Source organism: Nuphar pumila, chromosome 1, assembly GCF_984573655.1.
Source record: "Nuphar pumila chromosome 1, dmNupPumi1.hap1.1, whole genome shotgun sequence".
Lineage (NCBI taxonomy): Eukaryota > Viridiplantae > Streptophyta > Magnoliopsida > Nymphaeales > Nymphaeaceae > Nuphar > Nuphar pumila.
The window spans coordinates 44322804-44391806 of NC_143249.1; the positions used below are offsets into that span (position 1 = coordinate 44322804).

Sequence of the window (69003 nt, forward strand, 5' to 3'; positions counted from 1 at the left end):
CCCACATTCCCCATACACCCTCTAGTACTACAAAAAGATCCTACAGGGCACCAGAACTTTCCGAATTCATAGAATTCGGCTCCTAAAAAAAATATAAAAAAATTAAAAATAAAAACATATTTAACATGATTCCTCATATGCCAAAATGGAATCGAATAATAAAAATACAATCTCTGAGAAAGATGTAAAATATCTCAGATATTATAGCATGATAATCAAAATGGGTCTAGATTGGAAGAGCTCTAATTGGACCCTAATAGTTCTGCATGATTGGATCTGCCCTAGATCGTATCCTGGATTGGATCTTGGGAATTGGATTTGGATTTAATTCATCTTCAAAACTTGGATCTTTAGTATGCTCAGCATCAATTACCTTGATAGACCCCAACACGATCCTGATGAAGAACTTGAACATGGTTCATGAGTTCACATATGTCTTTCCAATTGACTTTCCAGGCATGTCGCCTGCAAAAAGAAGTCAATTTGGCCATAGAGTTAGTGTTGGGTACAAGCCCAATATCTAGAGAACCTTATCGCATGGCCCCATCAGAATTGGAAGAAATAAAGAATCAACTACAAGAAGTGATTGACAAAGGCTTTATTCGGCCAAGCATTTCACCGTGGGGTGCACCAATCTTGTTCATCGAAAAGAATGATGGGTCAATGTGCTTGTGCATTGATTATCGCATGCTAAATCAGGTAACGATCAAGAACAAGTACCATCTTCCATGGATCAATGACTTGTCCAATTAGCTTCATGATGCCAAGGTCTTCTCCAAGTTAGATCTTTGATTGGGTTATCACCAATTGAGGATCAAGGATTCAAATATTTAGAAAACAACTTTCAAGATATGGTAAGGCCATTACAAGTTCTTGGTGATGCCCTTTGGGCTAACTAATGTTCTAGCAGCGTTTATGGATCTAATGAATCAAATTTTTTGGCCTTACTTGGATTTGTTTATGATCGTGTTCATAGATGATATCTTGATTTACTCTAAGAGTGAGGAAGACCACAAAAAGTTCTTGAGGATTATTCTCGAGACACTTCAATGACACCAGTTGTATGTTAAATCCTTAAAGTAAGAATTCTGGCTAAAGCAGGTCATGTAATCTCCAAAGACGGTGTCAGTAGACCCCTGCTAAAGTATTGCACCTTGACACCTATGATTGAGAAATTTGTTTGGATCCTTATTTTTTAACTTGTTTAAATTTTATGTTTGGATAGGTGTTAGCGATCTTAGATTGAAAATAGCCTAAGAGCGTATCAGATATTTGTAGTTTCCTTGGACTTGCAAGATATTACAAAAGATTCATTCAAGACTTATCAATGATCGCGACTTCTATGATGAAGTTGCTTCACAAAGGAATCAAGTTTGTTTGAACTCACAAGTGTGAAGAGAGCTTCCAAGAGTTGAAGAAGAGCCTTACTACGACCCCAGTACTCACCTTGCCTTCTAGACAAGGAGGCTTCATGGTTTAAAGTGACACATCAGTTACTAGATTGGGATGTGTGTTGATATTGCACAGTAAGGTCATAGCTTACGCATCACACCAGCTAAAAGTGCATAAGCGGAATTACACCACGCATGACCTAGAGCTTGCAACAATGGTCTTTGCACTAAAGGTATAGTGACATTACTTATACGGGAAACTGTTTGAGGTCTTCTCTGATCATAAGAGCCTCAAATATATTTTCTCGCAAAAGGATCTTAACATGAAGCAGAGACAGTGGTTAGAGTTCTTAAAGGACTATGACTTTTCTATATCATACCACCTGAGGAAGGTCAATGTAGTGGTAATGCTCTGAGTAGAAATGCAAGAAGCCTTGCGAGCATGCTTAGCAGTGAGTGGAGACTGCTTGAGGACCTGATTGACTGGAGTCCATTTGCAACAGATTCAGGTCGCATTCAGATTGTCAGTTCAACAATGAGGACAAAGCTTATGGACCAGATCACTGCTCAATAGAAGGATGATCCGGGGTTCACGAAGATGGTTAGAGCGTGCAAGCAGGATGAGACAGTTTTGCATATGGAAGAGGATGGAAGCATCTGGTATAGAAAGAGGCTTTGGATGCCAGAGGATCCTCAGTTGAGAAAAGAGCTTCTAGACGAGGCACATCAGATCAGGTTCACTATACATCTGGGTAGCATGAAGCTGTATAAAGACCTTCAAAGGAACTATTGGTGGCACGACGTGAAGAGAGACATTGTCGAGTACGTAATGAGATACTTTATCTGTCAGTAGGTCAAGATAGAGCATCATAGACTTGGCAGTGTGTTACGGATAATTGAGATTCCATAGTGAAAATGGGAAGACATTAATATGGACTTCGTGGTAGGTCTGCCCAGGACATCCCAGCAGTATTGATGCAACTTTTTCAATAAGTATTTTTAAAAGATAATTTTCAATAAAATCATTCATGTAAACTATGTATTAAATTATAAAAATCGATTCACATAAGTGGTGAAGTCTGGGTCAAACTCAGGGAATGGAAGAATAAACTTTGTATTCCACAGAAATGCAAGCTTTATTTCCTTAAAAGTAAAAATAAATAAATAAAAGTAACTAACTAATTGCAATGAGTTAGCCTCTTGCAAAGGGCTCAAAAATAATAAATGGCCTTATTACAAACCCAAATTAAAAAATAAATAAACCTAAGCTAAAAGAAAAGAAAAGGGGTCTTCAGTTGCTTGAGCTCTTGTCCCTTGATCTTCAATGCTTCCCTTTGACCAGTAGGCTTATAAAAGCTACTAGAATTTTATTTTGAGGGCTCTTTTACAGGGATTTCAAGGGAACTTTTGGGGCCTCAAGGGGCTCTTTTTTAGTCTCTTTTGAGGGCCTATCGCACATATAACCTCTTCCCTGTAAAATAAAATGACAAAACACAAAAACAAATGAAGAAAACTATGCCATAAACTAATTTAACAAACTTTAACAAACTAACTAGCATGTAACAATCAAACTAACAAACTAACTAATTCTAAAAAGCAATAAAAATGTGAATCTAAATTAACTAGATTTCAACTATGAAATAAATTAATCTAGTCTAGTTGATTAAACGAAAAAGACAAAACACTTGTTTTTTAACAAATCTACTTAACCTAATGTTAAATTAACTAAATGATAATAAATAAAAGAAAATGCAAGTTAGAATATGACTAGCTAATTGTAACAAACTATTTACTCTAAAAGAAAGTGTTTAATTTAAATCAAGGATTCACACGGCTAAACTAAACTACACTAAATACTTAAGACATGCCAACCAATTAAATATCTATGAACCACTAATCTGAAATACACTAAACAAAATACGCTAGCATAGACTAACTAATCAATAACAAACAAAATGTTAAAATCTAAAATTAAATAATCTAAAGTTACCCTGGTAAATCAACTACTACAGCTATATTACCCTATATTGGCCAAAAAAATTTGGCATGCATCAATCACAATGAATCGTGATTCACACAGGCATTGATCTATATGAACAACACGGTTTGATGGATCCCAACGACAATAAATAATATCTGAAACAATGTATGTGAGTTGGTTCCTCGCAGTTGAGATTGGAATGCGTAAACAAATATTTGATCAATACTGGTCATGATCCCAGGACAAATTGATGTAGATTGATTCTGCATATACCATGCCATTTAAGTTGATTTCTTCGTGTTTTATAGAGCGGAGCCAAACTGCGTGAATATGCAGGTCACACAGGTCAGTTCGTTGGCCTCAAAAGAGTAAGTATAGATTGTGGTTCGTCTAAAAGAAAAAACCAGAATAGTAAATAGAACCAAACAAACTACAAAGCGCTATCTATGTGATGCAATGTATTGGATTTTATTCCTAACCTAAATGCAGGAAACAAAAAAATGCAAAATCAAACTCTTTTAAATGCTATGCAATTGCAAGGGATCAAATATGATGTATGTGATGCTAAAAAAAATTATGATATATGCATTTAATGAATAAAAATAAAACAAAGAATGTAATCTATGTACATAAACATAAAGAAAAGAGGGAGAAAAAATGTACCTCACAATCCATTTCCAACAGAGGGATTGAAAAGAAGAAGTGATCTTCCCTTCGAGATGCATGTGCCTTCGATGATGGGGATAAGAAGAACTGGTGCTAGATGGGATTAGAAGCAAGAAGAACAAGGGGGAGAAAGAGGAAGAGTAAAAGGGAGAACTAATTGGGATCGAAAAAGGGGGAAGAAAAGAGGAGAGAGAAAGAGAAGAGGCAAGGATTTTTTTCAAGAGAGAGACCCTCTCTCTGCTGAAATTTGAGTTTTTATATTGAAAATATTAGGTCACACGATTTTTCCTGAAAACCACAATTAGTTTTCAAAAATTTCAAATGAGTACAGTTAGAAAAATGTGTTTTCACAAAAAAACACTTCTAAACCAAATAAAATATTAGTTGGCAATTCCTAAACTAATTAAAATGCAAATTAAAAAGTCCTAAACTAATTAAAACAATGAAAAAAGCAGGGAAGACTTAGAAATTGGCAATTTTGCCATTATTTTCAATTCTAAAGCAGTTTCTCCAAAATATTAACAGGAATGGGTTTTTAATGCAATTTTTTGACGAATCATGCAAAAAATGTATGAATAAAATGCAGAAATTATGTATGATCAAATTCTTTCATGCTTATTGTTTGCTAGTCCTCGAGCAAACTGACCCTGAATAACAAAAAGCAAAAACAAAAATGAACAAAACAAAACAAAAACCCAACTCACCTTCGTAGGAATCACGATTGCATTTAGCATATGCAACAAGCCATTTAAACCCCTGGGTTACCCTAGTGGACGAGTAAGGTCTCATGAGGGTTTGCAGTGATGCTACCCACAAACATCTTTGTCATCTATACAAAAGATTCAAATTTACGTAGCATTAGGCAGCTGAAGAGTATGTCTTCACGAATATTTTATGCCATTACACTTTCAAGACATATTTAGAGTCTTTTACATGCCTCCACAGAGTAAAACATTTTTCTTTTACTTTTCTAAGAAAAACCATAATCATTTATGCTTTATTCTCAAAAAATCAAATATACACATGTCATTATTTATTTATCCTCACTTATATGTTTTCTACATAGGTTTCTTTTCAGTACTTATTCCTAAGCAGTGAAATTTTATCTCTATGCTCTTGATTTTCTTTTTTTTCTTTTTTTTTCTCTTTTTTTAGATTTTCAATATTTTTACACTTTTTCTTTCTTTTTGCTGAGAACTATATCAAATTTCTAATTTTTGTGACCCATGTAACGAGCTTTGGCTCGATGACTCCTAGGCCATACGACCTTAGGGCACCAGATAGAAAGTATCCCTCAAACTTAATTGCTCAAGTCACTAAACCTTTAATTTTCATAGTTTTATATATAGATCTCTTCTTTGTCGTGTGAAATGTCAACATCTATTAGGCTTTTTGGCTGGTGGTTCTTAAACCAGATGGCTTTAGGGCACTAGGTGTAAACACCCCTTAGGCTCTACCCGCTCGAACCAAATAGGCAATATATATCAACTTAGATAAAGAAGTGATTTCCTTCGTTATCCTTTCTGACATAGGAATGAAACACTTCAATTTGTGTCTAAGCCCAGCTACTGAGGAATACAAATAGATCAAACAACTAAACATATGCTCTTTTTTCACTTTTGAGCTCTTGTTTTCAATGTTATTCATTTGTTTAGTTTTAAAAAATAAACTATGCATATTCATACTTGTGGATCAAAATAAACTCTAACATGCATCTACCATATTTTCTTTGAAATCTACATAACTAACCATATTTTTCTAGATTAGTTTTAGAAAAAAAATGTGTGGCTTAAAAAAAATCTCTAAAATGTTAGATTGTGTAAAGCATTTATATAGGTTAAAACTCATTTCTTAAAATCCTAATTTTTATGAGTTTTTATCAGTGCAAATACATAGCCAGAAAGAAAAAAATTGGGTGTATAAACTACACCCTCCTCCATGCATGAATGACACTGTCATCAGTGGCACTCCCTCAAGCTTACATGAAACTAGATGAATGCACACTATGAAACAAAAGATATGCAAGGGAAGGAGTAGAAGTCACCTGATTCGTGCTATGGAATCTGTCATGTTACCTGTAACTCAAATCATATTAAAAAAGACTGAAATGTATACATGATCTATCATACATGCTCAGAAGTCAAAGAAGAAAGAAATATGCAAAAGATTATGAAGAACTACGAACAAAATTGGCCTAAATACTAATGGTACAACATACATACACTGTGCACTGCCTCACACATCAACGAAGTTAATGACCTCGATGTCCTAACTAATCACTGTATCAAAAATATCGGGCTTCAGCAATTGCCCATTGACCTTGAAAGTACTACTCGCACGAGGATCTGAAATAACAATAGCGCTATGCAAAAACACCTTCTATACTGTGAATGAGTTGTCTTATCTAGACTTCAGCTTCCCTGGAAAGAGATGGAGTCATGAATTGAAAAGCTAAACCTTCTGACCAGGCTCGAACTGTTTTCACAAAATATGCTAGTCATGAAAATGCTTAATTCAAGCCTTATAGATTTTGGCGCTTTCATATGCATCGTTTTGCTACTCCTCAAGCTCCCTCATCCGCAACTTGCACTCTATGGTAGCTTGGGCCATATCAAAATTGAACTTCTTAATTGCCCAATACGCCCTGTGTTTCAACTCAACAGAGAGATGACATGGCTTCCCAAAAACCAATCGGTAAGGGGACATATCGATCAGAGTCTTGAAAGCAGTCCTGTATGCCTATAATGCATCATCTAGGCGTTGTGACCAGTCTTTTCGGTCTGGCCGGACTGTCTTTTCAAGAATCTGTTTGATCTCCCAATTGGAGACCTCGACCTGGTCACTCGTCTGTGGATGGTATGGTGCATCAAACTGATGATGTACAGAATACTTTCTGAGTAAGGAAGCAACATATACATTCTTGAAGTGCTTACCCCCATCACTAATCATAGTTCTTGGGACACCGAACCTACTAAAGATATTGTACTTGATAAATTGAAGCACCTCTTTGTAATCATTGGTTCCTATGGCTACGACCTTGACACATTTAGACACATAATCGATCGCCACTAAGATATACACATACCCAAACGAAGACAAGAAGTGACCCATAAAGTCGATGCCCCAAACATAAAAAAAATTGACTACAAAAATGGGGAGAAGGGCATCATATCACGCTTGAAAATGCTTCATGTCTACTGACAGCGTAAGGATCTTTTATATAAATCATGAGCATCTGTATGTAGTGTAAGCCACCAAAATCCAGACTAGAGGACCTTCGCAACGGTCTTCTAACGAGAAAAGTGGCCCCCATAGGCCAAGGAATGACAAAACTCCAAAATGGATGTGAACTCTTCCTCAGAGATGCACCTTCGAATCATCTGGTCGATACATAATTGAAACAACTCTAGGTCCTCCCATAAATAATGTTTCACCTATACCATAAAATGATCTCTCTCATTCTTGTTTCAATGCGCAGGGAATTCTCCAATCACCAAGTAGTTGATGATGTCTGTAAACCAAGGCAGATGCTTGACATAAAGAAGCTGATCATTCGGGAAGAAATCATCAATCTATCCCTGATCAGTGGATGTCTTCACAGTTAGTCTGAAAAGATGGTCTGCTACAAGATTCTCACATACACTCTTATCTTGAATCTTGAGATCAAATTCTTGTAACAGAAGGATCAATTGAATGAGGCACAGTTTAATATCCTTTTTACTCATCAGATACCGCAAAGTGGCATGATCTGAGTAAATGATAACCTTGGAGCCCAACAAATATAAACAAAACTTCTCTAAGGCAAATATTATAACTAGCAGTTCCTTCTCGTTGGTTATATAATTCATTTGAGCATCGAAGATGGTCCTACTAGCATAATAGATGACATGAGAAATTTGTTCGATCTTTTGTCCAAGAATGACTCCAACCGTAAAATCAGAAGTGTCACACATGATCTCAAAAGGCACTTACCAATTGGGAAATCAATGAATAAGGGTTATGGTCAGGGCTTCATTTAGATATAAAAATGCCTTTAGACAAGCATCATCGAAAAGAAACAACTGGTTTTTCACGAGCAGGTTACATAATGGTTTAGAAATTCTGATAAAATCCTTAATGAAGTACCTATAAGAACATGCATGCCCTAAGAATGATCGCACCTGCTGCACTGAGGTCGGTGGACATAATTTGACAATAGAGTCCACTTTCGCCTTATCGACCTCAATCCCTTTCTTGGACACAATATGTCCAAAAACAATCCCCTGCTGAACCATGAAATGACTCTTCTCTCAGCTAAGCATAAGATTTGTCACCACGCATCATTTCAGCGTGTGATCATTACAAAAAAAAATCTTTTTAGGAGAAAAAGAGAAAAACTCTTGCAAGGTATCACTTGACCTTTTGAAAGAAGATTTTAAAATAACGTGCCTCCGTTTTGAAATTTGTGGGAAAATGGGGAGACAGGATTCGCTCATTGGTACGAGGTTCAACCATTCCTAGCGCCTTTACTAGGGGTAATCGAACCAATGATCGAATTTATGCCTTTGCTTTGCCTAAATTTATCTAAGAAATTATTTCAAGTCCTAAATGCACATTGAATTAGGCTTGTGCTATGATTTTGACTTTGAGAATGTGTATGTTTTTTATTTTTTTTAGAAATCTGAATTTTTCAAGTGATTTTGAAATTGAATTTGAAAATATCCTTTAAGAGATGATTTTAAAGTTTCAGAAATCGAAATTGAGAACTTGTAATTTGAATTGAAAGTTTGAATTTGAAGTTTTTGAAATTGAATTCAAAGTTAAATTTTGAAATCTGAAATCTGGATTGAATTGTGATAGAAAATCGAAATTAGAGTTTGATTTCTGAATTGAGAATTGAATTCAGAAATCAAACTTAGAATTGCATTTGGAATTTTGGGATTTAGAAGTTTAAAAAGGAAATTCGAAATTTGATTTGCAATAAAAATTGAGAATTGAAATGAAATTCCAAATTCAGAATTGAAGTCTTAGAATGGAAAATTGAATTTGAAGTGAAAATAGAATTCAAAACTTTACAAGAAATAAAGAATTGAACTTGAAGTAAAATTCAAAATAAAAATTTAAAATTCAAAAATGGAAAATAAAATTGATATTTAAAATTGAAATAAACAAACAGTTGAAATTTAGAAATTGAATTTAAAACTTAGAATTGGAAATGAATTTCAAAGTTAAATTTCGAAATTCAAAAATAGAAAGTTAGAATTGAAAATAAGAATAAAAAATTGGAAATTGAGAAATAACTTTGAACTTAGAAATGGAAATTATTTCAAAAATCACTTAGAAAATACTTTGAAATTGAAAATGTTTTGAATAATTTTGAAAAATAGAAAATAATGATGTAATTCTATCTTAAATTATGAATGTATTTAAAAAGAATTTATTTGAAATTGAAATTAAAATCAAATTTCGTTCTTTAATAGAATTAAAACAAGATTAAAACTTTAATATATTCATGACTATGGTCACAAACATATTCTAATTTAGTCTTTATTTAAATTTCAATAATGAATGAAATAAATTTTTGTGCTTTTATAGAATTAAAATAAGATTAAATTTTCATATATTTATGACTATGATCACGAATATACTTTGATTTAATCTTTATTTTAGATTCTAATAAAGGAAGAAAATGTTTTTAAAATATGATGATTTTTTAAAATGAAGTGTATTTTAATAAAAAATAAAATTTTTAAGTATTATTCATATTCTGACTATGCCATAAATACGAACTTTACTTAGTTTTATTTACCCTTTATTAAATGGTACACATGTCATTTGTATTTTTCCATAGTGAATTAAAAATAAAAGGAAAATAAGTGTGACAATTAATTATGAGAAATTAAAACTAATCTATATGCTTATTCATTCTAAACTAGGCATAAAGTAAACTTTACATTAATTGAATTATTACAACCCATAAATTAAATTACAATAATTTAAAAAAAAAGAAAATAAAAGAGAAAATCCTGCAAAATAAGAAAAGATGTTAGAAATAAATGTAGGTTTTTATGGATTTCCTTCAATTATTGAAAAATTGAAGAAAATCTAAGTTTTAGCCTTTTATGTCCCGAAAAATGAAAAAAAAATCCATAAACATATTATAAATTGATGAAATTTGATTTGAAGGTTCCTAATAACCTTAAAAGTATCTTAGAGTTGAAAAGTGCAAAAAATGTTTGGAGGAAAACCCGATTTTGGTTTTTTTTTATCTAAGTAAAACATGATATTTCAAAATTGAGATATGTAAATCATCCCTATTAGAGTATTTCGAATGAATGGAAACTTAAAACAACTCTCATTGAGTTGAAAATTGATTCCATGGATTTCTAACTCTTCAAGGAAGTATCTCCCTTTTACATGTCTCGAAATTCATTTTTAAAACTCAAGATATGATTAAAACATTGAGAAATAAATTTTAAAATCAGGAAATTAAGGTTTGACAGACAAGTTTCTATAGTTTTCGAGTTTTAGAGGCTAAACTAATTCAATTTCTCTCAAATTTGTGGGAGACATTGTTTAGTTCAACCATGAAACATTTCTAATTTACAGATCTAAAAAATAATCTCCTGTTAGGAAAATCCCATCTGATCAAGTTGATCAAAAATTTGTAAATGCTTGTGAAGGAAAATTCAACAAGTTTCTCTCCCATTAGGGAGATATGAATGCAACAAGTTAATTTTGAGTCTGAATATTGCCTAAAACTGCAAACATATAAGGTTATGACTTAAAATGCAAAAGAAATAGAAATATTTCATTGAAATAAATGAATATTTACATGAGGAAACTATACATGCAGATGAAGAAGATCCTTTTTACAGATCATAAAAACGATCCCTCATTAGAAAAAAAATGACTAATAAAATGGACAAAAATCAGAACCATAAAAGTTCTACAGTATATCAGAGTTAAAATTTTTGGCCAAAATCAGATATCAAAACACCATAGAAATTTATGAAAATTCACATAAAGAAACCAGACTCAATGTTGAAGATTTTCATTCTTACAGATTTGAAAGATCATTTTTGGTTAGGGAGAAATCACTCCAACAAGCTGGTCTAATTTCTGGGAAAATCCGAACATGGCTAAACAGTGGGGTCCGAATCCTGATTTTTTTAAGGGATCAAACCAACTCAGAATGATCTGATTTTTGGTGTGGATACCAAAAATATACTAATAAAAATGTGATAAAAAAATAGATCAAAATAAGACCTAATTATATGTGAAATGATGAAGGCAAAAACAGACCAGAATTGAAAATATCATCTCAATACAATTGAATGAAATAGAATCTCAAAATTGAATTTATCCAATGATCAGAACATGAGATCTATCACTCTAGATTATTGATGGTAATAAAAATGATATAAAAACATAAATGAAAGTATATAAAAGAAAATCAAGAGTATTGGGGCAAAAATTGAAATTGATTTGGCCCATAGAATGTAGAATTTGATCTATTGAAGATCAAATCCTAATTTTAAATGGCTAAAATAAAACTGCACAAAGTAAATAGCAAATTGAATTGATCAAAACATAGAAATGAAAATTTACATGAAATTAAACTTGATCTACAATCCTGTTACACAAAATTGAAAGAAAATGCAAGAAAGAAGGGAAAAAAGGGAGCGATTTTTGAGAAATTGAAAAAATAGAAAGAAGAAGGGAAAAAATCAAAAGAAAGGGAGAGAGAGGGCCTACCTTGAGCTTCTTCTTCTTTGCTCCAACCATCAAGAGAGCCGAGAGAGGAGGAGTAAGGAAAGAGAGAGGATAATAGAAGAGAAAGAGAGAATTTCTTTGATTCTCTCAATTTCTCAAACTTCAACTTACTGAGAAGAGAGACCCCCAAGGGGTCTATTTATAGTTTGAGAATGGGGTTGGCTTTTGCAAAACTTTAGATATGGGACTAAAAAATCTCCAGCAAGAGTGGTGCCAAGCCCATGTGGGCATTTCTCCCTTTTTCAAATGGGCAAAAATGCCACTTTATAAAAAAATTGACACATGGCACCCCTTTCGCAAGTGGGTGCCCATGTGGGTCTTTTCATCTTTTATAAATGGGTAGAATGGGTACTTGGCTGAAATTTTGATACATGACATTACTTTGGAGGCCATGTTTATGTTGATTTTTAAAAGTGAAGGTTTTTTTAAAGGTTTATTAAAAACCAATTTTGATTTTAAATCTTGAAAATGCCAAGTGGTGCCCCTCTTTGAAAATAATATTTTTGAAATTAAGGTAAAAAGGGAAATAAAACATGAGAAAAAAAAGGAGAATTTGGAAATAATTGGAATTCAAAATTCCAATTTTGATTTACAAAATTCAAATTGGGCAAAAACTAGATCCAGATTGAATTTTGAGAGATTTTGTAAAAATACCGATTTTGGTTTCTGAAATTTCAAAGATTATTTTGAAATTGGGGATAAAAATTAGATTTTAAATTTGAATTTGAAATCACCAAATTGATTTTGAATAAAAAATGGATTTTGAAATTGGATATGGATCCATTTTGACATTTCGAAGTCCAAACTGAGTTTTGAACTAGATCTAGGGTATTTTTCAAAGATTTTTGCAAAATGGTGGATTTGAATTTGAAAATCCAAAGATTGATTTTGAAATTAGAATAAAAATTGAGTTTTGAAAAAGATTTGGATCCAAAGTTTTGAAAAAGATTGGATCTGGATCTCAATTTGAAGGAAATTTGGTTCGAAATGAGAATCAAACCCTGAATATGGATTTCTGAAGAATTAAAAATAGAAAAGGCTCTGAATTCATAATAAAATTGGGATTTTGGATCTGAATCCAATTCAAAGAATTAAGTTGGATCTAGATTTAAATCAGAATCCTAGAAGTGAAATTGGATCTCAGATGTTAGATTAATCTGAGTTTAAAATTTGATTGAACTAAACTTCTGAATGGATCAGAAGATAGATCCAGACTGAAATTGTTTAATTGGATTCTGTATATCTGATGAGATATTCCAAGTTCAAAGAATGAATTGGACTCTGGATTTGGATTTCTGAATGAATCAGATAAAAAATCCAAGTTCGGGAAGAAATTAGACACCAGATCCAGCATTGAATCCAATATCCGAATTGAAATGGAGCAGATCTCAGATATTGATAAAAGATTGGATGAAGGAATTGATCCGAGTCCAAATTTAGGGTCTGTCCTAGTTCAAAAATTATTGGAAACAGTGTCCCGGATAATTTTATTTTGTTGGGGTCTTCGCCCTCGAGGGGCAGAAGCACGGTACTAGATTGGTCTGAACTAATTTGAATTGGATTGGATTGGAATGAACTGAATTCAAAGCCAATTATAATTAGATGAACTAAATTTGAAGCTAAAACACTAGCTCAACCAGCTGGAGTCAGCTCAGTCTGGGTTGTATTAAGCTCAAATGAGCTAAAATGAATTAAGATGAAGGCCCGAGTGTGTAAAAAGTGACTTTGAACTGGAACTAGACCGTTCAAACTCTTGATGTACTCATGTTAAACTTTTGAGGATAGGATTTATTGGATTTGGCTGATTCAGGGACAGTCTGGCTAAAATTTGAGCAAAAAAGAAGCTTATTTTGCCTAAAACGAGCCAAATTAGCTGAAAATGGTAAAAAATGGTCAGTGTTTGCTCCTCACGAGCTCAAAAGAGCTAGAAATGATAGACATTCTAACTTCTCTAAACTTAGGATGAGTTTGGTTGGACCTAGCTGGTGAAAGGTCTAAGGGTAATCTAGGGGTAAATAGTAATTTTATTAGTTGAATGAGGTAAAATTGACCTCTAGACTGGGGTAGACCTAAGGAGGACTCTATATCGCCCTACAGAGGACTGACATCTGTGAAATGAGGAGGTCTGGAATGGACTTAAAAAAATTGGGGTGTTTATAGATGCCTGTCTTTACTGCTAAGCCGGTTGAAAGCCGAGCTTAGTAGTAAAGAAAACACACCAAATTTCAAAAATAAAATGCCCCAGTTAGGGAAAATTTGACTAGGCATGAAAGAATTAATTTTGAATGACTCTCATAAAGTGAGGTTAAAGCTTAGTCCCTTATACTGAATGGCTTTTGAACAAGACAGAATCCTCGAGGATGAAGGGATTTTCATAAAAAGAATGAGAAAATCATGACGGGACTTTTGGATGAAGGTCCCAAGATTGTGAAAAGGAGGTCTCATGGCTGAGACAAGATAAGTTTTTTGAAAAGATTCAGGTTTTTAGTTTTTGACCTGGATGGGATGAAAAATACCTCATGGAATAAGTTTTAGGTTTGACCCTTACCTGAACGAGGATGAAAAATACCTCACGAGGTGAAGCTCAAGTATAATCCTTAACCTGAACAGATATGAAAATACCTCACGGAGTGAGGCTCATGTATAATCCTTAACCTGAACGGATATGAGAAATACCTCACGAGGTGAGGCTCAGGGACAATCCTTAACCTGAACGGATATGAGAAATACCTCACGAGGTGAGGCTCAGGGACAATCCTTGATCTGAATGGATATAAAAAATACCTCATGAGGTGAGGCTCAGGGACTATCCTTGACCTGAATGGATATGAAAAATACCTCACGAGGTGAGGCTCAGGGACAATCCTTGACCTGAATGGATATGAAAAATACCTCACGAGGTGAGGCTTAGGTATAATCCTTAACCTGAATGGATATGAAAAATATGGAATCCTCAAATGACGAGACCATGATAGGACTTCCGGATTTTATACAAAGAATCTGAAAGGGGTTTGCAAAAGGCAAGAAAAATGGAAGTTCCTAAAGCTTTAAAAAGGAGTTGATTGAAGTGTCTCATGACTGAGACTGAATAACTTTTGAAAATAACCTTTTGCGAGAAAAACAGACTCAACCTTTGGCCTGAAAATGAACTATCTATGGTGGGACAATGGAGACAACAGGGAAATGTGCAGATTTGAGAGCCCAGACGCTCAGACCAAACAAAAGGGATGGACCTTGAAAACTCGTTTTATCAAGTCCTAACGAAGGATAAAACAATGCCAAGATATATCAAAATGAACATCACATTCTTGCTTCATGTTGGGATAACCAGAAAATATTGCCAATGAGATAAAAATTGTAGTTGATTAAAAAATGATTGAAACGTGCACATTTGTAAGAAAACATTTCCTTTTCTACCTAGAGTATTAACTTTAATTGGGCTAACTTTGTAGAATCGAAAATCAAATTCAAATTTGTTGTTGTTGAATTTCTTCAAGGAGACTATCCATTCCATTGATATCAAAAGAGAGGAAATATCCTTAGTTTCATAAAAGCAAGTAGATGAAATGATATTGATAAAAGTATTTCACACAGATAAAGATGATTCCCGACGGTTTCGGCAACTTGATATCTGGGGTTTACCCTTGATGATCCTTTTGCGCTCTTTTGAGACAGAGAATGAGCTTTTTTGGGGTTTGGCGAGAATTTCATCGCATCAACCTTCATCTTGGCTATGTTCTAATTTTCCCTGGAAGGGCATGCCATACACTCTTTCAACTTGGAGATAATCTGCGTCTTTCTTGGTCCCAAGAATTATATTAAGGATGCTATCTCTTTAATTGAAATCTCTTTATGATGACGTAAATCGAATATCTTTTAGGGATTGTCGAGAGGTTTATCACATCAAACTTCAACTTGGCAATGATTTAAACTTTTTCTCGAAGAGCACGTCACATACTCCTTCAACTTGGAGAAGATCTGAGTCTCCTTTGACCCCGGAGGTCTAACTCATCCATCAGTCTTCAACTTGGCAATAGCTGAGAGATTTCTTTTGCAGATAGTTAATGTCAGCTTGAAGGACTGAAGAGATATTGAGATAAAGTGGATTCTTTTTATCACCCAAGATAATTCTGCTGCCTTATTGTCAGACGGATCATCTTTAAAGATGTGCCATAGATATGATCAATTTCAATTCACTTATGGCTTTTCAACATCGTTAAATTTTCCTTTACTGGTCATATCGAGGTTTTTACTTCATCATTTTGATCGACCAACAGAAAGAGTTTTTGAATTCAGTTCTTTTCTTCGCAAAAGTTTAACCTTTTTAGAGGGAATATTGAAGGTAGCTTGAGGTGAAATCTTGTGTAGTAAATTTTTTTGAGATCAACATTGGTCTTGATAACAAATTGGCAAAATATTCTTGAAATCCTTGGTGAAAGAGATTACTTGACATCGAATTGACATATCTGTGACTAAATTCTTCTCTTTTTTTCTCCAAAAGAGAGGCTTAGGCTTGACCCTTGACTTGAACGGGTATTGAATACTCCTCTCTTCCCTGAAGAAGTGTTTGCAAAATGGAACTTTCAAAGATAAACTAACTTTTCATCAAAACTCCCTAATCTTAGGCTTCTCTTATGGAAAGGTGGTCGGTGGGTATGGTCGATGAATATCACAGAGGAGCAAGTCCATCATATTCTCCCTGAAAAAAGGGTCATCTGCGATGGGGAGGCCAAAATGAGAAATTGGGGGTCACAAAAGAAAATGAGCTTCCGTCAAAACTCTCCTTGAAAAAAGGGTTTTTTGTGTAAAAATTGGTTGTTGTTTTGCAAACAGTCCATGAAGAAACGAGTCCCTTCAAAACTCTCCCTAAAAAAAGGGGGGTCTTGCGAACAAAAAATGATTGCATACAAAAGGAACGAGCTCCCTCGAACTCTCCCTAGAAAAAGGGTCCTTTGCAAGATAAAATTGTTTTGGTTTTTTGAAATATTTGGCCAATTGAAAGCGAGATCGATATATGGGTCGAACCTCGAAACACTTGATTGGCGGAAATTGTAACCCGAAGGTTGGAAAACGATTAAGATTGATAAAATTGCAACCTGAAGGTTGAAAAATGATTGAATTGCAACCCGAAGGTTGAAAAATGATAGAATTGCAACTCGAAGGTTGGAAAATGATAAGAATTGATAAAATTGGTTGACCTAAAGGTCCTATTATGAAATTAAATTTGAAGGTTTGACCCGCTAGAAGGCTGGATTTTGAAGAAAGTCCAACTTGGAAGTTAGATTTTTGAAAGAAAGTTTGAGTCGAAACTCGGTTTTGAGAGAAAGTCTGAGTCAAAACTCATTTTTGGAAGAAAGTTTGAGTCGAAACTCATTTTTTGGAAGAGATTGTCCGAGTCAAAACCCATTTTTTTGAAAGACATCGTTTGAGTTTAAACTTATTTTTGAGAAATCGTCCGAGTCAGAACTCCTTTTTGAAAAATTATCCAAGTCGGAACTCATTTTTTGAAAGAGATCGTTCGAGTCTGAACTCATTTTTGAGAAATTGTTTGAGTCATAACTCGTTTTTGAGAAATCATCCAAGTCAAAACTCATTTTTTGAAAGAGATCATCTGAGTCAGAACTCATTTTTAAGAAATTGTCTGAGTCGAAACTCGTTTAAAAAATTGTCTGAGTCGAAACTCATTTTTGAAGGAAAATTGGATCAACTCGAAAGAAGGTCCTAGTCAAAACTCAAATCTTCAAAGGAAAATTAGATTTAACTTAAAAGACAGTCTGAGTCGAAACTCAGATCTTTAAAGGAGAATTAACTTAAAGAAGGTCTGAGTTAAAACTCGGATCTTCAAAAGAGAGTTTGATCAACTTGAAAGAAGGGCTGAGTCATAACTCAGATCTTCAAAGGAGAATTAGATTGATTTGAAATAAGGTTTGAGTCAAAACTCAAATCTTCAAGGAGAATTAGATTAACTTGAAAGAAGGTTTGAGTCGAAACTCGGATCTCCAAAGGAGAATTAACTTAAAGAAGGTCAGAGTCGTAACTCGAATCTTCAAAGGAGAATTAACTTAAAGAAGGTCTGAGTCAGAACTTAGATGTTCAAAGGAGAGTTTGATCAGCTTGAAAGAAGGTCCAAGTTAGAACTCAGATCTTCAAAGCAGAATTAGATTGATTTAAAGAAGGTTTGAGTCGAAACTCGGATCTTCATGGAGAATTAGATTAACTTGAAAGAAGGTCTGAATCGGAACTCAGATCTCCAAAGAAGAATTAACTTAAAGATGGTCTGAGTCGAAACTCGGATCTTTAAAGGAGAATTAACTTAAAGAAGGTCCGAGTCGAAACTTGGATCTTTAAAGGAGAGTTATATTAACTTGAAAGAAGGTTCGAGTCGGAACTCGGATCTTCAAGGAGAATTTGATTAATTTGAAAGAAGGTCTGAGTCAAAACTCGGATTTTCAAGGAGAATTTAATCAATTTGAAGGAAGGTCCAAGTCATAACTCGGATCTTTGAAGGAGAATTATATTAACTTGAAAGAAGGTCTGAGTCGGAACTCATATCTTCAAGGAAAATTTGATTAATTTGAAAGAAGGTCCGAGTTGTAACTTAGATCTTCAAGGAGAATTTGATTAATTTGAAAGAAGGTTCAAGTCGGAACTCGAATCTCCAAAAGAGAATTAAATTAACTTGAAAGAAGGTCTGAGTTGGATTTGGATCTTTAAGGAGAATTTGATTAATTTGAAAGAAGGTCTGAGTCAGAACTGAGATCTTCAAAGGAGAATTAGTCCAACTTAGAAGCTGGATAACTTAAAAAAGATGACCAGTATGAGGACTGGGTTTAGAAAATGATTCGATTAAAAATTTTGAACATGACCAGTATGAACACTGTATTTTGAAAAGGGATTCATTCTGAGATCAAATCTTAAGAAAGATTGGTAAAAATTGCAAACTAAAGTTAAAGATTGCCAATTTTTTTAACATTCCATCAAGATGGAAATTCTTGACCCAAGGTAGATTTGGACAGAGTCGCATTGTTCAGGATTGTCCCTTATCTTGAATGGGAATTAAAAATGTGATTGATGAAAAAATGTTAGAAATTGATGAAAAATTACTGGAAATTGATGAAAGTTGTTGGAAATTGAAGAAAATGGATGAAAGATTTTGATCCTGCCTACATATAGAATCTTTAAAGTAAAATGAATTTTTATAAAAGATCCACCCAAAAGTTAAATTTGCAATGACCAGTTTGAAAACCTAATCTTGGAAAAAACGTTCAATCCCAAGGTTCAGTTTGAAGTGATCGATTTGAAAATATAATTTTGAAAAAAAGGTTTCAACTCTGAGGTCGAGTTAAAAAAGACCGGTTTGAAAATATGATTTAAAAAAATGCTCAACTCTAAGGTTGTGTTTGAAAAGACTGGTAAAATTACTTTTTGAAAAGAGGATCAACCCAGAGGCTGATTTTGGAAAAGACTGGTAAAAATTTAATTTTGAAAAGATCAATCCAGGACCTGATTTTGAAAAAGATCGATAAAATTTGAATTTCAAAAAGGGGATCAATATTGAAGATTGATTTTGAAAGATGATCAACACAAGGGTTGATTTTTGAAAATGTTTGGTGACAACTAGTTTTTGAAATAGGAGCTCAATACGAGGGTTGGCCTTAAAAAATCTGAAAAATTAGTTTTAATAAAAGACTCAACCCAAAATCAGTTTTCGAAAAAGGCTCAACCAGAGGGTTGATTTCGAAAAGACTGGTTTGAAACCAGAAAAAGACTCAACCCGAGGGTTGATTTGAAAAGGTTGGTTAACTACCTCCTTCTTCACCACCTCCTTTATGTAGGGGTTTAGCCACTGCTGCATCTCTCTTGAGGGCTTGGCATCCTCGTCCACGATAATCTAATGCATGCAAAAAAAGGGGTTTATCTTTTTCAGATCCGCCACAGACCATCCAATCACCTCTTTATGCTCGTGCAAAAGCTGCAGAAGTTGACACTTCTGGGTGCTAGTTAAGTCTGCTGAAATGTTGACGGGGAGCATCTGGTCCTTGCCTAAGAAGGCATACTTAAGTGAATCCAACAAGGGCTTTAACTCAAGTTTGGGCTGACTCTCGATCGAAGGTCTGGTAGGCTTCTCTGCCACATCAGGGAGTGGTTCGAACTGCCAGGTTCATTGCACTTCGCCTGTCAATCGATCAAGCAGACTATAACTCCCTCCCACGAGTGATTCATCCTCCTCCTCCTGAGGTGGATCACTCAACGTCCAAATTGGCTCTGCTTCGATGAGGTCCTAAACAAAATCGACCTCAAAAGACACCTCCACTCCAACAGGGCACATTATTGACATCTGTTACACCACTTAGAGCTGTTAGAAGAATTACACAGATCCAAAGCATTGACAAGTCATTTTCGATGTGGGAGACCATGTATTCGTCAGAGTATCGCCTATGAAGAGCGAGTTTTGGTTCAACATGAATGGGAAGTTGAGTTCGAGTTATGTTGGACCTTTTCTCATCTTTAAGAGGATTGGAGGCGCAGCTTATAGACTAGCACTTTCTCTTCAATTCTCAAACATCCATCATGTCTTCCACATGTCGATATTGAAAAGGTATGTGCCAGACCCAACACATATCATTCAATAGGATAAAGTACAGGTATAGAAGGATCGCACGTTCGAAGAACACCCTATTGAGATAGTAGATCAATAAGAGAAGATGCTACGACTTAAGATGATCCCATTAGTAAAAGTTTGATGGCAGCATCACGGGCTCGAAGAGTGTACTTGGGAGCCCAAGGCGAATATGAGAGAAACATTCACACTTGTTCGGTCTGTAACTTTAACCAAAATTCGAGGATAAAATTTCTTTAAGAAGGGTTGGATATAAATGCCCATAATGTTTTGAGGATTTTTTTTAAAATTTTTGTATTTATCTTTATTGAATGGTAAATCAAAATTTTGGTAGGCACTGTGTTATAGGGTTTGTAGGATTTAAAAAAAATAATTCTAAGTATGAAAAAAATATCATGTGTGCCCAAGGGTCCCATCGATCCTATGGAGCTTTGATTTTTTCAAAAATTATTTTTAAAGAATTCAAATTAACCTTTTAAGGGATATTTAAAATGAATAATTTAAATAAATAGAAGTTCAAAAATTTATGGATGAAATCTATTTACACTTAAGTCTAACTTCTTTAAATGACATTTCATGTTTGAATTTGTAAAAGAATTGAATTTGCATTTAGTTTGAATTAATTAAGAACTTCATTTAGTAGAATGGAACTCAAGAATTAATTAAATTATATAATTTGGTAGAAGTTCATTGGTGGCCATCCCATCCTATGTGGCACTCCAACTTAAACTTTAAAATAAAAAAAAACTTAAAAATTAAGAGGTAAAATAAAACTTACCAAAATTTAAGGCAAGTTTTGAAAAGTCAAACATGCTTTGTTTCCATAACAAGACTCCATAAGGGGGGGGGGGGGGGCGTCACCCCCTAGAGAGTCCAATTAGAAGAGTGGGTTGGACCAAGAAAGAAAGAAATGAAATAAGAAGAAGAAAAAAAACTTTTACTAGTCAATGTGCTTGCTTGGGAAGGAAGTTGATTTTTTTTTTAAATGTAAAAATTTTGGACTATGGGGGTCAACCAGCCCATGTGGGCTTCCCCATACTATATATTATATGTATAATATGTATAATATAGATTACTTAAGCTAAGCACATATATAAAAAAAAAGAAGAGAGTTAAAGAAAAAGGAAAGTGAAAGTTTTTTTTTAGAAATTGGAAACTAACCTAGATCTAATATCAAGGGCTAGGATTAACTCCAGCCCTTGAACCAACTCTAGCACTATAAAAAGAGAGAAGGGGTTCATGACCCCCTTATTTGCCCTCTTTTTGGTTTTTTTCGAAACTTTCTTCCCTTCTTTAAGAAATCCTCATTCTCTTCTTTCCCACACCAAACCCATGGTGTTTTCACACTTGGATCAGCAAGAGAGGCATTCACGATCATGTGAGGAGCGTAAGAAGGTCATGAGCGAGGCCGTCATTCATGTTGGATGGCCGATTTGTGTTAAAAGCGTGATCTACACACGTAGGATCAATTTTTTGCCAAAAAGGTAGGGAATTTTATGCTCTACACGTAAAACAAAGTTTGTGGGTATGAATTCCTTCAATTTTTCATAAGTAATGACCCTAAATCTTGCCTCTCACATGTGGGTTTGGTTTAAGGCCACCGATGTATGTGATAGAAAGGGGTTTTCGAAAGAACATCCCTCTAAAATTGTTTTCTCAAGAAAACTGATTCCTTAAAAATTGAAACCGTAAAAACTGCAAAATACATAAACTACTCAGCTATTTTTCTATAACTTTTGATTTGGATTAGTAGATTATTTTCATATAAATGTGCTGAAAAAATTAGAATAATTTCTATGGCTGTTTTTATAGGAAAGTATGTATTTTGGTGTTAATGGGTTTCTCAAAAAAAAAATGGTAAGTTTAGTAAAAACCATGATATGTATGATTATTTTTATGCAAATTTTAATTGAAGATCGTAGTGTATATGCATGTTCATATTATGTAATTATAGCATGAATTTTTGTTTTTTGTTTGTTAAAAAAAAATCAAAAATATAAATTTGGGTGGCGCGTTTTGGCCACACTCGAATGCATATTCCCGTTATTACGTATTTCTGGCTTGACAGTCGACTAGTAAATCGCTCGTGTCTCCTTCGTCCAAAGGAGTTTTGATAAAAGGTTTATTGCATTGAAAAGCTAACAAAATTTTGCATCTACTATGAAATTTTGAACTTTGTTCATAGACTGAGCATGGTTTTGTAATAGTTGGAAGAGAAAAATATAGATTTGCACCAAAATATTTGTAACTCTCTTATATGAATGAATTTTTATGAACGATTTGCGGCATTAGAAGGCTGACAAAATTTTCTTAAAACTATGAAAAATTCAGCTTTGACTATTGACTAATTTTTTTTTTGTAGTCTGTAATAGTTGAACAGAGTTGCATTTTTGCGAGTTTAGACCCGGTTTAGAATTCGGCTAGCTAATTGTAATGGAAACTATGTGAATGTGTACATGTTATTTCAAATGAATGTTTAGCTGCTATGAACCATTAAAATTATGAGTTTTGATGTAAGGAATTAAGGTGTCTACTTATGAGACACAAATTGATGAAATTACTAAGACACAAGCATGCCCTTGTGGCCTATATTGAATGGACACGGACCAAAGTGTCCATTATGCGTATTGAATTCGATTGTTATATATTATTGAACATGCTGCAATTCCTTGAATATGACTACCATGTACATGAATTGAATGATGTAAATGAATGGATGGATTTACTTTTAAAGAAACTTTCATTTCCTTGTTATGCATTCATGTTCGATTTTGAAAGAAATGAGACACATGCTAAGATCTCAAACTAAAGGTTTCGAAAATGCACCCTTAGGCCCTGAAGCGGCCAAACTTATTGAATGAGTCTGTTAAATTGATGTTGCATGTAATACAAATAATTAAAAGTTAAACATGTAATATAAAATGATTGATACTCACTGAGAGAAGGTGAGTAGTACTAGTCTGACTTCATGGGTATTGATTTGAGCATGGAAGGTTGCTCCTCCCCAACCACGAAGATAGGGAAACCCTCCATATTAGACTGTAGCATGGAGGATACAGAATCTCATGAGTAAAGTCTGATTCATCAAGATAGAAGTATGGGAACTTCTCTCGCTCTTTGTGTCCCTCACCCGACACTGGCGAATGGTGCCCGACTAGGATAAAGTCACTCTTTGATTAAAAACATCGCCTGCACTATGACCTTGACCCAGGACTTTTGCATGTGTTTGTACCCACAAGGTTTTGAAAACCGCAACATAAATTATTGTGCATTAGATAAGCATGGCATGCATCATATAATGAAGAAAATTTAATTAATGATAAGAATTGGTTTATGCATGAGAATCGACTTATGCATTGGTAAGTGCATGCATTTTTAAGTGCTCATGTATCTTTAATTATGTTCATGCAATCAGAAGTGTTTAAGTATGAATGAATGACTAATAAATATGAAATTTTGCATTGTATGCTTGCTTGGACTATTTGCAACATAAATATGAAATCTGAAGTAGTTCGTGCTTACGTATTCTGAATTGCATGTTTAGTATAGCTCTACCCTACTGAGACAAGTTTTGTCTGACCATATAAATGTTAATTTTTTCAAAAAGTGAGTGATCTCATATACGATAGTAGGAGGTTGCGATGGGGACCGAGCCATACCTTTTCCACACCTCTAATGTTTTAGATTGAGAGTATTTTTAAATAGCTCAAAGACTCTGATATTTGATTTAACTTGATACTGAACATTTATATTTAATTTGGATATGTATGGCCGTTGGATTCAATTTATAAGTATTTGATTTTAATTAAATGTAAATATGAATATGAATGTTACAAGAAGTAATGATCCAAGTTTTAGTTCTGATTGATTTTACTTCACGGTAATTTTATAAAAAGGTTTAAAGGTATTTCAAAAAAAAAATCCATGATTTTCAAGATTTAAAAATTGGGGTGCTATATTAAAAATATACAATTAAATTTCACTTGATTCTCCTTGGTCGCATGGACTTGAGTGACTTAGCCCAACTCATGCATTGATTGATGAAACAAGGCAAAAGTTTACTTAAGTATGCCATCTCATACGAAAATATGACATTGTTTGAGAATAATAACAAACACAACCATGTACATATGTTCCATGCATGCACCATCCAAGCCAAGAGCTGAAAAGCCAGCTATGAACTTTGTCCATGAATTAGGTCTCTTATAAGAAGATGCACATAAATCATGCATTGTGTTATAATTAAACTAAAAATATATATATTTTTGACATTAATAAACTTTAATTGACACAAGCATAAGACAACCAAATGCATTGCTAACACGAATGAAATTAATGATATGTTGGATAAATTACACATCACAATAGACTCATATATAACAGTATAATAGCTTAAGGATCTCTCCTGTTGTAATTACGATGGATGTTGTTTTAGATCTCAAAAAAAAATCCTAATATAAGTTCTTATATCGGTCATCCTTCTTTGGATCAAAACACTATAGTCCATCAAGGTCGTACACGTCCATATCACCGTTGACTTCTTTTTCTTTCTAAAGATACTAAATAATTTATCAAGGGAAGCATGATCAAATTCAGTGCTTATCGGGTGCCTTGGAAGGTACTCAATTCAATCACCGGTCCATTTGCTAGTAATCCACCTTTAGATCATTCTTTTTCATCAAAGAATTATAAGCCATACGTAAAATTCAAAGACTATTGAAAATAAAAGATTGCGTGACAACTATGTATGAGCCTTGGCGATGGATTGGGACACTAAGCAAATGGCTAGTAACCCATGAATTATATTACAAGTAAACTGAAAAACTTACATTCTTTACATTAATAAATTTCAGTTGGCACAAGCATAAAACAAGGAAATATATGTTACTAAGAATGAACTAAATTGATTGTTTGTGATGGATAAAGTAAATAACATAGCATAATATACTTCATATATAGCATGTGAAACAAACTACACTGAATCTAATTTTTGAAACCATGACCGGACTAAATGTTGGAGAAATCAGTAGAACATAAGATAAAGATTGTTAAACTCAATGTCTATATATACCTACAAGTATGACAACTTAAGGATCTCCCTAATTCTAACTTAGATGGATGTTGCTTTTGATCAGAAAAGAGACTCTAATGGAATTTTCCAGTCAATCAAATCTTGATAATAACCCAATGGCAATCCAACGAGTTTGTCTAAATTTATATCATCACTTGGTCCCAGCCATAGTAGCACTGCTAGGCCAGCCATCTGAACAGATGATTCAGGTTTAGTATGTGGCAACTTGCTCACCAAAGGATCTGCTGGAAGTGAGTTTTCTACGGTCGAATCTAGCCGCTCACAATTTTATCCTAATGGGTCTTGCATTATGAAACTGTTTGGTTTGAGAAAAGTGAGCCTCATCATCGAAGACTCGGTATGTTGCAAAAAATGGATCATGATCGTGTGCAGCAGCACACTAAAAATATCTTGTATGGACTTCAGTGGCTTAGCCCAGCTTGTACTTTGATTAATGAAACAAGGCAAAAGTTTACTTAAGTGTGTCATCTTATATGAAAATATGGTCTTGTTTAAGAAGCATAACAAACAAAACCATTTATATATGTTTCATTCAAGCACCATCCAAGTCATAAGCTTAAAGTCCATATATCTAAGCTTTTCCAATGAATTAGGTTACTTATAAGAAGATGCACATAAATCATGTATTATATGTAACGCTCCAAAATTTTAACCCTAAAAATTTTAGAGAAAACTTTTTTTTAAACAACAGAAACAACCTTTTTCTTTATGTTAAACATTCTAAGCAGGTTACAGTACAATCAATTATCATAACTGAATTATAATGTGAACATTAAGATTTAATTCAATTTCAATAATTTAAAATATGTATCAGAGTATTTTGATAACAATAATTATTTTTTCAAAACTATCCCCGAGAAAGGAAAAGACTGGCTCTCGACGCCGCCTAAGCATTCTGCATCCGCTCCGCAGTTGCATATTATAATCTACCTGAAACCCCATAAAATGGGCCAGACTCGTGAAAACTTGATAGAAAATAACATACAATAAAAGCACGATAACATAATGCATTCAAATACAACCTCATATATCAATCATGTAATGCACATCTTAACAGACAATAACATAAAATCATGCCAACAATGAAATAACATGTCAATTTAATGCATATTCATTCATGCCAAAATTGGCATCAATACAATAAATTATGCACATGCATGAACATTAACATATACAAGATGCATGAATTTACCATTCAAATATTGTGAATCCTTCATGCATGAATAAATTCTTATCTTCAATTATTGTTTTCTTGCTTAAATGATGCATGTCATGTTCTATTTATATGCAATTCAAAATCTTGTTTCACTTGTTAATATTTGTATGTGGGTATAACACAGACTCTCCTGGTATAGAGGTACGACCTAGGTTTATACTTTTTTACAATTGTATTTTATTAACCTGCATGACACCCCAATTGTGCATACTTCAGAGAGGAAATATAATTTTATAAAGAGAGTTTCTAACTCATGCAACCTAATATATCAGTTTTTTCTCATGAGTCTTACCTACCAAACTGCGAACAAATCATGATAGTTTTTCCGGTTATGGGTCCTATAGATGGGGGACAAAAGCAACCTTTCGTGCTTCCACAAAACTGTCAGTACCGAACTTACTCTCTTAATAAGCCACAAGAGAATTAATTGTATTTTGATATCTTAATTAACTCTCTTGTTAATAAAGCCAATGCAAACAGACAACCACATTCAGGGTTCATATGACACAATATTCATGGCACTCAATGCATGCTTTTGATTAGTCTCTACCATAAAATCAATACAATAATGCAATCATTATGCATTTACACGGTCAAGGTAGGTTAATCATTTATATTTATGTATGCCCAATTCAATCAATAATGAAATGCATTCAATTAACATGCATATCAGTCCAATATCACATTTAAGCATCAATAAATATGTTGTACAAAATAAAATACAACCTAACCTGGCATCAACACATGTCATACTGTGCAGTTTGGATCCTGATTAACCTGATTTTGAAAAACCCATAAAAAATAACAAAGACCAAATTTAACACTCACAATTTTACTGGGATTGCCCCATCATCTTAGAAACACAATCCAAGAAACAAAACTGCAAAATTCGTTGTAATAAAATTAGGAAAATACTGGGACTAAACCCTATTCAGGAAAAATATCAGGCAGATCTTGTCAACTGCAGAAATTTGTTCTATTTTGAGAAATTTATCAAGATTTACAGAAATATCTTTTGGCAAACTCCCTTTTACCGAATCTTGTTACACATGTTGCCTTTCATTCAGATTTTTTACAATTTATTTTGATTAGAGTTTTAGAGTTTTCAAAATCTTTGGTCGAAATAGTCCTGCCGATCGGGCAAAAAACCTCTACTTTGTTGCAATGGACGTTTCAGCCTCAAAACTAAACCAAACAGAATGAGTCAAGATCTAAATTTAAGCCTTGGATGTGTAGAACACTCTAGTATTTTTTTTTTATTGACCATATTTCAATAGAGATATTGATTTTCTTTTAAACTGATTGGAACAAAAAATAATGACAGAATAACCATAATTCAAACTCATGTATGATCTTTTAAGAAAGAACAAGAATCATGGTGAAACTTATACACATTTACAACATCATATAAAACATCTTTGATTATATTTATGCAAATCATATTAAAACATTGAAATCCATAATCCAAGAATCACAAAACCTTCATGGAATATCTCAAATACAATTTCATCTATACAATAATCATAAGAAACATAAAACTAACATGGAATCATGGATTATTTATGTAATAACATATTGTTTAATCATGGTATACATGTACTAATCTACCATATATGAACAAATTAACTTTCTTTATTATAAAATATCAAAACCCTAAAATATTTTTGGCAAAAGCTTTTTTAAAATGATTTTCGTATTTTTTTAACCAAGATCTACGCAAGAGACAAATTTACAGCATCAAGATCTATGAAAAAATACTCAAAAGCATCATTCTACATTCATTATACATGTTGAACAATCCAATAAAATATAGATCTATCTATTCACATGATTTTTGCTTTTTAGGGTTTCAAAACTACTCTTTTTCAAATAGTTTTCTCAAAACCGATCTTCCAAAATATCATTTTGGGTTTTCAAAAATCTTTTTCATGTAGATCTATTAGCCACAGATGTTCTAGAAATAGATTACAAGTAGATGTAAGACCTTTATAAAAAAGAGGGTCTTGTATAATTTTGTGTGTTTTTCCTTTATTATAAATTCTGAAATTTTGGCTAAATATTTTGTAAAGTTGATAGTAATTTTTATTTTTAGGTGACGTCAGCTGAGTCTGAGCGTGGCTCATAACCCATTGACAAGACCAAAATGAGACAAATAATATTTGTAAAACTTTATGTTTTTAACCTTTAAAATCAAGCAAAAATTAAGCAAAATTCAGGCAAAATTTAGAGGAAAAAATGAGGTAGTATATCATTATATGTGTTTCGTAATTCTAAGAACATTGATATTTTATGTTTTCTAAAATTGGGCTACGATTGGCCTAAAAATTGCATTTTTTAAAAAATAACCCGCCTCTATTTTACCATTTTTTGGATTAGATAGGATCAGATCTGATCCATTTGATTCAAGTTGATATGGATCTGGACCCAGTCCAAGACCCATATTAACCAAGATCTAGTCCAGATTGGGATTCATATGGATTTTGGATATAGATTTGGATCTGGATCTAGATTTGAAATCCAAGTCCAACCAATTTAAAACTTTAAAATCTATTAAAAGGTTAATTTGAGTAAAATTACACGTTAAGAAGACTCCCAGAGGGGGGGTGACACCCTCTAAAATAATTTTAAATTTTATTATTTAATAATTAAATAATTAATAAATAATAAATTTTGAAATGTTTATCTAGATATGGTGGAGTTCTACATTCATGGAACTCCACCATATTAAAAGAGGATTCTTGATGGGTCGTCACTCTCTAGAAAGATCCCAAGGTAGTTAGAGATAAATAAATTATATATATATATATAATAAATAGATAAAGAGAGGTGGTTAAAGAGAGATAGAGTTCTACACTTGTAGAACTATATCCTCTATTTGGTTGGGACTCTAGAGGGGTGTCACCTTTTAGAGGAGCCCATTAATAAAATAATATAAAAAAATGAGAGATAAAGTAGAAAAAAACTAAAGAAACCCTATATAAGGGTTGAGTTTTTCTCTCCCTCTAGAACCGGTATTCTAGATTGATAGAGAGAGAGAGAGAGAGAAACTCATGGGGGAGAAGGAGAAAAAGAAGAAGAAAAAGAAAAGAAAGGAAAAAGGAAAGAAGAAGAAAAAAAGAAGGATCATCTTCCATTCTAATCGTCTGACGAATATTTTTTGGCCTTTCCATTTTTTTATTCAAGGTACGAGTTCCTCTCTAGGTTCGAACGGAGAAGAAATAAGTGTGAATCCGATTTATGCATAAATATTTCATGGGAAAAGGGAAATCTATATATATGTATTCATAAATAGAAGGACGAGTTTATTTTCTTGATTTGGTCAATTTCTCTAAAGTATTAAGTCCTGAAATTTTATATGATTTCATAGTAGTCAATATCCTTGAATTTGGAGTTGAATATGCATGTTAACGATTTTTCCTAATTATGCATATGAATATATATTAGATACATATTTGATATTCTTATCAATTTTAATTTTTGTTTTGGTATAATGAATATACATGTGTAGATTTATCTTTCATGAGATTCATGCACATAGCTTGAATACACATATATACAGTTTAAAAAAATCACTTTTCATGAGGATAAGTTGGGGTTGTTATAGAGTTGGTATCAGAGCCAGACCACAAAATCTTATATTGAACCATTTTTATGTACCAAATTGTCTTTGTGTAAGACAAGGTTGGTAATTGAGCCGTGTCAGAAAGTCATGACTCATACTTCAGAAGCAGTCTTTGTCACAGGTAAGAACCACTTTGTACAATTTATCCTTACTATATTGAAATTATTTAATTTCTATGTTGTTGACCGTAGGGATAGCTTGATTTAATTCCTTATGTGTGAGTTAAAAAATTTGATTTGATTATATGATTATGATTTTTGTGGGGATCAATCTTAAGGGGTAGGTTTAATTAGGGTATAATTTTTAATAATTGTTTATATTTTAGATGTATACATGTGCCTAAGCTTCAGATTCTGGTGCTCTAAAGGACTGGCAGGAGCAAAGGGATTTTATTGTGAATGCCCTCAACACCGTGCCAGAGACTGTGACTATGCACGTCCAGGTGCAGGCGGCGCAACAAATGATGTGTGTTCATCTTGTCGAGGTTACTCTGAACCCCGACGTAGTTACGTTAGAGAAGTTTGTGAGGTTGGATCTGCCAACCTTCTCCAGGAAGGCTGGCCCATATGCAACTGAGAGCTGGGTTGAGGAGATCGAGAGAGCATTTCGCAAACTGTCTGTGTTCAAGAACAGGCAGACTGATTTTGGCATGTACTGACTGAAGGGCGATGCCAATAAGTAGTGGGACACCCTGAGACATGTAAAGTATGTAGTTGTGGAGGACATCTCCTAGGAGACATTCAGAGAAGAGTTCCTGGATGCATACTTCCTTGCTTATGATAGGGAGCATATGTGGTAGCAGTTTCTCAAGTTGGTTCAAGGGAACATGAGTTTGGTGGACTACACCACCAACACTACAACAAAGCAGTAGATTAGCGACGACCACATTCCGTCGCTAACATGGTTAGCGACGGATTAGCGACAACGAGGCGACAGTATGCTTACGTCGCGAATATTTCGACGCTAACTGGCGACGGAATTATTCTGTCTCCAGGTCCGTCGCTAATTGCGACGGAATAACGAGCGCTATATTCCGTCGCCAATCCGCCGGTACTAAACGGCGACCACGGCTTGGCGACAGATTTAATTCCGTCGCTAGATTAATATGAATAGCGACGGATGGTTCCGTCGCTATGCCGTCGTTAGATTAATATGAATAGCGACGGAATCATCCGTCGCTAATCCGTCGCAAACACGAAAAAAAATCAAAAAAAGTTTATTTAAAAATTAATTACCGAGAACTGTACAATTTCTATTTCCTGTACAATTTATATTTCCTGTAAATAAAAAACAAACCACACAAAAAAAATCATATAACAAGTATCTACAATAATTAATCGTTCCACCTTAAAATTAAGAAGTTTAATTATTTACAATTCAACAATTACATTTAGGAAAAATAAAAAAAATAGAACTTCTTCAACACAGTCCTCTAATCATCGCCAAGATTTTGTGCGTCTTCTTGTTCATTGTCTTTATCTATCCCTTCAGCTCCACTACCCTGATTATCGCTAGCAACCTACATAAGAAAAGAACAGTCAGTATTGATAAACAAAATATAATGAAATAAATTACACACTATATGTGATTCTATCATGTGCTCATGTATGATCTAAGGCAATAAAAAAACTCTATATGTGATTCTATCATGCTCATATGTGTGCTAAGGCAGTCAAAAAATTGAATATGTGATTATAGCATGTTCATATGTGTTCTAAGGCATCTAAAAAAACTGTATATGTGATTCTACCATGCTCAGATGTGCTTTAAGGCAGGCAAAAAACTATATATGTGATTCGATCATGCTCGTATGTGTGCTAAGGCAGTAAAAAAATTGAATATGTGAATATAGCATGCTCATATGTGCTCTAAGGCAGACAAAGCCAAAAATTTTATATGTGATTCTATCATAAATGATATATAACATGTTCATATGTGTTCTAAGGCAGTTAAAAAACTGTATATGTTATTATAGCATGCTCATATGTGTGCTAAGGCAGTCAAAAAACTGAATATGTGATTATAATATGCTCATATGTGTTCTTAAGCAGTCAAAAAACTGAATATGTGATTATAGCATGCTCATATGTGTTCTAATGCAATCAAAAAAACTTTATATGTGATTCTATCATGCTCATATGTGCTCTAAGGCAAACAAAAAGTTATATATATATATGTGATTCTATCATGCTCATATGTGTGCTAAGGCAGTCAAAAAATTGAATATGTGATTATAGCATGTTCATATGTGTTCTAAGGCATATAAAAAAAACTCTATATGTGATTCTACCATGCTCAGATGTGCTTTAAGGCAGGCAAAAAACTATATATGTGATTCGATCATGCTCGTATGTGTGCTAAGGCAGTAAAAAAATTGAATATGTGAATATAGCATGCTCATATGTGCTCTAAGGCAGGCAAAGCAACTTTATATGTGATTCTATCATGCTCATATGTGTGCTAAGGCAGTAAAAAAATTGAATATGTGATTATAGCATGTTCATATGTGTTCTAAGGCATCTAGAAAAACTCTATATGTGATTCTACCATGCTCAGATGTGCTTTAAGACAGTCAAAAAAACTATATATGTGATTATACCTGAGAGGGACCTGGAATCGAAGATCCCCTATCTTGAACAGCGGCCTTGATCTCATTTCGGAGAAAGGGGGCGACGGTGTATTGGAAGTAGTTATTCAGTGATTCATTAATGATCTCGCGTATATCATCACCGAAAAGAATAGTCGGCTGCTTGGAGCTTATGTCGGCGCAAGAAGTCGGTGAGCCGTAACTGGAAGAACCAATAACTGGTGAAGTGTTCATATTACTCCCAAACCCGAACACGCGACCTTTTTTGGGTTCACCTGCTGCAGTCACCCATGCTGTAGGCTCAAATGATGGATGCTGAGTAGCGTCTTCGCCATATCGCTCTACCATCTGTTGCTCATATGCCTCCTACAAAATAATGTTTAAAGTATTCATTAATAATTAATGATAACATTATGATAACTTGCATATATATTGCAATGATTATTAATAGAATTAATACATACCGTTGTCGTTCTCGCCTTCTCTGATACGAAGACTCCCGTGGTCTTCTGTTTATGTGTTTCTACAAACACATCCTTATATGGTACACTGCATCCTTTTTCTGCTTCCTGCGAAGTTAAATGACAAAAGATTTAGTACACAAGTTTGCAACAATACTTATAAAATTAATATTATATATTGATGAGTTACCATTTTCTTTAGGTGGCTCCCAAATGTCTTAGATCCACCTGTGTGTAGATGGGCTTCGGGCATCTTCGATCGATTTTGTGAAGCCTTCGCAGAGCGATTTTTAAATGCATCTCCCGCCCACATATCGCACATTTCATCCCAGTAATCTCTCCTGATAGTAATAGGACCATGGCCCTTCCATAGTAATGGATCATCTACTACGCCAGATGCTTTTTTTGCTGCAGTCTTCATAGTGTGCAGCATGTCTGCAAATCGATTGGCAGCCACCTTCTGCCACACCTTCCTTGCATCATTTTCTTCCACCGTAGTTGCAAAGCGATTCGAAGCCTACAAATATTTTCAGAAAGTTAGTAGACATTGCTTAAATAAATTAAATATGAAACACATTAACTATGAGGAACAACTGTATACCATGAATGAGGACCACAATCTGTCTAACACCTCCTTTGGGTACTCTTTCCATTGAGCAACTAGTCCTGGTAGATGTTAAAGAAGTGAATTCCTAATCTCTCGTACTACTTCTTGTGGCTCAAACCTCGTGCTGCACATGAATTGTTACACAGTAAATATCAATATAAAATATTTAAAAGATATGCAATAATTGAAAACAAAATACTTACGGTCGATTATCTATATACACTATTCGAATGAGTCTTCTTGTGCCAGCCTGAGAAGACCTTGTTTCCTGTGTTGGCTGTTGACTTGTGTGATCAACTGGTGTAGGTGGGTCGTGTACAGGCGCAACATCATCTGTAAAAAAATACATTAGAAATTCTCAGAATGTGCATTTGAATTAATCAAGCATCTAATTAGTTATATGATATACCTATCACAGGAGCCCGTGAAGATGAAGGTTGAGCCTGACTACTACTGGATGAGCGACCACTATAACCTCCACGAACCATATTCTAACAAATAACATATGTCATACAATACATTCAAATAATTCACATCAAGTATTACAATGCATTCAACTCATTCACATCAAGCATTGCAATGCATTAAAATAATTCAAATCATTGACATCAAGTATTGCACTAATTCAAATCATTCGTTAATTGCATAAATTATAATACATTCAGATAATTGAAATCATTCACATCAAGTATTACAATGCATTCGAGTCATTCACATCAAGCATTGCAATGCATTCAAATAATTCAAATGATTGACATCAAGTATTGCACTAATTCAAATCATTCGTTAATTGCATAAATTATAATACATTCAGATAATTGAAATCATTCACATCAAGTATTACAATGTAATCAAGTCATTCACATCAAGCATTGCAATGCATTCAAATAATTCAAATCATTGGCATCAAGTATTGCACTAATTCAAATCATTCGTTAATTGCATAAATTATAATACATTCAGATAATTGAAATCATTCACATCAAGTATTGCAATGCATTCGAATCATTCCTATCAAGTATTACAATACATTCAAATAAAATTTATGATCATTCACACCAAGTATTGCAATACAACTTACATCAAGTATTACAATGCATTTAAATAGAGGTTTGTAGTATAAGATTTTGCTCACTAGCTTGAGAATTCTTCCTCGTCACTAGTTTGATTTTCTTCTTCTTCTTCTTCTTCTTCTTCTTCTTCTTCTTCTTCTTCTTCTTCTTCTTCTTCTTCTTTATTGTTTGCCCATTCACTTGGTACATCATTTGGATCACATTCCTCTATGAATGTTTCATCAGCCAATGGAGATATAACATGCATATCATGCGCAACATCGTGACCATAAGCGAAGTCACAGACATCATCTGATTGATAGTAATCACTGTCTTCAGCTAACTCATCTTCCTGTAACTGATCATACTCGGGGTATAGTTTGGATTTCACCTTGCAAACTGCCCACCATTCATTTCTATCTGACTTTTTTATACTCGGATATGAAGTATAATAAACTTGTTGAGCTTGCGAGGCTAATATGAATGGTTCATATGTTCCAAACCTGGATTTATGATTCACCTCCACAATGCCTGAAGCTTTGTTGAGTCTTGTTGCAGTTGGATCAAACCAATGACACTTGAATATCGTAACCCTGTTATTCATGCCTAAGTAAGTCAACTCCATTATTTCCTCTATAACACCGTAGTAATCATGTTCATTTTCACCGTAGCTACTACCCTTGACACACACGCCACTATTTATCGTTGATTTGTTTATACCGTAGTCTTTTGTATGGAATTGATAACCATTTACGATATACCCGTTGTAGCATTGCACAACTTTGGTCGGACCATTTTCTAAATCACATATTCCTTGATCTTTAACATCACCATTGTGAACCTACGCACAAACATAAACAATGATTGTGATCACGATCAATTAAGTAACTTAGTGTTGTTTATAAGTACACAATTTATGTTTGCTTCTTTACCAACTGTTTCAACCACTCCACAAACTTAGTTTCACGTTCTTTTTGTACTTCTGCATCAGTGAGATGTGAAACTTCGTTTTGCAACTCCAGATCAATCGTCTGCAAACTACAAATACTTATATTACCGAGTCATGTATCCACATATAGAACATAAAAGGATTTATAATTGAGTTGCATATACATATACTTACTCGATGTATGGGTCGATCGCTGAGCAATTAAAAAGAATATAGATGTGTGCTGCATCTTGCTCTCGATCTGTCAATAGCCTTGATCGGCAACTACCAAATGCATGCCCAAGTGGTTGAAATATCGACAGCTTGTCAGCTACAGTTACTTGTTCTCCATCATCGTTACGGGGCGGGCATGTGTAACGTGTTGGAATATGAGGTTCGAAGTATATAGATGAGAAATTTGAAATCTCTTCTAAAGTGTACGCCTCACAAATAGAGCCTTCTACTCTTGCTTTATTACGAACCTTTTTTTTAGGTCGAACATGCATCTGACAAGAATATACATTTCAAATTTTAAATATCTGTCATTAAAGAGACAAATATAAAAAAACATATACCTTTCAAATGGGTACATCCATCGATATTGCACAGGGCCACCAACCCTTAGTTCATATGGCAGATGTATGATCAAATGTTCCATAACATCAAAAAATGCTGGCGGAAATATCTTTTCTAACAGACAAACTGTGGTGATGACAGAGTCCTCGAGATTCTTTACATCTGATACAACGACCTCTGATGCGCACAATGTTCTGAAAAATCCGCTCAACTGAGACAATACCCCCCATATAGGTTTGTCTAATATATCATGGAATGCTAGGGGTATCAATCGTTGCATAAAAATATGACAATCATGGCTCTTCAACCCATATAACTGTCCATCGTCAATCTTCACAGCCCGAGCAATGTTAGAGACATATTCATCTGGAAATCTCAGTTGTCTCAACCATTGACATACATGTTTTATTTGATCAGGTCCGAGCACGTACTTCGCCTTTGGTTTCAGTACTTTGCCATTATACTCTTTGAGTTCCAATTCTGGTCTTTTACATATTAATTTTAAATCCATACGGGCCTTCGGATTATCCTTCGTTTTTCCTTTAATATTCATTATTGTATTGAATACATTATCAAACACATTTTTCTCTACATGCATCACATCCAAATTATGGCGTATCAATAGGGTCGGCCAATACGGTAGTTCCCAAAAAATAGATTTTTTCGTCCAATTGTGATCCTTCCCAAATCCACGGAAGGGTGTAGGACTGCGGGCATCTGTTAATACATCTGGAAAGTATCGCAATCTTCTTAGAATCTTTATGCCAGACAATCTTGAGGATGGACCTTCCGTTTCAGTTGTGTCTGCTGTAAATGCATTCTTTTGACGTCGGAACGGATGATCGCTGGGTAGAAATCAACGATGGCAATCAAACCAGCAAGGCTTCCTTCCATGCCTCAATCTAAAAGCTTTGGAATCCTCCATGCAGTACGGACAAGCCAACCTCCCATGTGTGCTCCAACCAGATAACATACCATATGCAGGGAAGTCACTGATTGTCCATAGAACAACGGCCTTTATGTTGAAATTTTGTTTTTTGTGGGCATCATAGGTGGTAACACCGTCATCCCACAGTACTTTTAATTCATCAATCAATGGCCTTAGATATACATCAAGATTTTGGCCAGGTGATGTCGGACCAGGGATCAACAGAGACAAGAAAAGATTTGGACGTTTCATACACAAGCTTGGTGGAAGGTTGTATGGAGTTACAAATACTGGCCAGCATGAGTATGGAGTTGATCTACCCCCAAATGGATTAAATCCATCTGTACATAGACCGAGTCTAACATTTCGCACTTCCATTGCGAAGTTATAATGAGTACGATCAAAGTGCTTCCAAGCTTCAGCGTCAACAGGATGCGTGATCTTGTTTTCATCGTGTCGAACTTTATTTGCATGCCATCTCATGTGTTTAGCTGTCTTTGAAGACATATACAATCGCTGCAATCTAGGAGTGATAGGAAAGTAGCGGAGCGACTTGTATGAAACTTCCTTTGATCTCGTGCTACCATTGCCTCTTGTCTTTGTCTTGAACCGAGGATGCCCACATGACGGGCATGATATGTCGTTTTCCTGCTCCTTGAAATACAACATGCAGTGATTTGGACAAGCATCAATCTTTTTGTAACCCATACCTAGAGCGTTGACCATAACTTTCGCACGATAGAAATTTTGTGGCAATTTCTCATCTTTAGGCAACATACTCTTTACAATCATGCACAAACGGTCAAAACATGATTGACTTAAATTATACTCGGACTTCAAATTCATTAGTTGAAGAACTGCAGACAAGATAGTGTGACTCTCACAACCGTTCCAAAGTGGCTCATCAGCATCTCTAAGTAAATCATAAAATCTACTAGCTGCATCGTTTGGTGATTCTTCATCTACGGCAGTTCTTACATCACTAGAACTCATAGCAGAACCCAGTTCTGTTCCTGCAGCATCAAATATCAAATTCGTATATGGATTATCGTGCACCACATTCACCCGTGCATCAAAATCGTTTCTAAATTCTTCTCCATGAAACGTCCAGTTCTGATAATCACTCACAAAACCCTTCCTGTATAGGTGATGTCTAACGCCATGAGGTTCTACAAATCGATTATTCTTACAAATCTTGCAGGGACACCTAATCCGACCTGTGGGATCTACCGTACTGACACTTGCCGTTGCAAATTCAATAAAACTGTCGACACCATCCATATATTCATGCGATAACTCATTGTCCACTATCCTACGGTACATTCATTCACGGTTTGCAGTCATTCTGTCGTATGATGTTACGAATAGTATCCTAACCAGTTAAAAGAGAACCATCAGAATGCTATGATAAAGAAAATATCAGATTTATTATGTAATATATGATGTCATACAATCACAAGAATTATGATGCATGCATTGATAACTTAATATTTTCATGTGCAAACTATTCATGACACGATACATTCATTTGAAGCATGCTTTCAGTATACAATTTCACATGAAAGACATAATCAAATTGAAAGTAACTACATGTAAGCATGGATACAATCACATCAAACATTGCAATAATTCATATCAAACAAATGTCAAACATGTACCTGCAGCAAACACACTTCAATATCCCACTAACTACTACCATGCATAGCATGGACTCCGTACTCCAAAAATAAGAACACTTCCATATTCATACATTAAAATCATGCTCAGCATGATCTCCGAACTCCAACAAAGCAGACCTAGATATCAACAACTAAGTGAGTATGTGAACAATAAAGTGTTACATTCAATAAATTAAATAACATGTGATGCGCTTGCCTCACTTACTCACCACGGGTATTTACCCGATTTGCATTGTTTTTGTCACTTACTTACCACGGGTGGCAGGGCACAAGCGAGTTCTGTTGAGAAATCTGCACAAAAAAACAATTTTTTAAAATGAAGTCACCACGGAAAAAAACTCACTCTAAACAAATGATTTATAAAAAGGACACGCCTGTTTATAAACTAATTGGTTGGCCATATATGGTTAGAATTCTATACACCAAGTGGCTATTGAATCAAGTACATAAATCGAAGAAAGAACACAAGATAATCTAAGCAATAAAGAGAAAAAAACAAAGAATTTGTCTAATTCAATCAAGAATCCAAATCCAAATACGATTGCTATTGTTGTTGTTTGTTGCTATGGTAGTGGTGGTGAACAATGCTCTTAGTGTTATATCCATAGCCATAGTAATCCAGGTACCACCTTAGAAACTTCTTCAACCCTGTCTGCAGATCAGTAGTAGGCATGTAACCGAACTCTAACCTCGCAAGCGTGACGTTCGCGTGCGTGAACGGCACGTCGCCGTTCGCAGGCATTTCCACCACATTCTTCCTGGCTTTCACCTTCAGGTGACGCTCTAGTACGTTCACCAGCATTGGCACCCCAAGTGGTGACGTATTCCCTAGATTGTATATCTTGTAGTCGGACTTCCCCTTCTTCTTTCCGCCGCTGTCGGTGCTCTTTCCGGCCTTGTCGAGCGCAGCTACGCACCCGCGCACTACATCATCAATGTAGGTAAAATCCTGCGAGATTTCCCGGTGATCTTTCCGCCAATAAACCACAATTTTCTTCCCCTGCAGAATGTTGCGAGTGAAGAAGAAGTAGGCCATGTCTGGCCGGCCCCAGGGGCCATAAACGGTGAAGAACCGAAGGCCGGTGATCGATAAACCATAGATATGGTTATAGACATGAGTAATTTCCTCGCCGGCCTTCTTCGTCGCCGCGTACAGGCTCGCCGGCCGATCGGTTCGATCGGATTCGGTGAAGGGGACCTTCACATTGAGCCCATAGACCGAGCTCGACGATGCCCACACGAATGCCGGTTGCGGGTTCACCGATTTGCAGGCCTCCAGGAGAGTGACGAGCCCGACAACGTTGCTGCGAACGTAGGAGGAGGGGTTATCGACGGCGTAGCGGACGCCGGCCTGAGCGGCGAAGTGCATCACATGGGTGAAGGGGACGAAGTTCATCGGCTGCAACGAGCTCAACGTCGGGTACGTCGCCGATGGGTATGCGCGGGCCAGAGGCGTCGGTGCCTGCGCCGTCACCTTCACCGTCGGCAGCCTCAGCGTGCTCAATGCCATCGCCGGGGCGTACAGCGTGAAGAAGAAGAAGAAGAAGAAGAAGAAGAAGAAGATTACCTGCGCGTCGCCGGGCGGTGGCGGGAGGCTGACGGGGAGCAGCAGCTGGCGAGCGGCGGCTGGCGAGCGGCGGCGGCAGGACGGTGGCGAGAGCCGACGGGCGGCGAGAGGGAGAGGGCGGCGGGCGGGAGCAATACAGCGAAACAGGAAAAAGAGAAAGAGGGATGGGATTAGGGATTTACGCGACATTTAGCGACGGAAACATTCTGTCGCTAAGCCGTCGCTAACTCAAAATACCAAAAAGGCGACGGAATATATTCTGTCGCTACGCCGTCGCTATTTAGCGACGGATTAGCGACAAAAGAGTTCCCTCTCTATATCCATCGCTAAAATGGTGTTCTTGTAATAAAAATTAGCGACAAAAAATTACAGTCGCTAATCTGTCGCTAAATAGCGACAGATTAGCGATAAAAGTTGTTTCCTCGCTAATCCATCGCTAATTAGCGACAGATTCTATCTCTAGCTAATCTGTCGCTAATTAGCAACGGAAAAAATCCGTCGCCAATTTCCGTCGCTAATTAACAATTTTCTTGTAGTGCAAATTCCAGATCTTAGAGCATTACTGCTTGAACCTGTTCACTGATGATAAGGCGAGGGTAGCAAAGTATGTATGCGGATTGAAGAACAATCCTCGGGTTCATGTGATGATGAGTCATCCTATGATGTTCAATAACGTGATCAAGTTTGCATCTATCCTGAATAAGGAGTGAGAGTAGTTCAAGGGTGGACCACAAAAGAGGGGCAGCAACGAGAGCAGCAACAGTGGTGGTGCAAGGAAGAACTCATATGTCGGCGACAAGGCGAAGAGGCAGAGGACTCAGAAGAGGCATCAGTAGGGGACCCAGTAGAGTTGACCTCAGCAACGACAACAACAGGGGAAAGCTCAATTAGTGTGTTGGAGGTGCAACAAGAGTGATCCTCAAGGCTCTTGTATGCAATTCAAGGGGGCCTTCTACCAGTGCCAGCATGCCGGACACATCGCCTCCTACTATTCAAATAAGTTGGCAGCTCAGAGCGGATAGCAGCAACAACAACAAAGGCCTCCACGACATATGCAACGAAGAATGAACAGGAGAGTGTATGCTGCCACAGCTACCGCGTAGGGCAATCATGCTGACCTGATCAAAGGTATATTCGTAGTTGCTGGCCACTATGCTCATGTGATGTTTAAATCGGGTGCTACCCATTCATTTATTTTGTCTTCTTTTGTGGGTTTGCTCGACCTTGGTTCGTCTAGCCTAGAGAAGACTCTCAATGTGATGTCTCTGATGGGTGTGTCTACTTATTGTGGGAAGTTTCTACCTGCAGTTTGAGTGGTCATCGAGGAACATGAGTTGTTTGCTGACTTGATCATACTGGATATGACCTTCAGTGTCGGGAGAAGAACGTTTTATTGGAGCGCCCCGACTTATCTACGCTGGTGTTCCAGGCGACTAGGCCGGTAAGTGAGGTGAAAATCATCTCGACGTTGAAGATCTCTAAGTACCACAAGCAAGCTTGCATGGTGTTCTTGGCCAGCATATCCATGGCGGACAGACAGGTGACACCTTTGTAGCAATTGGGCATGGTTCATGAGTTTTCGTATATCTTTCTCGAGGACTTACCAATTTTGCTACCTCATAGGAAGATATAGTTCTCGATCGAGCTTGGCATGACACTAGTCTTGTGCACGTCGTATCACATGGCACCTGTAGAGCTGGTTGAGCTGAAGAAGCAGATGCAAGAACTTCTTGACACGGTGTTCATTAGGCCGAGTGTGCCCCCTTGGGGTGCACCTGTTCTCTTTATCACGAAGAAGGATGGGTCCATGCGAATTTACATAGACTTCTGCATGCTGAATCAGGTAACCATGAAAAACAAGTACCCTTTGCCTAGGATTGATGACTTATTCGATTAGTTGCGAAAGGCAAAGGTGTTCTCCAAGATCGATCTTTGTTCTGGGTACCATCAGTTGCAGATCATGGCAGAGAATATTCTGAAGATTGTGTTCAGGTTCAGGTATGGGTACTATGAGTTCTTGGTGATGTCTTTTGGACTCGCCAACGCCCCTGTAACATTTATAGATATGATGAATCAGGTGTTAAATTTGTAGTTGAATTCGTTTGTCATTGGGTTTATCGATGACCTTCTGATCTATTCTGACAGCGTGGAGGAGCACCGAGAGCATATGCGGATCATGTTACAGACATTGAGAGAACATAAATTGTGAGATCCTCACAAAGATTGCATGAAAAATTGGGCCAATTTTTTTTAGAGCATACAACGGAAAATCAAATATTCATTTCTTTTAAATATTTTTTTAACCCCCCTTTTTTCAAGTATTTTCTAGCACTAAGGAAGAACAAACATTTCTACAAAAATTGCACTCCATTCATGTATTCATCACTAATTACAAAATTCAGGGGGTGGACTAACACTAAGTTTCACAAAATTTTATTCAATTATGTTTTTGATAAAATCTCAAAATATAGAGCACTCTCAAGAAAAGAAGGGTCCATGATTCATCTCTAAAGATACTCCTGTTATGTGCATCTGTCGCCACCAAACCCGCCTACTCATGGTTTCCAAGAAAAAAAAGAAAATAAGTAGAGGTGAGGGAAACCACAAGCCTCAGTAAGTAACACGACCGCCCACTATGCAATAGCGAACATGGGTAGGTCACCAAGTCAAACTGGACTCCAACTAAGTCCATGGCTAACAATGAGTCTCAAATCCTGACTCGATAAGACTTCTAACTCGAGAGGTCAAACAAACAACTGAACATAACCTAAATGCATGCATGCAAAATTTTCTTTTCTTTTATTTAGGTTCATTTGTTGCTCTCTACCAATGCATATTACATTTTTTTCTTAGTTCTCACTTTCAATGCTATCTGCATGAGGGCACCACTGCCTTAGGTCGTTATAGGCTTGCTGGTCGATGTGGGGGTGCGTATTCAAGAGTAATTTAATATTTTATTTTAAACCCCACAAGAACATGGGTCACCAGCACCAAGGTACAAAAGTCCTTCGTCAAGGAGTTTTTTGCCTTGGAAAAGAGTTGTAGTGCACTACCACTAACGTAGATAGCTGAGCCTCCACAACAAAAAGAAGTCATCATCCCCTAAGCCACCATGGTCAGAAATTGGCCCACCCTAGTGACCAAAGCGGGGCTTATAAGACACACTAAAATTTTTGTACCTTAGTGCTGGCGACCCGTGTTCTTGTGGGGTTTAAAATAAAATATTAAATTACTCTTGAATACGTTTCTCAAAGTATTCTTTAGGTACTCGTGGCCTTGCCAAACAAGACACACTAAAATTTATTTTCATAATTTCATTTTCTAGAGATAGTGCAAACATCTCATTGCACTCTAAATGAGCTGTTACTGTGCCTAGCCAGTAAGCTCACACTTGGGAAAATCATTTTCCAAGGTTAATATAAAAAAAAGAAATTTGAGGATATCCGTAAATCCATAATTTATGAATCCCAAACCTCATACACGACCCCCTAGGCCCTTGTATAGGTTAAATGTCTTTTCTTCTTTATTTTATATATATTTTTTATTTCTAGGTCTAATTCATTATTCAAGGCTTTAGAACAACTAAAAATACAGTTTTTAGTTTTCTATCTTTTCTCTCTCCTTTTTTTCCTTTCTTTCTGCTATTTATTTATATAATATTTTATTATATATATTTGCTTTATTATTATTATTATTTTTAATAGCCCTGAGGGCTGAATGCATGTTCATCTCTAGATTTACATATTTGTATATAAATAGATTATTCGAAGCATACCCAATTCTCTTTCTTTTTTTTTCCAAGCTAACTTTTTTTTTGTTATCATTATTATATATATATATATATTTAATTTCTTTTCTTTTTGTTTTTATACACATGAACTATATGAGAATCAAGCATACAAAAATATTTATTTCAAGTGCAACATGACAGAATTATTCAACCACGACAAAAATTTATTTTTATCCGCATGTAGGGCACAAAAGCAATAATTCTCTCTTTTTTTATAACCACGACTAGTCGTAAAGTCTTTTCATATTTTGACTTAGCAGCATGCCTATTCTGCAAATGGGGTCAACATGTAAAGTGTAGCCAATTTTTGTCACCTTTGTATCAAGCTAAAATTTTAAATTTTTTGACCACTAGTTGTCAAGTTATGGCTCTAACCAAAAAATTGGTTGCGAACCTAGGTTTTTCCTACTTGGGTAGACTATTTAAAGATAGTCCCAAATAAGGCTAAAACTTATTGTTTTTTCTCAATGGACAGAACATAAAAGTTATAGATATTTGTTAGCATTCCAACAAAAAAAATCAGGATTTTCTGAGTCCGAATGACCCAGAAACAGACTAAACAGTGGGTTGGACTGATATAGACCTGGATAGTCATCCGAGTGGTTATCCTCTCTGTTCTTGAATGTTTTTGACAGAGACAAATCTCGAATTTAGAAAATAATAAAACATAAAATTTTTAAATAATATTGTTAGTCATCCAACACAATAAAAATCAAAATTTTCTAAGTTCGGAAGACCCAGATACATACTAAATGGTGGGCTGGACTGACACAGCCCTAGACAGTCACCTGAGTGGTTGTCCTTTCTGTTCCACTATATTTTTGACAGTGATAACTTCGAAATTTGAAAAATATTAAAACACAAAAAAATTAGATAAAATTATTAGCAATCTAACGCAATAAAAATCAAAATTTTCTAAGTTCGAAAGACCCATATACGAACTAAATGGTGGGTTGGATTGACACAACCCTGGACAGTCACCTGAGTGTCTATCCTGTATGTTCCAATATATTTTTGACAGAGATAATGGCTGAAATTAAAAAATATTAAAACACAAAACTTTTAGATAATATTATTAGCAATCTAACGTAATAAAAATTATAAAAATTTGAGTTCAGAAGATCCGGATACAGACTAAATGGTCAGCTGGACTAACACAACCTTGGACAGTCACCTTAGTGGTTGTCCTCTCTGTTCCATCATGTTTTTTATAGTGATAACTTCTAAATTTAGAAAATATTAAAACAAAAAAAACTAGATAAAATTGTTAGTAAACTAATGCAATAAAAATTAGAATTTTTTAAGTTTGGAAGGCCCAGATACAGACTAAATGGTGGGTTGGACTAACATAGCCCTGGACAACCACCTGAATGAATGTCCTCTCTGTTCTACTATGTTTTCAATGGAGATAATGATCGAATTTGAAAAAAATTAAAATAAAAAAAATTAGATAGAATGATTAGTCATCCAACTCAATAAAAATCAAAATTTTCTTAGTTCGGATGACCCAGATACAGACTGAATCGTGTGTTGGACTAACGTAGCCCTTGACAGTCACCTGAATGGTTGCCCTCTCTGTTCTAATATATTTTTGTCAGAGATAATGGCTAAATTTGGAAAAGAGTAAAACAAAAGGATTATCAGGGAGTTCGATAAATTTTCATCGAGCTAAACCACGATTTTTTTTAACTTCAAACGACAATGTTATGACCAAAATAGTGACAGTGGGTCTTCTTAGATAGAATTTTGTGTTACACTAACACATTCATAAAACATTATACATAAAAATTTATATTAATCTGGTTTTAGTTTTAGTGTTTATAGTTTGACCTGAACAGAAACACTTCTAAAAGTATTTTCTACAATGTGAAGATCCCTTCCTCCTTAACTCAACTTCAGTTAGTCCAACTCAAACCAGTATTACAAAACTAAACCAAAAATTGCATATACATAGATATGTATGTTACACATTTTTTTCTAGATTATCCAACATAACATTTTATCAAGAGAAAACTTTACCCAATCCACAAAGCTAGAGAAAATCATAGATTTTGTAGCCATTAAATTTTTTTGACAAAGCCTAACTCAAAACAGGCCTAACACATGCTACTACCACATAGAAGGGGTCGACACCTACCTTGATTCGCAAAGTCTGACAAGTACAATCCCTAGGCACTGCTAGACACACCTTTTATCATGACTTTTTGGCAGTTCTCGTCCTTAAAATTGTCCAGAACTAAAATACAATGAAAAAAGACAAAAAAAAATAGAAAATCATCTCCAAAGAATCAGAAAATATAAGAGAAAATAGAGACGGAAGAACCGACCTACCCGGGTTGACTAGGCCTTCGCTCTTAGGTTGGGTGTCTTCGAAAATCTCCATCAACCGAATTCCCTAGCTGGATGACCTCCTCAATTGCACCAACTATGGCTTGAAATGTGAGTGGTACTGCCCAAAGTTCTGAAACACCACCAAAAATGGGTTGATGCTAAGGGGAAGAGAGATTGAGGGAGAGAGAGAGACAGAGATGAGAGATGAGAGAGAGTTGAGAGTTGAGAGTTGAGGAAATGAGAAAGAGAGTGAGGGAGGGCTGGACGTCCCCTTCCTCTTCTCTTTCTCTCTATGGCAAAAATGCCCCCCCTCATTTCCTCTCTATCATTATTATTATTATTATTTTTACATTTATTTTTTTTAATCTAATAAATGGATTGGCCAAAATGGGTGGAACAACCCCTACTTCAAAATGGGAGTAGCAGTTTGCTACTGCCAATGTATGCAGACCAAGATCTACATGCATTGGCCCCAGAAAAGCTGGAATTGCTAATTTCTTTTTATGTTTTAAATCTTTTTTTTCTAATTTTTGAATGTCTATAGGTGGTGGCAAAGGGGGTTCATAGCAGTGGGCTCATGATGAGCTCATTGCACAAGTTAGGGTCTGAAAATGGCCCAAGAAGATATGGTTTTGAATGCCTCTTCTCACTTTTAAGACTAAATTTTTACTTTTTAAAACACCTCAATCTACAAAATAATTTCAAAAACCCTACCATGGTCAAAGCCTAGACAAACTGCATGAGACCAATATGGGTCTTACGCTGTTGACCTGGCTGATCAACCAAGGTTGGGATGACTATGTTCCTCGGGCTAAAAAATACCCCTAAAAGGCTCCAAAAATTACTCGAATTGTCCTCAAAATTTGCCGAGGGTGTTTCAAAGTCAATTCAAGACCGATTTTGACAAAACAAAAGCCAAATTTCATCAAAATTTTATTGTGATTTCATTCTTGAAATTTAGGTTTTTTATATTCTATCTTCCTAAAAAAATTGACCTCAAAATTTTACCTGAATAACGAAGGATACCAAATTTGCATGTCTTCCACGGGTTCCCAGGTGCACTCTTCCAAACCATGATATTACCATTTTCTAGATTAGATCTGATCAGATTCTATATGTTTGATCCATGTTGATATGGATCTGGATCCAGTCTAAGACCCATATTAACCAGGATTTGGTCCAGGTTGGAATCCATATGGATTTTAGATATGGATTTGGATCTTAGATCCAGATCGAGATCCAAAATCCAAGTCCTACCAATTTAAAACTTTAAATTCAATTAAAAGGCTAAGTAGAGTAAAATTCTATGTTAAGAAGACTCCTAGAGGGGGGAGACAACCTCTAGAATATTTTTAAATTTTATTATTTAATAATTAATAAATTTCAAATTTTGTATCTGAATATGGTGGAGTTCTACATTTGTGGAACTCTACCTATTAAAAGGAGATTCTAGAGGAGGTGTCACCCTCTAGAAAGATCCCAAGGTGCTTAGAGATAAATGAATTAAATATATATATATATATATATATATATATATTAGATAAAGAGAGGTGGTTAAAGAGAGATAGAGTTCTACACTTGTAGAACTCTATCCTCTATTTGGTTGGGACTCTAGAGGGGCATCAGTTTCTTGAGGAGCCTATTAAAAACTTAATGTGAGTTCCTCTCTAGGTACGGGCAGGGAAGAAATAAGCGTAAATTCAATTTATGCATAAATATTTCATGAAAAAGAAAAATATATATATATGTATTTATAAATAAAGTGACAAGTTTATTTTCTTCATTTGATCAATTTTTCTAAAGTATTCAGTTCTAAAATTTTTTATGATTCCATAGTAGTCGATATCCTTGAATTTGGAGCTGAATATGCATGTTAACGATTTTCCGTATTTATGCATATGAACATATATTAGATACATATTCAATATTCTTGTCGATTTTAATTCCTATTTCGGTATAAAGAATATACATATGTGCATATTTATCTTTCACGAGATTCATGCACATAGCTTGAATATGTATATATATAGTTTGTTGTTGGCTGCATCCATTGAGGTGCTAGTGTGGGATCACATCTTACCCCAAACTAAGACTGCTGCATGGCCCAACACACACACACACACACACACACACACATATATATATATATATATATATATATATATATATATATATATATATATATATATATATATATATATATATTGTGTGTGTGTGTGTGTGGTGGTGGGGGGGGGGGAGGGACTGATCGTGCTTTTGGATGACCTGTCAAGGTTTGGTTTAGATCTGATCTGATCCAAACCAGACTTGTCGCACGATCTCAGCATGCTTTTTTTTTTTTCATAGTTGTTGATATGACTGTGTTTGTAAAATCAATTGTGAGACATTTCTGCATATGCTAAAAAATTTCTTAGCTGTATAAAAATATTTAGAGTTGATTTCCTGTTAAGATGCATAATAGAATTATTTTATTTTTCTAGCACCAATAATGTTATAGTAAAGCTATTTAAAGGTTGTCATAGTTGTTTTTATATCAAAATTGTATTTAAATGCAATTAGGTTGATTCAAAACTGATTTTAATTTTGACTTATGAACTGCTATAAATTCTGTTTTGGGGCAGCAGCATCCTGCATATGTTGTTATGCATCACTAACCTACTGTCCACAACTTGTTATGCAGCAGCTACATGTTGCTGACAACATGTTGCCACCCAACAACAATATGGTGTCAACATGTTGTTATAGTGGTGTTGCAACAAAAGGTGGATCTGCAGTCGTGTGCATATGGGCAGTGTCGGTTCAAATATGTTGTATGCACATGCAGATCTGAACAGATCTGTCTATGCTCATGTTGTATCCAGATCTATTCATGTTATTTTTGTTTGCGCAGGCCGGCTGTCTATACGTATCAGTCTTTAACAATCGAGTTCACAAAAACAAACTTTGACTTGACATTGCACTTATCTGCGTGTGACTGTCCAAAAAATTTTACACAAAAAAATAGTTGGCTGTGAACAAAAGTAACTAGATAAAATTTATGATTAGTGCTGATTTGATAAAACCATTGTTTTATGGCATAAGTACATAAATTGATCCCTATGTGGATTTGATTAGGCTGTTTATGATATAGCTCGCATTATGTTGGTTGGATGCTGCCACATAGGTTAGCATCTAACCAACCTTGAAATCATGATTGTCTATTTATATAAGCACTCTGCTAAAATAATTTTTGTGTATGTTGTCATGATTAGGTTGAATTTGTATTTGTTCTCAATGCTGCCAAATTAGTTGTTCTAATATTGTTAAATGTGTTCTATTTACGAATTATATGGTTTGTTGTAGGGTAGAACAATGTTGCACATTGTTGTGCAACATTGTCCCCTATCCATAGCTTGTGGCTGCATGTTTCTACAGTGAAAACATGTTGCCAACATCATACTAATGCCAGTGGCAGCATGTTGTCTTGTGCATGGGTTGTAGCATAGGTATGACCTGGTGGTTATGGTATGATTCCTGGACTATATAGTATATCTTGATCTGATCCACATGTATTGCAGAGTACTTATTGAATATGTTGTGCATTGAATTATCATGTTGCAAATGCTCATGTCCTACTCATGGAAAATTATGCAATTTATTGTATGCTTAAATATGACCACGTGCATATTTGAGAGCTTATGCATAAAAATAGATCATACAAAATGTATATTTCAAGCATTTGTTCATATGTATATGCAAATTGATTTATATGTACATTCTTGTTGTGTGTAATTGAATGTTCATTATGAACACATTTTGAACAATTGTGTGTGCATGTTCACTAAGGATTTTTGCATAAAATGCATTGGTGATCAGATATGAGTCATTGTAAGACAGGAGCATGTGTTGTTCCAAGATCTATTTTTATGCATTGCAAAATTCATTCTGAAATTATTGGCTTTCTAATTTAATTGCACTGTTAAAATGATAGCAAGCCAAGTTTCGAGTTAGGTTTTGCATATTGATTTGTAAAACGGTTCTTGCGTAAAGAACTTGATTTTTGTTAAAAAGTTAAAAGAGATAAATTATATAATTATTTTTTTTCTTAGATGTCCCTTCTATAGTGTGGGAATTCTGAATTGCAGTTTTGGAGAAATCGTGATGATACTAAAACTCTATGTGCATTTGTGCCCATGAACCCAATGTGGTGGTTCACCTCTCGACCATGATTTTAGGGAGATTTCGGCCACTTTGCTAAGGGGTGGTATTGTGACATAGTTGTTGTTAATGGTATACCAAGAAAGTGTCATCAGTGGATTCTGATTTCTCTGATGTTCTGACATTAAATGTTGATTTCTAATATTCTGATGGATGATGTTGATTTCTGATATCGGTCAAGGGACAAGTATAATTTATTTATATTATCTTATTTAATTGATGCATGCAATGCTTAAGCTATATGCACAATCCATAATTGTTTTGATATCCAATATCTGTAGGTACTAACACAAAACAATTTTCTAGATCAAGGACAACAACTTATATGTATATTCAATCAATTTGTAACTTATTAACCTGACCTTGCACTCATCATCAATACTAGGTGAGGGACAAACTTTGTCAAGTGAGAGCTCCCAACATCTTTAACTTGATATATTAGTCTTCGTTTAGAGATGAAGTACATGCTTACCACCACACAGTTGCAGTAGTAACATTATCCCTTATTTATGTGGTTAGGGAGGGTAGTGGATCGAGGCGGGGGACAAGGTCTCTACCCTTGCCCCATCTCAAAATTCTGCCCTCCATCCTCAAATGGGTTTTGATTTTAACCTCCATCCCTGCCTCTATCTCCATTTTATGTCCCTCATCCCTGATCCAAATGGGGCAAGGCGGGGTGGGGCCTTGTTTCCTCTGAGTCCATTGCCATCCCTAAAGAAGGATTGAAGATGAGGCGGGGTGGGGCAAGGCGAAGATCAGGACGAGGATGAGTCAGGGCGGGAGAAAGCCTAAGTCCATCCCTGCATGGGTTTTGATTTAAACCTCTATCCCTGCCTCCATCCATGTTTCATATCCTCCATCCTTAGTCCAAACGGGGCGATGCAGGGCAAGGCCCTGCCATCTCTATCTATGGCAAGGGAGAAACAACCTTATGTACTTTAAATAACTTTCCACATAATCAAAAGTATTTCTTACCTTCTTAATGTAAGCCCAAATAGAATTAATGTTTATGTCAAACTTTATTTCATTATTTCACTATCATACATGCAATAAACATAATTAACCATTTTCAAGGTTATTAGCATCTAATTTGGGCACAAGCTCATATAATTTCAATTAACCAATCGCAAGGTTATATGCCTCTAATTTAGCACAAGCATGCATGAATCCATATATTATCAATCTGTATGTCAAGTTTTTATGCACAAGCATGTCATAATATCATGCATAACCATATCACATTATTATTAATGCATAATATAAAACTCATTTATCATGAGCTATTCTTGAGTCAGTAATAGAAATATTCTTGAGTCAAAGAAAATACACAAAACACACTCAAGAACACAATATTATGCATGAAATAAACTAAAACTAATTAATGATTCTAGTTTAAGAAAAATGTGAATTCAGAACTAACTAATTAAAAACATGAAATATAACTAAACCTAATCTAACTATTCAATTAATTGATTTTTTAATCAATGAACTACTTAAACAAGAAACACATGAACCTAATTATGAGACAAATTAGAACAAACTTAACTAGTAAAAAAAAATCTAACTGACTAACACAACAAACAAAAATATTCTAATTAACCCAATAATAAAGTATAAATTGTATATTAAGTTATAACTGAGAACCTATCTTGGACTTCAGGAATTGTTGTGCCCATTTTCAATATTCACAGGTTTAATGAAAAGTGAAACAAAAATTGTGTGCATTTAATAGGGACATGCATGCAAAAGAAAACTCTAATAATATTTGAATAAGTTATTCATACATGTGCATTGAATCATGCACCTTTATTGGTTTGCATTAGTTCATGCATTCATACTTAATTTATCTTGTATAAAAATTGTTATTGCAGGATACTTGTATCAATTGCTTGAATGATAAATTGGTTATACAACAGTTAATGTTATATTTCTCTGAATTTATGGATGAATTTGATTTATGCTTTTTTCTTTCTATTTGGATTTTTAGAGGAATTCATATAAAGAATCTTTGGTTCTTACTTGATGTTTTCAAAATATTTTTCTCAAGACCTGAAGCTCAGTGATGAGGGTGACTGCTACATGGAACTTGCAAAATCGCGTGACTTGTTTGTGATATTTCTTGATAGTGTGGCTCTGTATTACATTCTTAATTTGATTCATGTTCTGTGACATTCATTTACTGATTAATAAAGATGGTTATTCGTTGGCTGATTCAATGTAAGATCATTTGAGGTTTGATAGTTGTTAAGTTTGTGAGGCCCCAGATCCTTGAGTTTGGTTTCTATAATTGTTTTAAAAAAAATCTACTTTTCATGAGGATAAGTTGAGGTAGTTACATCTGGACTATCTCAAAGGTTGGGAGGAAGAAGAAGATGTGAGGAAGAAGAAGGAAGAGATGTACTTCAATATGGAGAGTGAGAGATAACAAACCTTGTTAATCCTCCTCATAAGGGCCTATATTTATATATGAACTTAGGTAAGAGTCTCATCTCTAATATAAGAAGTCAATATCTATTAATCTTATTTATTAATAAAATAAAAAAATAAATTATAGGTCCTAATTTATTAAATTTCAAAATTGATTAAGCTAGTGAAGAAATGTAGAGACTTCTTATCCTGCCTTAAGATTCAGTGACATGGTAACCTTTCGGGAAGCCTACAAACCCAAAGACTCAAAAAAAATCAACGTTTAAATAGTCGATTTGATAGCCCTTAAAACATAGATCATTATAGTGGTCTTAAATTTAATCGTATACACATGGATCAACAAGAAAATTTAGTCGATGCCAAAAAATGTTGATTTTTGACCTATAATTAGGCATGAACTTTGGTCGGTGATAAAATGCTCATATCAATACCAATTTGGGCATGTAGTGTAAAACCCGTAAAATTTACAAAATTCTAAATGAATAAAAGTGGAGCATTTATGTGAAATAGTGAGATTTTATGATAAGCAATACAATTTTTGACGATTTGAGGTTTCTAGAACGAAACCAGTAACAAACCCTCAAAATTGGTATTTGGATCTGGATCTTGACAAGATCTGATAATCCGACCCGGTTCATGGGGCCCAATGGTAAATTCAATGGTTTCGGGATAATAGTGTGAGATTCGAAACACATTTAAGGTAAGAAATGGCAAGTTTAGAACCAACGGGTGAAAAATCCACTTGAAAATGGAAGAAATCCATCAACAAGGAAAAACGTCCAAATATGACATAAGTAGAATTTTCTTGCAAAAGTAAACACCAAGTGATGGTGTAGTGCAGTGGTAAGATGCACGGTTGTGTGGAGCCTCAACCCAAGTTCAAAACCCCGGAGCACCCACATTGAAATGAAAAAAAATATTGTTTTTTCATGAAATCCGGAACGAAACTGAAATGGTTAAATACAATTTAATCCACACACTTTGCAATAAAAAGCAATGTAGCATAACTGGTGGGGCTTGTTACCCCTTAGGTTGAAAACCCTATTTCAAAACCTCATGTGAACAATTTTTTTTTTTAACACACAAAGGTTAAAATTTTTACTTTGGTGGAAAAAAAAATAAAAAAAAGGGAAATCGTGGGTGAGTAAAACCTCTACTTTCTAGACCCTCTCCCATGTGGGAGTTGGCCTTTTTGCTTCCTCTTTTCCAAGAAATATGAGAAATCCCCCCAAATGAGGTGGGGGTACCACTAAAGCAACCAATAAAGGTAGTTAGAGAAAATTTTGTTGAAGGTAGGGGGGGCAATTTAGGAAATGCTTACACCCACCAAAAAACGTGGGATGGGGGTTTGAGAGTTGAAAATTTGAAACTCCTCTAAGAAGGGGGGGAATTAAATGAGAAAATTATGATGGGGAGCCACACGAGACTACCCGTCACTCTCTCTCTCTCTCTCTCTCTCTCTCTCTCTCTCTCTCTCTCTCTCTCTCTCTCTCTCTCTTGACGTTTTGGCCAGCCACCCTTTTCTTCCTTGCTGATTGTGGGGACTCCATTATTGAAGCTGGGTGGGTTGCTCCAAAGTGTTTAACCCAACGAGTCTTTTGATATTAGATTATGTTCTAATGTGTATTACCATGATTTGAGCATCTGAAAATGGTGATTTACATATTTGATGCTGAACAATAATCCATTGTATTAAACTAGCACTTATTTTTTTGAGTGGATACATGAGCCTTCACGTTGGGTTAAGTCATGAAAAAAAAAAGATGGTTCTGTTAACTTGACCTTGTAGAACACAATAATGAAGACTCTAACGTGGATCCAGTTATATCGAATCAGACAGAGTTACAGAATCTAACATCTTAGTTTCTATGCCCAACTTTATTTACAACAAAAGAATTTACATACATGCTGGTTTTTACTTATTGTGTTTGATATAATTTAAAACCAAGTCAATCTCGTGTGCCTCTTATTTACTATTTTTATTCCTCTTGTGTTGTTTTCATCCATTTTTTCTATGCAAACTATCTCTAATCATTCATTTATTCCTTCAACGAATTCTTATTGGTTCATCATCTATTGCTAACGATGGGTCTGGTGAGTAAATAGCAGTACAACCTAGTGACTGGAAGCTACGGTTTGGTTCACATAATAATTTGTTTGGGTTTGGACATACTAGTGAGGGAAGCACGTCATTTTTTGGTTATAAGAAACAGAAAATTTATTTGATACATTACAGTGTGCTCATATTAAGAAGCATGTCATTTTTTGGTTATAAGAAACAAAAAATTTATTTGATACATTACAGTGTGCTCATATTAATAAGCATGTCATTTTCTGGTTATAAGAAACAGAAAATTTATTTTGATACATTACAGTGTGCTCATATTAGGAAGCACGTCATTTTCTGGTTATAAGAAACAGAAAATTAACAACCATGACTTACGATTAACACAATATGTTATTTCTTATTCTGAAAAAAAAAATTAACAACCATGACTTAAGGTTAACACAACATGTAAAGGTACTTCTTATTTCTTATTTTGGAAAAAATTAATATTGGATGGTTAGTAGTTGTGAGTGTCTATAGTATATTGCCAATAGAGTAGCTAAATAGTAGTTGCACACATATGAATAGCAAGGTGACACACAACCGGTTGAAAGGGGTTGAACAAACACGCACATGCTATTATAGCATATTATGCTTCTTATAAAAATAAAAAAAAAACTAATTTTGATGGCACCCAACATTTGGTTGGCTTCGGTTGGTGGTGAGAGAGGCTCGGTTGGGGACCTGATTTGGTCCCAACCAATGGCTAGGCCACTTGTGTCTAACCGGGTTGGGTCAGAGGTCTTGTGACGTTACCATCTTCAGTTGTGAACTGGAGGAGCCGGCATTGCTTACTACCTAGGAGTGATACTCGGCTGGAGCAAAACCGTAGGTTACCTCTCCTTGGTGACCGCAACGGTGCAAGCCTTTGGGTTTTATTGTGGTGACCTTTCGGGGTCTGCCATAAATGCGCGACTCGATGGTGACAGAGCACCATTGACTCGGGTGCTAGCTGGATCCTACATACGTAGGTGTGACAGATGGGACCAATGGGTCCCGTTTCTTGTCAGACAGTTTGCGACAAGATGAGCACTACTATAACGACTTGTTTCAATAAAAATAACGAGAGGCTATGGTATAAAGTACTCGAGTAGTCACCATGACGCGATGAGTTGCGATGACCATAATCAGAGAATACTCTAGAAAAGAATGTATAAAACAAATAAATTATGCCACAAAGTTGGCATAGTTCATGGGGTACAAATGCCTACACCCTAGCTCATAACTTCAAAAAAAAAAATTTGATGATTGTGGGCTCTGAGTCGAGCTATGTTCCAAGAAATGCTATCTTGATGCGGTGCTCATGACACCCTGACAAAAAAAATCATACAATGTGTGTGAACCCCAAGGCGGGTTTGGGATTTTGAAAATCCTCTGTGGTGCGATGACTCGCACAGAAAAATAATTGAGAAGTCAAATATGAGATTTATGAGGCTCTGAGTATACCTAAAATAAGGTATATTTTACCGGACCCTCGTACTGCGATAGCTCGCACTTAGTTATAAAGAAAATGTAAAATGAAATATAAAACAAAAAACCTTTGAGACTTTGGGTATACCTGAAAGACGATATATGTTACCGGATTCTCTGGGCTCTAGGTACACCTGAAAGATGGTGTATGTTAATGGACCCATGGTCTACCTTAGAGAGGGTAGGTGGTACAAGCTTCGTGGACATTCTTGTTTTCGTGAGAGCTAGGCGTCTCACCAGATCTCTAGTCCACGAAGTTAGGGGACCAGAACTACCAGTGTGTCCTAGGTGGTAGATCCAGGTCTTTTGCAGAAGTGTCAAGGGTGCATCCTAATTTTTGTTCTAGCCACTGGGGAGTTCTCTCTCGGTCACAGACCGTCCTCTTTGGATATCCGTACGGCTAGTCATACGGGTTACTAAATAATAGACCCTCGTATGGTCTCGGTCCGCTACGAGGTTTATGCCTATGCGTACCCACAGGGTAAGAGTAAGATAAACATTAAATAAATTAAGTTAAATGAAATACTCATTCTTGAAGAATCGTGAATTGTTGATATGACTTTTGTAAAACTTGTAGAATCTAGAGCTTGTGCTAATGTGAATAAATGTATTTTTAGTTCAGTTATCTTTTGCACCGTATCATGAATTAGAAAGCATGATTATTTTCTTAGAATAATACAAATTCCCATGCTAGTTATATGTGTAGTTGTTGCACATATTTGTACATAGGACACTGAGCACCACATATAAATATAATGATTCTTACGCAGACAGGGGAGTCTGACCCTTCTCCTTTAATTTTTTTTTAGGTAGCAACTAAATCGGAACATCATGGGCATCGCGTATGGTCGTAGTCAAGAGATCTCAGTTTTTCAGTGTTTCTTGTTTGAACTCTGATTAGTAGATTTACATTTCTGTTATGAGATGTAATTAATGACATTAATGCTTTAATTAATGGTATGCTTTTAGTACTTCTCTGTTTCATCTTGTAATGCACCCCACTTGTGTTTTCGCACTTCCGCTATTTTAAAAAAAAAATTTACTCCAAAATTTTTACTATAAAAAAAATTGGGGCGTTACAGCTTTTGTATCAGAGCAAGACTGAATAATTTGAGATCTTGGCTCTTCCAATGACCGCGATGGCTCTGTAAGTATGTAGGAATGTTGTTTTTGTAATATAGAGATAAAAACCATAGAAGTATGTACGATCCTTTCACAAAATTATAGGTAAGGTTATAATGGATTTTAATTGCTCAAATAGATGGTATGGGCAAACCGCTGCAACAACATTATGGAGACGCTATATAACCTGGCCGAGGTAGTAGCCCCGCAAGCTACGACGATGCTTTAGATGTGCAACAATTTACACCAGGTGGCCCACGATAAGAATACAAACGGTGGGACTATGTCCTACAAGAAATTTATGGACATGGATCCTCCTGCTTTCTCCAAAAAGACGGATCCAGAGGCTGCAGAGAGTTGGATTCGGGAGATTGAACACATCTTTTGTGTACTTGAGGTGCTCGAGGAACGTCGGGTGGACTTTGGGACTTATCGTCTCAAGGATCATGCTGAAAAGTGGTGGGAAACCACCAGGGCAGTCAAGTTCCAGGACAACCCAATATCTTGGACTGAATTCGTAGAAGTCTTCAATGCCACCTATTTTCCCAAGCACGAGAGGGCAAAGAAGATGCAGGAGTTCTTGGATCTGCAGCAGGGCGAGATGCCTCTAGTCGATTACATTACTAAGTTCCACGGATTGGAACGCTATTGCCCAAATGTGTATACATCGGATGAGGATCGAGTAATGAAGTTTGCTCGGGGCTTGAAGACGGGCTTGAGAAACCATCTGTATACTCGAGAGCCCAAGACCCTTGATGAAGCCATTCACGTAAAATAACTATATTCATTGTGATACAAGTCTTATTTTAAGTTATCGAAGTTAACACTTAGACTATCAAGAGACGTTGACTAGTTATCAACTATCCTTGTTATTTAGGTTGTGACTCTCCTCGACGATGACTGGAAGGAGGGGAAAACGTCGCAAAAGAACAAAACAGGGGTTCAGAAACCCGAATTCAAGAAAAAGTTTGGTGGGAGGCGATTCCACCCTCATAACAAGAAGCCACAGCACGAGAATGACACCAAACCCAGGTCAGGACAGAATCAAAGGTGTCAGAAGTGCAATCGCTTTCACCCCAGACAACAATGTCCCCGTGAGACAGGAGGGTGTCTCTACTGTGGAAAAATGGGACATTATATCAAGGAGTGTTGAAAGAAGCAAGCCGATGATGCACGGTGCAGCACTGAAGGACAGCAGCCTCAACAGCACCGTGCGCCGCCACCACAGCCACAGACGACCCCACAACGCGTAGCGGGACGCGTGTATGCCACTGCAGCTGACCAACTGGAGAAGAGGGACCTTGTACAAGGTACCGTGCTTGTTTCGGGCCAAGCTGCCCTTGTCTTATTTGATTGTGGAGCTTCATATTTTTTTATATCTGTTAATTTTGCAAAACAACTTAGTAATCCCACAGAATCACTGAACCATGAATTAGTGGTATACAACTCCATAGGGCTCAATGAAATCTGTGTGAACTATATGCCAGGAGTAGAGATCATATTAGGGAATCACAACCTACCTGCTAATTTAGTATTACTCGATATGACCGAGTATGATGTCATATTAGGCATGGACTGGCTATTTGAACACTATGCCAGAATCCTCTGTAGGGAAGGGAAGGTCATCTTGTCCCGACCTAGTATGCTAGAGGTTGTATTTCGTCTGGCAAGACCAGGTATTCAAAAGAGAATTGTTTCAACTCTCAAGGCCCAGAAGTACCTCCGCTGGGGAGACATGGCTTTCCTAGTTAGTATGATTGGAGGTGAAACAAAACTAACTCTACTTGAAGATTTGAAAATTGTCCGCGATTTTGCCGACGTATTTCCAGAGGAACTTCCAGGACTTCCTCCTCAGCGGGAAGTCGAGTTTGGGATAGAACTGATGTCAGGTACGAAGCCAATATCAAGAGCAACCGATCGGATGGCACCAACAGAGTTGGAAGAATTAAAGAAGCAGTTGCAAGAGCTGATGGAGCGTGGTTTTGTACGACCGAGCACGTCTCCATGGGGAGCACCGGTCCTGATTGTGAAAAAGAAGGACGGGTCTATGAGACTATGCATAGACTATAGAATGTTGAACCAAGCAACCGTGAAGAACAAATATCCTCTACCCCGTATTGAGGACCTATTCGATCAACTGAAAAGAGCAAAAGTCTTTTCTAAGATTGATTTGAGGTCAGGTTACCACCAGTTGAGAATAAAGGATGAAGATATCCCAAAATCAGCATTTCGAACCAGATATTGACATTTTGAGTTTGTGGTGATGCCATTTGGACTCACGAATGCCCCAATGGCATTCATGGACCTGATGAATCGGGTATTCAGGTCATACTTAGACTCCTTTGTCATTATCTTCATTAATGACATACTGATATATTCAGAAAATACAGAGGAACACAAAGAACATTTGAAAATAGTTTTAGAAACCCTCCGGACACATCAGTTATATGCCAAATTCTCGAAATGCAAATTTTGGCTTGAAGAAGTCATGTTCTTTGGGCATGCGATCTCGAAGGATGGAGTTTCAGTAGACCCTGCTAAGGTTGAAGCTGTGATGAATTGGTCATAACCAAAGAATGTCAGTGAAATTCGAAGCTTTTTAGGACTAGCTGGCTACTATAGGCGATTCATTTAAGACTTCTCTCGAATCGCAATGCCAATGACAAAGCTTCTACGAAAAGGGGTAAAGTTCGAATGCAATGAGAAGAGTGAAGAAAGCTTTCAAACTCTTAAAGCTAAACTTACCACAGTTCCAGTGTTAGCCTTACCATCTGGAAGCGGAGGATTCATGGTGTATACAAACGCTTCTGGTACTGGACTGGGGTGTGTACTGATGCAGCATGGCAAGGTCATTGCCTATGCATCATGACAACTGAAGATTCATGAGAAGAATTACCCTACTCACGACCTGGAGTTGGCGGTCGTGGTTTTTGCTTTGAAGGTTTGGAGACATTATTTATATGGGGAGCAGTTCGAAGTCTTCACTGATCACAAGAGCTTGAAGTATTTGTTTTCTCAGAAGGAACTTAATATGTGACAAAGAAGGTGGCTCGAGTTCATCAAGGACTACGAGTTTACAATCTCGTACCATCCCGAGAAAGCAAATGTTGTTGTTGATGCCCTTAGTCGCAAGGCTGGGGGAAATTTATCTAGCCTGATAAGTCTTGGATGGAAGATGATTTCTGAGTTCACAGAATAGAGACCTTTCTCCGATGATCAAGGCATACTTAGGCTGTCTAGCCTTACGGTACGATCAGAACTGCAAGAGCGGATCATGATTAAGCAAAAGGAAGATTCACAGTAAGGGAAGATGGAGGCATTGGCATTGCAAGAAGACACTGTTTTCCAGCGTAAAGAGGATGAAAGTATATGGTTTAAGGATCGGCTATGGGTGCCGAGCGACCCAGAGACCAGAGAAGAGTTATTGACAGAGGCACATAAGAGCAAGTATACTATTCACCCGGGCAGTACCAAGATGTTTAAAGATCTACAACTCATGTACTGGTGGAATGGAATGAAGCGTGATGTTGCGAGATACGTTGCGAAGTGCTTGACATGTCAACAAATTAAAATTGAGCACCAAAGACTGGGAGGAACAATGCATTTGATGGAAATTCCTCAATGGAAATGGGAACATATCACGATGGATTTCGTGATGGAGTTACCGCAAACCCGAAAGAACCATGACTCTATTTGGGTAGTGGTTGACCGACTCACTAAGTCATCATATTTCCTACCGATGAGGAAGAATCAGTCACTTGAGAGCTTGACCGACCTGTATATCCAGGAGGTAGTACGATTACATGGGGTGCCAATCTCTATCATATCCGATAGAGACCCTCGGTTTACCTCACGACTGTGGGGGCAGTTACAAAAGGCGTTGGGGACTAAGTTGAAGTTCAGCACTGCCTTTCATTTACAAACCGACGGACAGTCAGAAAGGACCATACAGACACTGGAAGACATGCTTCGTGCCTATATGCTGGATTGGAAAGGTGAATGGGACACTCACGTGGTACTGGCAGAATTCGCTTACAATAATAGCTATCATGCGAGTATTGGCATGGCGCCCTTCGAAGCACTATATGGGCGGCCTTGTAGGTCACCAGTATATTAGGATGAAGTTGGCGAAAGAACAGTTGAGTCACCAATGGTACTTCAATATTACACTGAACAAATACAGAAGATACGAGATCGACTTAGAGCAGCACAGAGTCGACAAAAAAGTTATGTGGATCAGCGACGTAGAGAGCTTAGCTTCGAAGTGGGAGATGCAGTGTTTTTCAAGGTATCGCCGAATAAGAGCGTTTTCAGATTCGAAAAGAAGGGAAAGTTGAGTCCTAGATACGTCGGACCTTTTCCGATATTAGAGCGGATTAGCGAAACTGCTTATCGAGTAGAGCTATCATCTCAACTTGCCAAGATTTATAATGTATTTCACGTATCAATGTTGAGAAAATACATTCAAGATCCGTCACACGTGATTCAGTTTGAAGACATCAGTGTACAAGAAGATCTGACCATAGAAGAGAGACCGATCGAAGTCGTAGATCACAATGAGCGAGTGATGCGAAACAAGATCATCCCACTAGTCAAAGTGAGATGAAGACATCATGGCTTAGAAGAATGCACGTGGGAACCAGAAGCAACAATGAAGGACAAGTACCCTTAATTGTTTGCTTGATATGTATTACAAATTTCAAGGACAAAATTTCTATTTAGAGGGAAAGGATGTAAAACCCGTAAAATTTACAAAATTCTAAATGAATAAAAGTGGAGCATTTATGTGAAATAGTGAGATTTTATGATAAGCAATACAATTTTTGATGATTTGAGGTTTCTAGAACGAAACCGGTAACAAACCCTCAAAATTGGTATTTGGATCCGGATCTTGACAAGATTCGATAATCCGACTTGGTTCATGGAACCCAATGGTAAATTCAATGGTTTCGGGATAATAGCGTGAGATCCGAAACACGTTTCAGGTAAGAGAGGGCAAGTTTAGAACCAACAGGTGAAAAATCCACTTGAAAATGGAAGAAATCCATCAACAAGGAAAAACGTCCAAATATGACATAAATAGAATTTTCTTGCAAAAGTAAACACCAAGTGATGGTGTGGTGTAGTGGTAGGACGCACGGTTGTGTGGAGCCATAACCCAAGTTCAAAACCCCTGAGCGCTCACATTGAAATTCGGAACAAAACTGAAAGGGTTAAATACAATTTAATCCACACACTTTGCAATGAAAAGTAATGTAGCACAACTGGTGGGGCTCGTTACCCCTTAGGTTAAAAACCTTAGTTCAAAACCCCATGTGCACAAATTTTTCTTTTTACATACAAAGGTTAAATTTTTTACTTTGGTGGAAAAAAAATAATAAAAAAGGGAAAATCGTGGGTGAGTTAAACTCCTACTTTCTAGACCCTCTCCCATGTGGGAGTTGGCCTTTTTGCTTCCTCTTTTCCAAGAAACATGGGAAATCCCCCCAAATGAGGTGGGGGTACCACTAAAGCAACCAATAAAGGTAGTTAGAGAAACTTTTGCTGAAGGTAGGGGGGGCAATTTAGGAAATGCTTACACCCACCAAAAAACGTGGGATGGGGGTTTGAGAGTTGAAAATTTGAAACTCCCCTAAGAAGGGGGGGAATTAAATGAGAAAATTATGATGGGGAGCCACACGAGACTACTCATCTCTCTCTCTCTCTCTTGACGTTTTGGCCAACCACCCCTTTCTTCCTTGCTGATTGTGGGGACTCCATTATTGAAGCTGGGTGGGTTGCTCCAACGAAGGAACGGGAGTGCAGCTGTAAGACTTCAAATATATAAGGGGTGCTATATATTGTGTGTAAGTGTTTAATGTCCTATTGCGCAAAAATGTCGCAACAACACCCGCTTTGTTATAAACAACACCATCTGCCTTCTTAACAATCGATGTCATGGCTCGTGCTCGGAATGGGCTGAGTCATCCCTTCAACGAAATAATAAATTCATGGTGGTTCAGCGAACCACCCTTGTCTTGGCTAACACAAGGGTCTCGTGTTGTACATACCCTTGGGTGTTGGAGAGCCAGCTCCTTCACGTATGGAGCTTCATAAGAGGCCGGTGAGCTGCTAAAAAACCCTCCACCCAGATGAGCTATGTGTCTTCATATAAATATAAGTTAGTTCAAGTCGAAAGTGTTTAACCCAACGAGTCTTTTGATATTAGATTATGTTCTAATGTGTATTACCATGATTTGAGCATCTGAAAATGGTGATTTACATATTTGATGCTGAACAATAATCCATTGTATTAAACTAGCACTTATTTTTTTGAGTGGATACATGAGCCTTCACGTTGGGTTAAGTCATGAAAAAAAAAAGATGGTTCTGTTAACTTGACCTTGTAGAACACAATAATGAAGACTCTAATGTGGATCCCGTTACATCGAATCAGACAGAGTTACGGAGTCTAACATCTTAGTTTCTATGCCCAACTTTATTTACAACAAAAACATTTATATACATGCTGGTTTTTACTTATTGTGTTTGATATAATTTAAAACTAAGTCAATCTCGTGTGCATCTTATTTACTATTTTTATTCCTCTTGTGTTGCTTTCATCCATTTTTTTTATGCAAACTATCTCTAATCATTCATTTATTCCTTCAACGAATTCTTATTGGTTCATTATCTATTGCTAACTATGGGTCTGGTGAGTAAATAGCAGTATAGCCTAGTGACTGGAAGCTACAGTTTGGTTCACATAATAATTTGTTTGGGTTTGGACATACTAGTGAGGGAAGCACGTCATTTTTTGGTTATAAGAAACAGAAAATTTATTTGATACATTACAGTGTGCTCATATTAAGAAGCATGTCATTTTTTGGTTATAAGAAACAAAAAATTTATTTGATACATTACAGTGTGCTCATATTAATAAGCATGTCATTTTCTAGTTATAAGAAACATAAAATTTATTTTGATACATTACAGTGTGCTCATATTAGGAAGCACGTCATTTTCTGGTTATAAGAAACAGAAAATTAACAACCATGACTTACGATTAACACAATATGTTATTTCTTATTCTGAAAAAAAAAATTAACAACCATGACTTAAGGTTAAAACAATATGTAATTTCTGATTCTGGAAAAAAATTAACAACCATGACTTAAGGTTAACACAACATGTAAAGGTACTTCTTATTTCTTATTTTGAAAAAAATTAATATTGGATGGTTAGTAGCTGTGAGTATCTACAATATATTGCCAATATTGTAGCTAAATAGTAGTTGCACACATATGAATAGCAAGGTGACACACAACCGGTTGAAAGGGGTTGAACAACAACACGCACATGCTATTATAGCATATTATGCTTCTTATAAAAATAAAAAAAAACTAATTTTGATGGCACCCAACATTTGGTTGGCTTCGGTTGGTGGTGAGAGAGGCTCGGTTGGGGACCTGATTTGGTCCCAACCAATGGCTAGGCCACTTGTGTCTAACCGGGTTGGGCCAGAGGTCTTGTGACGTTACCATCTTCAGTTGTGGACTGGAGGAGCCGGCATTGCTTACTACCTAGGAGTGATACTCGGCTGGAGCAAAACCGTAGGTTACCTCTCCTTGGTGACCGCAACGGTGCAAGCCTTTGGGTTTTATTGTGGTGACCTTTCGGGGTCTGCCATAAATGCGCGACCCGATGGTGACAGAGCACCATTGACTCGGGTGCTAGCTGGATCCTACATACGTAGGTGTGACAGATGGGACCAATGGGTCCCGTTTCTTGTCAGACAGTTTGCGACAAGACAAGCACTACTATAACGGCTTGTTTCAATAAAAATAACGAGAGGCTATGGTATAAAGTACTCGAGTAGTCACCATGACGCGATGAGTTGCGATGACCATAATCAGAGAATACTCTAGAAAAGAATGTATAAAACAAATAAATTATGCCACAAAGTTGGCATAGTTCATGAGGTACAAATGCCTACACCTTAGCTCATAACTTCAAAAAAAAAAATTGATGATTGTGGGCTCTGAGTCGAGCTATGTTCCAAGAAATGCTATCTTGATGCGGTGCTCATGACACCCTGACAAAAAAAATCATACAATGTGTGTGAACCCCAAGGCGGGTTTGGGATTTTGAAAATCCTCTGTGGTGCGATGACTCGCACAGAAAAATAATTGAGAAGTCAAATATGAGATTTATGAGGCTCTGAGTATACCTAAAATAAGGTATATTTTACCCGACCCCTCGTACTGCGATAGCTCGCACTTAGTTATAAAGAAAATGTAAAATGAAATATAAAACAAAAAACCTTTGAGACTTTGGGTATACCTGAAAGACGATATATGTTACCGGATTCTTTGGGCTCTAGGTACACCTGAAAGATGGTGTATGTTAATGGACCCATGGTCTACCTTAGAGAGGGTAGGTGGTACAAGCTTCGTGGACATTCTTGTTTTTGTGAGAGCTAGGCGTCTCACCAGATCTCCAGTCCACGAAGTTAGGCGACCAGGACTACCAGTGTGTCCTAGGTGGTAGATCCAGGTCTTTTGTAGAAGTGTCAAGGGTGCATCCTAATTCTTGTTCTAGCCACTGGGGAGTTCTCTCTCGGTCATGGACCATCCCCTTTGGATATCCGTACGGCTAGTCATACGGGTTACTAAATAATAGACCCTCGTATGGTCTCGGTCCGCTACGAGGTCTATGCTTGTGCGTACCCATAGGGTAAGAGTAAGATAAACATTAAATAAATTAAGTTAAATGAAATACTCATTCTTAAAGAATAGTGAATTGTTGATATGACTTTTGTAAAACTTGTAGAATCTATAGCTTATGCTAATGTGAATAAATGTATTTTTAGTCCAGTTATGTTTTGCACCGTATCATGAATTAGAAAGCATGATTATTTTCTGAGAATAATACAAATTCCCATGCTAGTTATATCTGTAGTTGTTGCACATATTTGTACATAGGACACTGAGCACCACATATAAATATAATGCTTCTTACGTAGACAGGGGAGTCTGACCCTTTTGCTTTAAATTTTTTTTAGGTAGCAACTAAATCGGAGCATCCTGTGCGTCGCATATGGTCATAGTCAAGAGATCTCAGTTTTTCAGTGTTTTCTGTTTGAACTCTGATTAGTAGATTTACATTTCTGTTATGAGATGTAATTAATGACATTAATGCTTTAATTAATGGTATGCTTTTAGTACTTCTCTGTTTCATCCTGTAATGCACCCGACTTGTGTTTTCGCACTTCCGCTATTTAAAAAAAAATTACTCCAAAATTTTTACTATAAAAAAAGTTGGGGTGTTATATGTAGATAGTCAATTTTGATGCCCTCAAAATGAAGAACATCGAGGTGAACTATGATTTAATAGGTGAGTCATCGATCAACCAAAGTTTTTGTTGAAACGATAATGACATTATTCAAAGTGTCCACCCTATAGGTCCAATCCAATGAGATTGGATCCAAATATCATGAACTATATCCAACTCAATTCATCCCTGATTAGATCCAAATGTCATGTATTATATTCAACCTAATTGGGTTGGATCCAAATATCATTAGTTAAATCCACTACCTAATTTAAGATCTAAATTCACATTGGTCTCGAATGCTAGGATTTAGATCCAAATCCAATATGCATAATCTAAACACATACAAATCATTTACTTTCTTGTTTAGTTTACATAATTTAAATTTTATAATTATTCTTGCAATGTTATTCATAACTTTAGATTTAATTTCATAATAATTTAAAATCAAGAAAATCAAAAAATTGCACTCATGTTATAAATGCAGATAATGTTTATAATTTATTCATTTTAATTGCCAAAGAAAAATCTTGGGTTTTATATCCTACTCTCCTTAAAAAGAATTTTATCCCCGAAATTCAATATAAGCATTAAACAAATGAACTACCAAAATATAGTTTATCATGATTTTATTACAGACTCTGATAAAATATTTACCCTCAAAGATTAATACTTATCTTTAAAAAAAATATTTATTTAGGTTTAAAGACCTACAATCACGTCTGTCATGTGAGGTCTCTAGCATGTGTGTAGGTTTTTGCATTACACTATAAATTTTTAAGCAACAATAACATCAAATAATCACAATTAAGTTGGATCATACTCAAAGTAATGACTGCATGCTCGACCGGTCAAGAGTCACAAATCCTTTAACTTAGGCTATGATACCAAACTTGTAACACTCCAATTTTTAAAACTGAAAACTTTAGAATTTTTTTCTAAGTCTCTTTTTCATGATTTTTAAGAAAACAACAAAAACTCTTTTTAAATATAGTTCAAGCCTTAGGCGAGTTATAATTTACAACTCACACATGTAAGACTAGAATAATTGAATCAAACCATCAATTGAATTACAATAAATCAAATACTAATCTTTCAAATATCAGAGCTTACAGGACTAAAAAATAATAATAAAGTAAATAAAAAGATTTAGTCCATCCAACAACCTAAAGGAGTGTGACCCTCTTGACGCCACCTTGAGCCTCCTTTCACTACCGTCTAGCTTATTTGTTACTTGAAATATTAAAATGTATGGGCATTAACCACAACACCAGTAGGAAAACATCATACACACGCATGAAAAGAACACAAATACATAAAGCATACATCTTCCCCAAAGCAAACAATTCATAGCATGTCATAGCATATAAGCCTAACAAAGTTCATGATCACAACAATAATAATTTAATCATGTAGGATTATACAATAATTCATTCTTACCATCAAGTAACAAACCTGCATCATATCATTAGTAATCAAGATCACAGTAAAATAAATCTATATATGCCAACATATGTA

The 69003-nt window shown here is 35.9% G+C and overlaps 1 protein-coding gene and 1 pseudogene across 1 annotated transcript; one reads left to right on the forward strand and one right to left on the reverse strand.

The window, feature by feature from the left end:
- Positions 1-39705: 39705 nt before the first annotated feature.
- Positions 39706-42294, reverse strand: LOC149848845 (UDP-glucuronate 4-epimerase 1 pseudogene; annotated as a pseudogene).
- A 15895-nt stretch (positions 42295-58189) lies between these two features.
- On the forward strand, positions 58190-60741 carry LOC149848846 (uncharacterized). Its single transcript, XM_090005388.1, has 6 exons — positions 58190-58197; positions 58647-58941; positions 59050-59204; positions 59355-59482; positions 59588-60061; positions 60656-60741. Exons 1-6 carry the CDS (start codon positions 58190-58192, stop codon positions 60739-60741), a joined length of 1146 nt encoding a protein of 381 aa, XP_089861514.1.
- Positions 60742-69003: the final 8262 nt, after the last annotated feature.

What these genes read in the sequence shown, in the direction of transcription:
- LOC149848846 (XM_090005388.1), top strand. An exon ending in GAGAATGACACCAAACCCAG is followed by an intron (nt 59,205 to 59,354) that starts GTCAGGACAGAA and finishes TGCACGGTGCAG; the next exon opens with CACTGAAGGACAGCAGCCTC. An exon ending in GAAGAGGGACCTTGTACAAG is followed by an intron (nt 59,483 to 59,587) that starts GTACCGTGCTTG and finishes GTAATCCCACAG; the next exon opens with AATCACTGAACCATGAATTA.